Raw genomic sequence first — 54638 nt, forward strand, 5'->3', positions numbered from 1 at the left:
TTAATATGATCTAACTATTACATATAGCGTTAATTAAATTAATTGACTAGCTATACTCTCAGCATTTTCATAATGAATGAAAAATTATAGTTAAATGCTTCAAGAAAAATTTAAGAACAGAAAAAAAAAAACGCCTTATGGGGCCTCGAAGAGAGATAATTGATATCAAACATACCTACCCTCAAATACTCGTGGGTTTTACATGTTGACAAACAGACTCAACACTATCCAGGAAGTTGCATCATGGCGATGCGCAACTATAAATAGTTTTATTGAATCCAGTGTAACAATTCAACTTATTAAGTAATAATTTTCCTAGCCAATGAGTCCAAAATCAATACTGTAGGCCTAAAATAAGGCGCCAAAAAAGGAAGAAAGAAAAGAAATTGCCTCTATATATGAAACTACGACTGACTATTTCCTTACGTAAAACCTTAAAGTCAGTGAAAAGTTTACAGGGGTGTTTCACTAAGAAAGAGTGAACTGATTGCACATATTGCATACAGCACACTAGTACCGGAAGAGGATTTGTCTTTATTTTAATTCTTAATTCATAGTTTAATAATATTTACGCTAGTCAATAACGCAATAAGTATATCATACAAGATAAATAATCATGGTTATTCAATAATGATGTAAACAAATTAAAAACAAAACAAAAAAACTTGCAAATTATTAATATTTAACATTTTTAAAAATGTAGAAATAACATTGTAATAATATAATCAGGCATTGCTAAAGGGGACTTTGTTTTGGATCAGCCGATATGACCCCGCTCTCAGCTTTCCGATGCTCTTTATCTTGCAATTAAACAAGATAACTATCAAGACCTTGCTTACGAATAACTCGATTTGTTAATCTAGATGGAATTTTTAATCTGCGTATTCGTCTTTTAATTTTTTTTAAAAAAACATTAGCCAATAAAATAAAAACTCATTGACGAACTATAAATTGATGTGTCCTTTTTTGCAACTTCGAAGCTACTTTACTCACTGATCGAATTTAATTTTTTTGGCTGCTCAGAATTTCTTCTGCACTCGGCCTATGATTGAAATGAACAGACCAAGAGCGCATGCTCAGAAATAAATAAAGTTTTAAGTCATGATGTGAAGATAAAAAAAATACCGAAATGTAGCCTTTTACTTGATTTCAGAGTTGCCATAATCTAGATATTTTGAGTATTCTCATGATGAATTCTTAATACGCATGTGTACATTGTTGACCAGGGCCGAGGACTACAGGCTGGGCTGCTCATGCGGACGCTTGGTCATAAATGGACCGCCGATGCTGGTCGGCTTCAAAGCTACTTCGTAATGAAGTCTTTGTGGATGTATGATTTAGCATAAATTCGTTTAAATCCACAAAAGCCAGCAGCGCAACTTTCATACTTATTTTTAATACGTTTTTATGTTACTACTTTGGATGGTTTGTCTTCTTTCTAGTAGATACTTATTTCGGTGTCTTTTTGATTAAAAAATAGTAAATTTTAAATTCTTAATGTAATTAAATATATAAATGTGAACAGTTTTTTTTCACATTCACCATTTGTTTTGTGTATACTTTAAATTTATTTCTCGTTATTTTTTACAATTGATAATGTCATCTTCATAAAAAAAATTTGAACCTGTTTGATGTAATAATTCCTTGACAAATAATTTAGAACAGTATTTTTTTTTTAGCTCTGGGTCAATACCTACATGTATATTTGTTAAAAAAAGATAAACAAATTAAGGTAAAACCTAGGTATTTTTTTCAGATTGTGTGTTTAGGATCCGCATAGATTTTCATAAAATGATTGATAAAGAAAGTGAAAGTGATTGTTAAATAATGATAGCAAAGAGTTTCGATAACCAGTGAACATCGTTCACGGCTCTATATAAGTACACATAAGAATGAATAATCGAATAATCAAATAATTGCGAGACTGTGCATATTTATTTGTACTGTAAAGAGATAACTATTCTACAAAAAAATGGACTTTAATTAAGTACACAGAAGAATGAATAATCAAATAATTGCGAGTCTGTGCATATTTATTTGTACTGTAAAGAGATAACTTATCTACAAAAAATGACTTTAATTAAGTACACAGAAGAATGAATAATCGAATAATCAAATAATTGCGAGACTGTGCATATTTATTCGTACTGTGATGAGATAACTTATCTACATGGACTTTAATTGTAAACTTTAAGTTTTAAACCTTCATCTATAGCATATGACATACATGTATATAAACAATATAATCTTAATACGCTCACAAAAGTTGTCACAATCCATTGGCATTGTTAGAACAAACAAGGAGGTAAGCTGTTTTAATATCTTCTCTGTAATATTATTTCAAAGTCAATTTTTTGGACGAGAAAAGTTTGGTTTAAACAATGAATGACGTAATATGATTGGACAACACTGTGAAAAGGTTCGCTAACTCCAATGTGGGTCGCAATTACATGTATCAAATATCAGGTAGGCTTACACATCTGGTCGATCAAAAAAATTGTAAAAGATTGATAAAATATGGATTGCTGATATGATTGATATATATTTATGAATTGTACAATTGATTGTTGATGTGATGTTTGATTTTTTGTACAGTCTGCTCACCAATTTGGTGGCAGGTCGGTTGTTATAATGCATGTTTAATTTTAATAAAAAAAAAAGCCCTGACAAGAAAAAACCGCCAGTTGGTGTTCAGCTGTTGTCTTTAATAAACATTGTTTTTCTTAATAAAATAAATAAAATCAATTATTGAAATCAGGAAGATTACATCAACAAAGTATTTGATTGAAATAATTAATATTAAATATAACACACCTTTTGACAAGAGAACAGTTTTTTATTATAGTAATGAAGTGAAAAAAGGAGAAAGTTCACTCGCTTATTTTTTTAGAAAAAGTTTGAATCTCGGCGAAATATGACTACCTTCGTTACAGAGCGGTGAAAACAGATTTAGAGCACAGAGGAAATTTCAAAGGAAATCTCATCGCAGAATCGGACTCAAGAGCATAATATTTTTCTCGGACATTATAGAGTAGAATTACGGAAAAAAACAAAGAAACAGAAGGAGTTTAAATTTGACTATGTGAATGGACGACTAAACCTAAGTCCGAAAGGTCTATGATATTGCAACTGTGATTTAAATCGACATTTGTTAGAAAATTCAGACATGAACTATATTTGAGTTTTAAATACTTTGACAATTTGCGAATGTAATTTTCAGTGAGTAACGCTTTTTTACGATGTCGACCCATAAACATGGTCTTGCGTGATTTATTAGCAATAATCATCACAATTCATGTTATTATGTGGGGAAAATGAATTAATACAATTTCGTAGTACAAAATTAAGACAATTTTTTCTGCTCGAATTATATTTTTTCCATTATATACGATACTAGGTGTTTAAACGTAAATCGGTTAGTTTGAGTACACAAAAAAGTTACCCAGATTATTCATGCGCTTCTTTGACTATTGAATAAGTCAGTCTGATGGTATGCAGGAATAACGGCGAATTGTTCAAATAGTGTTATATAAATGTAAAAGTTGCTGTATAGTGACTTATTCTCGCCCAATGTTTTTTTGTTTTGCCCTTCTACACTTTTTAATGATTTTGCCCCGTCGTCTTTGAAATCGCCCAAACAGAGTTGTGTTGTTTGAGAGATCATTTGAGATATTGGAAGTCACCCAGTGTCTTAGATGCAAGGGCAAAAGGGCCGAAAATAAAAAGGGTGCGAATATTTTTCTGTATATAGTATTTAAAATAAGTTTTTTGTTACTAATGTATTAAGGAAATACCTTGGTGTTTGTGATTTTTCTTCTGATCAGCATCAATCTATTAAATAGATAGAGGTTTGTTGTAGATCTTCATTAATTATAATGGCGGAATGTGGAGAAGGCGGAGGTATGTAATTTTTTTAATTACACAGTTTGATGATAATTGTAAAGTATTTATTGAGGTACATGTAACTGTCTCTGTAACGGAAAATTTCTTACCAGAAATACACATACTTTTCAAAAAAAAGTGCAATTGCAATCAATATGAAGACAACTCAGAATTTAATTGATGATAGAAATATCTGATTTCCAACAATTGGTACAAGATTACTAACCAGTATACTAAAATCGATTAGAAAGTGCATTTGAAATATGGATGGGTTATTGCAAGTAAAACTTAAGATTGGTCGCTGCTCTTTTATGTGTGTAATTTAAGTAATTTCATCTTTTAAAGCTATATTTCCCGATTTTCAGGCCTTGTATACAAAATCAGCGTTCGTCAGCGTCAACTCATGATTAGGTGTATAAAAGAAAACATGGATTGTGACAAACGCACTGGGTTATTGATTAGGCACGCATTTTTTGAAAATAATATCTCCATTAGTTGTATTGATTTATATAATGAAATGCTTGTTAACTATCTCCAATCATTTGTATATTTTTTATTCTTCTTAAATAATCACTATCCACATATTATTACTTATTACGTTTGTTACTGACTGTTTACAGAGATTTGTGGGGTCGGTAAAGTCCATAGAAGGCGAGGCGGATACTGACTGTTTACAGAGATTTGTGGGGTCGGTAAAGTCCATAGAAGGCGAGGCGGAGCCGAGCCTTCTATGGACTTTACCGACGCCACAAATGTCTGTAAACAGTCAGTAACAAACCTAATAAGTGTTTTGTTTCGTCGAGGACCTACAGTTTGATATGTGAACAAACAAAAGATAATATATAACAATTAACTTCATAGCTTATTGATTTAATTCTCTAATTTTTTACCTTCCTCGTCAGTCGTTTGTGCAAACATGGATGCTATTGTAGGATCATAATATTACGTCACGGGCAAAGGGGGGTCACTCTAAATATTTTGGGGCTTAAAAATCAAAGGTATGGTTGAACGTTTGTGTAAAAAAAAAGCTCAAATAACGTTACGTTTGCCATGTTGCCGTATAAATTTTGAGGTTGCCGTGTAAAGAAATTTATAAGGCAATCACGTGACGTGATTCAACCAATGACGTTGAAACTTTCTAGTCCGAGGCATAACAAAGCTAGATTCAGAGATAAGAGAGGTCTCTGTTTATTACAGACCGTATTTTTTCTTTTAAACATAGCATAGATGAAACTAAACAGCCATTCAATGTATAGAGCGTTTTATTAGTCCCTTACCGGTTTCACTGGAGGGGACTATAGCTTTCCTCTGCGTCCGTCAGTCTGTCCGTCCGTCTGTCTGTCCCACTTCAGTTTTCCACACTTTTTTTCATTATGCGTTTGAGGAATAATATGAAATTTGCTGAACAGCTTCAATATGTTAAACTACAGATCAAATACACACTTTTTTAGCGTCTGGTTGACATATTTGCGAGAACACGAATTTTTTATGTTCCAATTTTTTAATGTTCGGGTACGTTATCCGGTTCGGTGTGTATCAAATACACGAGGAAAGTATGTTGTCAGTAATAATATCGTGCATTATTTGTACCGTTTCTTTTATTGTTTCTTACAAAAAAGTAAAATAGTGTCAAGCATTGTGTTGTACATTTAATCGACAGGGTGTTTTTTTTGTATTATTACAATCGGGTTCGTTATCGGGTTGGTCGGTTGATTCGGGGTATAGAAGACAGTAAGAAATCATATTCTGCATAACAGTGCATTGTTTTCACAGATTTCTACCAGCAAATACTAAATGGACTTAGCGAAATTACAGGAGATAAAATAAAGAGTATTATTCTACCCATTTTTATTTCATATCTATATATCAAGTATGTAGTTTGAATTTCCTCTGTTCTAAAGCATAACATCTCGTTTTTAATAGTTTTGAAATAGATGTATGCTTTGCAGCTTTCATAGAATAAAACGAACCGGTAGGGGACGTGTATTGCTTATGCAATACTCTCAGAATGCTTGACGCTTATATAAGGTTCTCCAAAATGTATGAGAAGGGAATGACCGCGTGGTATGTAGATAAATGGTTCTGGACCCGGTTTAACGATATAATTATCCATATACTCGATTTGTAGCAAATAAAAAAGATATATCGAGCCGTTTCTCGCCTAAATTTTTATATGAATGTTCTCAATTACATACATTATTGCTCTTTTATAATCCAATTTTACCACATTAACTGGTTCAGCAGCGAAACCACTGCCACTTTTAACATCACGTTTAAACATTCGATATTTACAGTCACATGTAAATGATAAAATCCGAGACAATTAGAGTGCGATTTCATACAAAATGGCAGGCAAATCCATATAATAACAAAATGTCTTGGTACGAACCATTAAATGAATATCCTGTGGACTTAACTAAATATGCATGTTTAAAAAGGTTTTTAACGTATAAAAATATGCTTTCCCCGCAGATTGTTTATAACAGACTTAAAATCGATTCGAAGCAGATCCACTTCACGGCTCTTACATTCCATGTATATTGGACGAATTCTTACTGTGACCTGAGCGTAGCCTGGTCGCGATAAGAATATTCGTTCTTAAACCTCTCTGAAACTCATGTTTGTGAGTGCACCCTGCGGGTTAAAGGGGCATAGTCACGATTTTGGTCAAAAACTATTTATCTGATTTTAATGTTTACAATGCTTTATTAATACATTTTTGATAGGCAACCATAATTAAATAAGCGAGTTACAGAGCTTGAAATTCGTTGCTATGTAAACAGAGCGTGTGTTTACATTTTGAATGTTGAAGTAAAAATTCCAGTTTTAGACATAAAATGAATGTGTTAAACATTAGGAACTGTTTATTTAGGCTTTAAATGAATAAAAAGATAGACAAATCAGCTTGAAAAAGATTTTTAATGGTACATTGGACATATGTAATCAAAAACAGGGCACGAGCCTTGTTTACGCGACAAAGAATTGCAAGCCCTGTATCTTGCTAATAAATCTACGAGTGACTCTCAAATTTTATTTGATCATTAGATATGCACTCCGTAAGCACTGTAAATTCTAAAAACAGAAAAATAAAATTTGACAAAAATCGTGACCATGCCCCTTTAAGTGTTGAACACTTTAGTAGCAGTTACGTTCTCGACGGAGATAAAGGTGTTAGCATCCTCTCTCGCTAGATACAGCTTGACAGGTTGAACACATAGTGGGTTTCAGATAAGAGAAGTGTTTGCATCTTCTATAGGGTATCGGGCTCTTAGAGGTATTGGTATCCTCGGTTGAGCATTTGGTCTACAAGAAGTGTTGGTATCCTTTGTAGGGAACTGGGGTACACTAGGTGTTGAAACCTCTGTCAACTTGACAAGTTGTAAATTTTGAATTTACCGGGTGGCAGTAAGACATGCAGTAAATACAAAATTTACTGCAACTCGGTAAATTCAAAATTTACAACATGATACCTCTGCCGTTTAGACCCAGTAGTAGCGCAGATTACCTTGTTACTGTGAAGTTACCTTGTAAAGATTAACCACGTAGCATGGAGACCTTTTTTTTTTTTTTTTTTTTTTTTTTTTCTTTTTTATATAAATAAATTACATTACAAGCGAGGCAACATCTCCGCAGAGACCCTCAGGTATATCGTCACCTGGGGTGCCAGGGGCCCCCTGGATCCGATAAGTTATAATTAATATCAATATTATATATGTATATATTCAGTTTGAGTTATGTCATTAATACAAGCATATAAAGAAAAATATTAATAATACACAGAAATAGTAGTTTTTCTAAATCAACTCGCAGGATGACACATTTAAGTATTTATAATAGTAACAATAGAACAGAAAGAAAAATATATAATGTATGTTTGACATTTTAAGTATATTCGAAATACATATTATAGAAAATATAAAAATATACGTATATAACGAAAAGACTATCTCATTTAAACAAATATAATATGATGGATGATTTTCGTCCTTGAATTAAAAAAAAAAAAAAAGACGTTCATATAATGAAATACATGCACATATGGTTGCTGCCACAGGGGATATCATCACACATCTTACAGAGTCCTCGTTTTCCCCTATAGCAGCTCTACTGGAGAGACAGAAACCCTCCAGTAGCGTGGAATATGAAATTAATTTATAATTGGAAAGTAAATACATGCATAAGGAAAAAAAAAGAAAAAGAAGATACATGAAGACTAGACATCCAGAAGATGTATACATGTACTCATATTAAACATAAGCCCATATCAGTTTTGTGATACATTGTTAATCATAGTTCAAAAATAACATTACAGCTTCTCAAATAAAAGCCTAAGCATATCTATGTTAAAATTACTATATTTTGATTTTTTCAGGGCTAAGTAAAATATTTTTGTGGACGTTTTCACGTGCGAAATTATGTCTTCTGGTTTTTCAATATCATCATTTATTCTACACCACATCTTGTATTTATAAATTCTAAGTGCTACAAACGATATAACATTATTATAAACGATAACTTTGTTATTGATTTCTTTATATAGTCCAACAATTACATGTTTCCATGAAACCACAAAATGTAAGATAATGCTAACAATATTCCATATTTTTTTGACATTTGTACAATCATATAGTAAATGTTTAATTGTTTCATTAGAGTGCTTACAATACAAGCATGCACTAGAATCGTTTTTCCATTTACTGAGATATTCTCTACTTATAAGTATGTTGTTTAATAGTTTATAGTTAAAATCTGCGATTTGTTTGTCAAACATGTTAACGACTTTGTTTATATAAATGTTTTTTATCCATTCTGATCCTTCAATATTAAGGTCCTTAAGTATTTTTTTGATATAGTATGGCTTTTCAAATTTGTGATCTCTAAAAATCTTATAGTAAAATTTACATTTTTTATCATCTATCGATTCATATATGTTACCATGAAATAGAAACTGCGGTCTGTGAATAACAGTCGTATGTTTAGCCAGACCTAGGTCAAACTGTTTTTTAAATTTATGAAATACGTTTTTCATTATAAAATATTCACAGATTAAATTGTTCTTTTGGGCTAATATATTCGAAAAGAATTCCAGTGGTTTTAGCCCATTTTCGTCAACAATATCTTTGACATATTTAAAACCTTTATTAAACCAGTTTTGAAAATAAAGTGTTTTGTTTTTAAACATGAACAACTATGGAGACCTTGTGCTGGGGCACTTGGTTTGGGTCACTTGGTTAGAGACATTGGTTTTGGCCACCGGTCTAATGCACCTAATTGACCAAGGTCTTGTACATACGTTGTATTTATCTTTGTTCTGTTTTCCGAGGTCTGGTTCTATGCAGGCCCTATCCCACAGTAACGTCTGACACGTTACGGTATTAATTGAATACTAAGATTCTTTTCATGAAGTTATTTTTTAAGCAAATTAAAACAAATCACGTATGTATATACTGATGTATCTGCGCATGTACACCAGAAAAGTAATCAAGAGAAACAGCATAGGGAAAATACATACTTTTGTTGACAAAATTAAATGGTGAAAATACTTGTTCGACGTTGAAATCCTTCCTATATGTTAACAATAATTACAAACAGATAACCATTTTCATACCTGAACAGACAGCCAATAAAATTTTATTATAAGCGTTTATAAAACCCTTTTCAAAAACCATTTGTTTAAAAGTATGCAGTGTCTCGATCCTCTATGTTATTGTGTTTTCGATTGGGTTAGCCTACTGCTAACCTGTCGACTACGTTATTGCGTCGACTTCTTGTTTACATACTGAGTAAGCTTGTGACATCCCGTGATCATGTGATAGTGACTATTTCCAACTTGGGCATTTACAGTTCGTTCCGGTATTCAATACTTTACATATATTTGAATAGAATGAAAACTTTATTGCTATGATTTAAGTAAAGATGCTTTTCAATTACGCGTACATGTATATAATCACTCATTCATGTAACATTTTGTATAACAAATAATATTTGACATATATGTATTATATTTTTATATTTCTAAATGTATGTCTTTATCATTCATTTAATCATTTATATTTCTAATTTTAATCTAGTTACAAACCGTGACAAGATAGATCATATGTATGAAACAGTTCTCAACCACACGTACAAAGGGTATTTGAAGAAAGACAAAGGTGATGCTACCGTAAACAATCCCAATCCCAATGATGCAGTAAAAAATCCCAAGGATTATGGGAAATGGAGAAAAGCCAAAACAACCTATTGGTTTGCAAAATCGGTGCTGACGACCCCATATTAATTTCAAACACCTACGGGAGTGCAAAAGGTAATCACGCAGAGGAAAAAATGATACAGGAATTGATTAAAAAAAGCAAAGTGAAGGACTCCACCAAGTCCACCAACTCTTCTGGTCCTGAGTCCGACATCATCGACAAGCTAAATAAAATGGCAATCGAAGAACCGAAAAAAGAAAGCAAAACTGAGGAAACCAAGGCACTGACTATAACCATATTCATAAACAATTCCCCTTGCTCTCAATTTCCTCACAATTGCACCGGCGAATTGATCAAAATGTTGGACAACAACGATCAGGTTAACTTGATATTGTACGTCGCCAATTTGTACAATATTTGTCGGGAGTCTTGCAAAGTAGAATACCACAATGGCTTTATAGGACAGAAAAATCACACAGATAACTACACAGGCTTGAGAAATCTTATGCTACACAAACGCTGCACTATCAAAGCGTTCAATAAGGATGTCTGGAAAAAGCTATTTGAAATGACGACTAAATTAGACGATGATGACTACGGCAAGGTAAAGGAGGGGGATGAAAGAAGTAGAAAGGATGAAGATGAACGTATTCAGACCGATTTGGATCATATCAGAAATAACCAATTATAAATATAACATTTTAATTTACGCACAATTGCGTATTCAGATATGATGTAAATTAACTGTAAGCAAATTTATTGACCAACTTTGTATACAATAAGCACAAGGAAATTTACTTTACTGTATTCGCCTTTTATCATAGATATTTACATTGAATTTCATTTTTTAAAATAATTTCAATAACTGATATTATACCGGTAAAATTAGTGCTTGTACATGCTTATTGTTTCCAATCCCTGCTTTTCTTTTCATTACATACATAATGCATATCTAGGCCTAAACAAACTTGTATATGTTTATCATAACGCAAAAATTTACATGTATACGCTAATACAATAAAGTAAAACTATTTATGAGACTATTTGTAATAGCGTTCGTTTTTATTGGCTGGACGGTTTTTCTATTTTCCCTTTTAAAATATTTGTCATTTTCCACAATGACATAAAAGGGACATCTCTAAGGTTATAGTTTTTTGTCGGTTAACTTAAGGGTTTTGGTTTTCGAATTTTAAAATCTAGTTTTTAAATTTTGTATGCAATGGTCACTACCTAATAAGAACGACCCCTCCCCCCCTTCCCCCCCCCCCCAACAAAAAATAAATAAATATTTATTTTTTTTACAGCAATACAAATGTATAAGAATGTTTCCTCAATACTGTAGACTAAACAGCAAATCCTTTCTTAAATGTCGAGGGTATCAATTTTAATATAACTGCTTTAAGGACCAAGATCTGTCCGTGCAAGTCCATGAAGTTTTTTTTCTACCTGTGAAGTTCAAATTAGATTGATTTAGACATGAAAGTCAACGTAATTGTATATAAAAATCAGTCTCGAGCTCATTTGAGTTATTTTTCTTTCATCTTTCAGTCGACTGAATGACAGTGCTTTACCCTGTGAAAAGTAAATATATTCATATTTTATCTGTTGGACATAATGAAGCTACATAGTTTAAATAGAATAATTGACAAACCGCGATTAAATTCAATGTAGCCCCCCCCCCCCCGGGCCCCCCTTCATAGTTCACCGGCAGAGGACTTATTTAGTTAGCAATGCTTAGTGCCTCTGATGCTTCTTGATTGATTCAGCGCCTTCATTCAGTTATTGTTTTTCTTTCACATTCGACGCGTCTTACATCAATTCCTTCAATTGTCCCCGAATTTACGTTATAATATTTTTTAAACAAAAAGAATCTATAGTGAATTCTAATGCTTCATCAATACTTCAGTGTTTTAATAGCGACTGGATCTCAATACAAACAATGCAATTAATATGCCTTATAAACGATTTAATAAGCTAAGGTTGAACGAAATCAAATAGTTCTTCCCTTGCACTTAAACTGTAATCGTGTTTAGCTAAATATTTAATTGTCGGGCGTAAAATCCTCTTTCAAGAGATTTGTGCAAACAGAAAAAAGAGTTGCACACTATTCTACATCATGTAACCATGTCAATAGAAAGTTCAAATAACACTACTACAAAGACTCTATTTATCAGGACACCATTGACATGAACTCTGATAAGAACCGCCACTATAACAAGGTATATTACGTGCTCATGCATGGAGACCGATAAAGACTACTAGTGGCAATGTGGTTTATCATCATTGATCAAAATTTGAATTTTCATGTAGTAGAAGAATACTGTTTGAATGTATCCGACAACTCGTCATGGATCTTAAGAAAAAGAGTCATTGAAAAAGGTGAATAAGATTTCATTATTCACATTTCCATCAAATAATACAAATAAGTACTATACCAGAGGTTTTACAAAAAATTTCTTTACCAATATAAAAAAGTTCTCTTTATTATTTAATTACACTTTGCATGGCTGGGGGCTTGTTGTTATTGCTGCATCCAGGAAATCTTAACCGATTTAAAAAAGGACCAAACTAGGGTCCACTTTATTTCTCTTGGACAGTCATGGTTTTAAGATATGTAAAAAAAAGTTATAATATCAACATATTTGTTGCATTATACATGCATATCATTTTAAGCTTTTAATGTGCATTGTTGTTCTAATTTATTTATACGTAACAATATAAACAGAAGACAAGATGTTGGGTACCAGCATCTCTTTGGTTAGGAAAATATTCTAAGGCTATTTGGACTTAATTTAAAAGACACTAAATATATATCCAAAATATAGCCACTCGTTTCTTTGAGTTAATAAAAATTCACAGATGACATTTGCAAGCTGAAATAGTATATTTGACGCATGATAATTCTGTAAATTGTTTACATCTGATCATATGAATGTTTAACTGCATCTGATGTTTACAATTCCATGTAAAATTGTATTTTTCACTTGTAAACATTCATATTCATACTCAATATAAGTTTTTACATACTTCTGAATGACTTCTGTTGTTATTTGAAAAAGGAACTATAAAGTTGAAATAACTGGTTTAGAATCATTTTGGTTAATATGAATAAAGTTCTTTCAAACCAAAGCAGTGTTCAATATTTATATATATATATATATATATATATATATATATATATATATATATATATATATATATATATATATATATATGTTTGTACAAACCAACTTTTAATGCATGTATATTTACAGCCTCTGAGCATGTCCTCCTCTATTTTTTAATTAACCGATTGTGTTAAATGACTGTGATTTGTAGATTATAGAAATTAAAAGTGCTTAGATTTATGGATCCCGCTCTTACCAGTTTATTGATAGATGAAAAGTTTAAACAACCCGAAAAAAATATAACTAAATGCACGAAAAAGCTATTTTGTTTTTTGTTTATAGTCCATTTAAACACAGTTACTTTTATATATTCCGTATGATTAAATTATAAGTATTTATCCAAAGAAACATATTTTAGCGGCCTATTAATTTTTTCTGCAATTATTGTAATCTTCAAAGCCCGCAAGAATTATCAAAGAAAGCACTTTGTTCTTGAAATATCTGTGTTTTTGGGGAGTTGATTTTAATCAACTCTCTTATGCAGTTACTCTGGCAAACTGGAAGTGAAACAGTGTTTGGACCGAAGCACAAATCATTAATGGAAAACCATCACCGCTGACAAAAATTAGTACTTTAAATTCATCGATAAATTCGATGTAATGTTGTCAGAAGCATTGTTTTCAAGAAAACTTATCGATGTATACCTTGAAAATAGTGAGATTCAGAAATGATACGAACAATTTAGAAATATTTTGGAGTTATTGTATTCTTACGCTAGAGTTCAATAAGACTGGTTCGCTATCGCGGTAGCATTTGGACTTATGGGCATACTACTCAATCAATGCAGTACTTGCATAGAAACGCGACTGAACTTTAAAATAATTGTTTGTTAAAAATTGCTTGGATACAATTTACCAAGAATATGCATAATTATTCAAATAAATCTTAGAAACTATTTACCGAGCGTAATTACTTACTGTTGATATTAAATTACAAAAAATCAAAATAACATCAAATCCCGTCATTACTTCAGAAATTTGATTGGTATTATAATAACAACAAACGGCCATGCGTTTAAGAATGACTTTTTTCAAATCAAAAGTACAGCAAACTATTTTCAATTATTTGTGGACATAGTTTCCATTTAATTACGAGGAAACCTTTTAAGATTCCCTGTGACCTGGTCGTCGCAATAATGCATCTGCCCTTGCAGTCTTTTGTTTTTGTTAAAGATGATACTAAGGGCAAATGTGTTTTTGTGCAAAAAAAAGCTTTGAACCATTTTTATAACTGATTGCGGGGTAAAATGTTTGTTCACAGTTTGTCTCGATTGAAAACAAAGTCAACTGATTTCTTTTGAGTAAGAGGGTCGAAGGCAAACACTCGACCGGTGTAAAATTAGTAATAAAAATTGAAACACCTATTGTACAAGCTATATATCACAGGCATCATTTGTGACTAGAAGCGGAAAGAAAAGGAAAAGGGAAAGTGCAGAGACACCAAATAATATTAAGCCTATATGCAGTCTTCATTACGTATTGAACATGGATAATTTTTGTAAACTACAATATACAGTGTAAGAAAATGCGACAAAATGTTTGTTCCATAGCCGCCTCGGGCACGAAAAGAGCACCCAAAGCAGGCAAGTTACAACACTTACTTGTGTAATAACCCTACCTTGTTCCTTCGTTAGTATATCTTTTTTTTTTGGCCATTTGATATCACAGCAGGATAATATAAAGAAACAAAACCGTAGGAAAAGAAAATATTAATTGTCAACCTTTGATTGAACCTTCGGAAAATCGTGCAGGTAAATATAGTTTTAATAAGTATAGAATACTTATAAAAATAGTGAGTAATTGTGCATTTGCATATAAGTTAATTAATGATCGCAACTGTGTCACTAAGTAGCTCTACAGATAGTACAACCTAGTTCTTATGACAATTTCAGGCATTGCAACTAATCGAAAAAAAAAACAACTTATCGTAGGTGAACAGAATCTTTTTTGAATAAATAGATATATAAATATTTAAAATGCATTGACATCATTTAGTGCATGTTAATTAGCTAAAGACAGTTATATTTAAAAGATATATATATATATATATATATATATATATATATATATATATATATATATATATATATATATATATATATATATATATATATATATATATGACTTGTCTTTTACTAATGAAAATCTTGAGATCATATAGTTTTTGTAAACTAGAAATTATTTTAGGAACGGTAGGTACATCCATGTACATGTACATAACGTGAAAAAAACATGTATAGTTATAACCAGTGTAGGTACAACAAGGTATGTACTTACACCCTTATCAACATTAGTATGGACAATTAACGAAGAGTATGTTATTTACAATTTTAAACCGTGAAATATTAAGAAAATCGGCGAAGAAATTGATATTGAATAGAACTAAAGTATTCAGAATAATGTTTAAAATTGAAGCAGTTTTTAGAATATTATGCAATGTTTAAATAAAACAATTTGAAAGAAAATTTTTAAAGACCTCAAATTTGTTTATTAAAAATGCATTTAATTTATTTACATTTAGGATGATGCCTGGCGAAATAGAAATAGGTAAGTTAATTTAAAAAAAAAATCACATCAATAAGAAATTATTTTAAATAATTGCAATATTCACTGCAAAGATGTTGTTTATATACATGCATCTTCAAGCTGGAAATAATTGAAAAATTATAACTAGTTAATGTACATGTCGATTTATGACAATCTCTTTTGAAATGTTATAATATCGACCAACTACATGAAATTACCGTCGCACTTATTGCAGCCTTCGTCAAGTCTTCATCAGTTCAACTTTCCACCGTAAATACATACACAACATAAGATATAGCTTTCAAGGTGTCAATATGTGTCGAAATAAGAAGTCTATCAAAAAAAGTAATTGCATGGTTCATCCAGCGACACAAACGGTAAATCATCATTTATATTAAAAGAGTAAAGATGAAGAAACTAAAATTAAATACATATACATTTTAACTGTATGGTCATATTGTCCCTTCTGTAGGTACTGAAACCCTGTCTCATTAACCAGATAGTTTTTAGAAATCTGATAGAGGACTTCGTGGATATCAGAATCATACATTTATTTTTTCTCAAATATATATGGGAATAGAGAAGAAAATTTTTAGAAGATTTAATACCTTTTCTCTCTATGGCAATATTGGCCGCAATTTAGGGCCATATATTTCACCAAAAAATATGTAGGTAGGGAATTCGTGGAAATCAGAACTATGCAATTAATATTTAAAAGAATGTACGTGTGAGGAAGATTTTCTAGATTTGATTTTGTGGCTACGAGTCAATACATTTTCACTGTATGACCATATTGGCCCCTTCTCTAGGACATCAACCTTTGTTCCAGGGACCATGAATTTTACAATTCTGGTAGAGGGGTTTTATGGATTTAAATACAACTAGACTTTTACCCGTGCGTGCACGGGTTGACGTTGCATATGATATCGGGCATTTTCAAAATATATACATCGAAACACCGTATATTGTTGACATTTGCATAACGAAACTTCAATCCTACAATAATGCTATTAATTTCAGTACACTGTTGAGTTGGAATAATCTAACTGTGTCTCAGGAAATGCCTTCATCACAGTCAAAATGCCTCCATCGTCGGAACCCACGGGTTTTCTATCCGTTACACTGCAGTGCAACGGATAGAAAACCCGTGGGTTCCGACGATGAAATACCTCCCATATACCCGTAATGTAGCAGAAAATTGCTGAATCGCTCCAAAAAGATTTTGGAGAAAATTAAGTTACATTGAATATAACAGTCAAATTGTTCACTAAAACCATTTTGAAGCTGTAAATACCTTTCCTCGAAAAGTTTAAATCTATAATTGCAGAATCCAACATATTTCAACAACGCTTTTAACATATCTTGTTGACATTCAAAACTCTCGGGATTTTTTTTAGTAAATACACTGTCTAAAAGTTATCTCCCGTATTTCCTTTGATGAACATAAAAAAATTTCCAATGAAAATTAACACACATTTGTTTTATCGTTTCCAAGTTTATCCATGCAAATATGATATAGCCTCTAGTGATTTAGCGTGAATGTAATGCGCATGCGCAAGATTATAAAATGCAAAAAATTCAGATGATTTCCGGGATTTTTTGAGGAATTTTCGTTGATTATTAATTAAAGAAGCCTGATTGAGAAAAAATAAAAACAAATTGGTAATCTTCAAGTACCAATGATGTTTAAAATATATAAAACAAAAGACACTACTCTTCCGATTTATCGGTATTAAAGCTAAAAATGTCGAGTCTATTATTTTAATATAGTAGTATAGATGCATTTAAATTTTGGCATCCCGGTGGTGACTACTCGTGTTTTGAATACTTTAACCCTCTGTGTTAGGGAGCATTATGTTTCGGTGTAATTGATAGTGTCTATTTGACTTTTTACTGATAGTTTAGTGATGGCTGAACATATATCTGATACGTGTATACAGTAATGGCAACAATTTGCCAACAAACTTATTTATAAAACCGAGTCTGCAACAAGTCAAAGGTTGATTATTTGTATTTCAAATCTTTGGTTTGAAATTTTGCATTTTAAATGAAATAGCCGAAGTAGGCTTAAAGGGACTTGGACACGATTTTACTAAAAAATTTCAAATTTTATTTTTTCCATTTTCAATGATTATACTGATAAATATAGAAGTTTATGATGATATGTCAAAATTTGAAAGTCAAATATCATGTTATAAGCAAGATACAGAGTTCATAATTCTTTGTTTTGTAAACAAAGCTCGAATATTGTCATTTTTTACATATGTGTTGTATTGGTGTAAGTTTCAATCAAATATATCTTTCTTTTGTTAACAGTATTTATGAAGATATTGAATTAGTTTAAATTGTTTTTTACAATTCATTTTGTCTATGAAATGGTAATTCTCTACATTACATTTTTGTAAACAACTATAAGACTCGAGCTTTGTTTACATAACAACCAATTCTTACCTCTGTATCTCGCTTGTAACTTGACTTTAACATTCAATATTTTGGTCAATCATTTCAAATGCACCAGTTAACCTTTTTATACTTAAAAAATAAAAATAAAATTTTTGATCTCAAATCGTGTCCAAGTCCCTTTAAGCAAACTCTTTTAATACTCTAATTTTTTCCCCACTTTTCAGGATGAATTTTTACTTTGTCAGATTTCTTTTAACTTTCTTAAAATCTTTTTTTAAATACATACACAGAACACCATGATTCCAAGATACGGCATATGTATGAGACAGTTCTGGATCACCGACACGGATGGAACAAGGCCATGACAACAAATCTAATCTGCAGGATCAATTCTGAAGACACCCCTTTGATAATACAAAACGCACATGGCAACAAACATGCAGAGGAACTATTGCTAGATGAACTGAATCAAAGGGATAAATCGTTGTTGACCACAATAACCATATATACAAATAATTCTCCTTGCTCAAACAAGGGTCACGACTGCGCCAGGCAGTTGATCAAGTTTCTCAATGAAAACACTCACGTTATTATGGTATTTTATGTCACAAATTTGTACAAGATACGAAGGGTGTCTTGCAAAAGTGAAGAGCATTATTCACTTGTTTCCCAAGCCGACTTTAAAGCTAACAATACTGGGCTAAAAGACATGATGAAGCACGGCCGCTGCGTGGTCAGTGCATTCAGTTACGCTGTCTGGGTTGAGTTGTTAAACATCGCGCCTGTTTCAGAGGTATTCAAGTCGCAACTTCTAGCTAGATACAGAACTATTTTGGACACGAATGACAGAAGTCGAGAAGAAGAGGATAATCGTATTAGATCAGATTTGGCGTATATTAGATAAATACCATTTGTCTTGCAACAGATTAATCTCTATGTTATACTTTATATGCATAATTTATACTTTATATCATCCTTTGATTTCTTTGCGAGAGGACTTATTTGGAAATGTGGAGGACAAAAGACTATTTTTATTCTGGATTATGTTGATTGTTAAGGCCTATATCTGATAAATGAAAGGAGTCTAAAGATTTCTAAAATTTTAATTGAAACAGCTTGGATATATATTAGGTGAAGTTGATTAAAAAAATAACATAGTTACTACATGTAGTAATAGTCGTGAATAAATCCGTCATTTTCAATAAGCTATTGAAAGAGAGAGCTGCAAATCTCGGATTTATTTTCTTTTTAAGTGCCCCATAAGGCATTTAGATAAACCATTTTGTTTTGACCGAACAGTTTCAGTACTGGAAGCAACAGAAAATTATATATATCCTTCTAGAGCCAGAATATTTTAATTAAAGTTTTGACATTACCAAAGCTTGAGGAGATTATTTTTGGGTTGTTTTTCTTGTGAAAAATATGCAATCTGACCATTGTTAAAAATTAATTTTAATATAGAGTAGAATAGATTTTATTTATAATGCAATGATAATATAAACATACTAGACTTTTACCGGTGCGTGCACGGGTTGACGTTGCATATGATATCGGGCATTTACAAAATATATACATCAAAACACCGTATATTGTTGACATTTGCATAACGAAACTTCAAGCCTACAATAATGCTATTAATTTCAGTACACTGTTGAGTTGGAATAATCTAACTGTGTCTCGGGAAATGCCTTCATCACAGTCAAAATGCCTCCATCGTCGGAACCCACGGGTTTTCTATCCGTTACACTGCAGTGCAACGGATAGAAAACCCGTGGGTTCCGACGATGAAATACCTCCCATATACCCGTAATGTAGCAGAAAATTGCTGAATCGCTCCAAAACGATTTTGGAGAAAATTAAGTTACATTGAATATAACAGTCAAATTGTTCACTAAAACCATTTTGAAGCTGTAAATACCTTTCCTCGAAAAGTTTAAATCTATAATTGCAGAATCCAACATATTTCAACAACGCTTTTAACACATCTTGTTGACATTCAAAACTCTCGGGATTTTTTTTAGTAAATACACTGTCTAAAAGTTATCTCCCGTATTTCCTTTGATGAACATAAAAAAATTTCCAATGAAAATTAACACACATTTGTTTTATCGTTTCCAAGTTTATCCATGCAAATATGATATAGCCTCTAGTGATTTAGCGTGAATGTAATGCGCATGCGCAAGATTATAAAATGCAAAAAATTCAGATGATTTCCGGGATTTTTTGAGGAATTTTCGTTGATTATTAATTAAAGAAGCCTGATTGAGAAAAAATAAAAACAAATTGGTAATCTTCAAGTACCAATGATGTTTAAAATATATAAAACAAAAGACACTACTCTTCCGATTTATCGGTATTAAAGCTAAAAATGTCGAGTCTATTATTTTAATATAGTAGTATAGATTAGAATTGTTGCCTATTAATGGCTTAAAGAAAAATTATACATGCACATCTGTATACTTTTTTTTACAACGTAGTGGTAATTAAAACAAGTTAAAAAACATACATGTACAAAGTAAAGTAGCTAGAAATAAATAGGGGTGATAACAAACACTGTTACAAAATCAAGAGTCCAAAGGAAAAATACAAACAGAAGCAGAACAAACATGGACCTCTACATAAATAAAGGTAGGATCAGGTGCCATGGAGGAGTGAGCATCCTCTGCTGACTGGTCACAACTGCCGTAACAAGAGGCGGTGCTAAAAGACATTAATTGGTCTACCTACATGTAACTTAGAGCAACATTTCAATCATAGATGTACTAGTACAAAAATTGTTTATTTGAATAAATATAGTAATTGTAATAAGATACATCTAACAATATACTTTCTTTTAATTCATACACATGTACATATATCCTAAGGACATTGCTTGATCATAAGTTGGTCAGTTGATATTTGTGATCTTGGTTTTTATTAGTTGTTTGTGTCAGGTTGAATTTGGTTGGTATATATATTTTGCTTTATGTGTTTTACTACTAAGTTTGACAATCATTGTCTGGACATTATATTTTTATACTGACTCCGAATTGAATTCAGGAACAGAACTTGCTAGTTTCTGGTTATTTAACTCAAATGTGCAATAGAAAAGTGGTTTCTGCTTTTTATGCAATTGGACAAGAAGCCATGGGGATAATCAACCGATATATTTTTCTATAATCTTTCTTAAGTATAATCTCGTAGATTAGTTTTCATTTGGATTTGTCGCAGACGTCTTGGTCATGGGCTATTTTGTTTCTTAAATTTATTTAGAATCCACGATTTTGGTAATGGAACTTCTTGCTTCATATCTTACATATGCATTTTAAAGGATACACACATTTCCTACGCGATACAACAATGTTTACACTATGATCATTCACAAAAACGAACTGCACAATATGTGAATTAGATGAAAAACATCTCTGATAATATGCATCACTTATTTCATGAACTTAATAATGTAAAAAATTGTTTCTTGAGTTCACACAATGACAAGATGACATTATGGAAGCGTCATTGCATGTTGCAGATTAAATGAGAGAGGTGTTGAGATTTTGAGTCAAAACCGGCTTATTATTAGATCCGGCAAATTTTTAGGGTACCTTAAACGAAGGTTTTTTTTTTTAGATATGTTAAACCCTAAAAATAATATTGCATTCATTGTACATGTATTTTTATCTTGAATCAGCTGCATAACTTTCACATCTTATTGTAGATATGTTGTATAATCATGTTTTAAAGCTTTATAGACAAAGACTTACTTATATGTTACTAATAATCTATCAACTTTATCATGAAATTCTAATACAAGTTTCAGTCAAAGTGTTGATATGCAAAATGTTAATTGTTAATTTGCTAAATTCTTAAATCCCGAGGGTTTATGGAATATAATTTGACTTTTAGTTTTGGACTATTTTCCTACTTAATAATCTTACTAAATAAAGATAAATTTGATTCACTCCAAGCGCAGATCAAGTGGTGGTGGTGGTGGTGGGGGTCCCAGAACCCCCTGGAAATTTCAAATTTATAAATTTACATAGTAAAATCATCAAATATAGGCCTCGGACTATCCTTGCAAACACAAACCTTAATACCCCCTAAAAGTATGGATCCACGTATGTAGCCTAATGAGTTTAGTTATTGTGGGTCCAGACAGTTTGATTTATTAGAAGAAAAAACGGTATATTAAGTAATAAAAAATACCAACTTGATTTTAGATAAACTATTTCTAGCACAGTTTGAGATTTTTAAAGAATGAAATAAAACACATCACTGACAATGCTGTCAAATCAGAAATTATATGGCTAGAATCCAGTTCTAGAGTCAGGTTTTCTCCGCTTTCAGTGAAACTATTCTACAAAGAAAAACTGTGACGTCGTGTTATGCACATGCAACGCCGAAACAATTTTAATCTAAAAAAAAAAAACCTAAAATAATTGTGACTTTGAATCGTAGTAAATTTTAACTACAGCACTCTGTAATGGACTTATTTGTAGGTCGATATATGGTTATAAGTACCCATGTCAAGTGATGTTGACCGAAGTGATGGATATAGACTGGGCTTGCCAGGTCGAATTCACTTTTCCGTGTCTTCGGTCGATATCACTTGACATGCGTCCTAATAGTGACATAAATTTATGGTACAATGATGTCCATAATAGTTATATTATATAATCATCCGATTTCACAGTCATATTCTTAAAATAACTAGCAAAATTAGAGCATAAGCTAAACTCAGACAACCAGATTTGCTAAATTCTTTGTGTAATCATCCAAAACAGAAGATCAAGGTCAGTTGACGGTAAAGACTCATTGTCCAGGAACATAATATGTCACGTGCTTTTCTTACAACCAATGAAAATTACTAAAATAATTGTTCTATATAAGTTAATTATGCACTGATACTTCTCAATAATATGTAAAGTACAGGTGCCCAAGTAACTTGATCAATGCTAAAACAATAGCTCCCTCATACGGTACTGTATAGAATACGTTTATTCGATGTTATCATGGTACATTTTGGCAGGTTTTGAGTGATCACAAGTAAAGATTACATCATGTGTTAAACTTTTTTCGTTGAGAACAACGCAAAATATAATATTGCAAAATATTTCAAGAAATAGAGAGCAATTTAAAACGTTCACTGGGATATGAAGTTGGTTGGTCACGTGATCAAAAATATTTGATCACTTATTTAACATTTCTGTTATTACTTATATTTACGTTTGAAAAAGGCATATTGTTCAGAATTACAATAAATCACAATAATTCAAAAAAAAAAATGTTAGATCTATGATTGTCGTATCTCTTTTCCGGTTTGTCTTTGTTGATGTTATTATGTTACACCACTTAAATTCAAGTCATGATGACAGGATGAGCCTGTGTTACACGTCCAACTGAATGATAGCTGAAATGCCGAATAATGTTAGGGATGAGTAAATATCACAGCTACGTTTCATTGCACATACAAATTATCTGTTAAAAGGACTTGGACACGATTTGAGATCAAAAATTGTATTTTCTTTTTTTATGTATAAAATGGTTTACTGGGGTATTTTAAATGATTGACCAAAATTTTGAATGTCAAAGTTATAAGTGAGATACTAGGGTGAGAATTGGATGTTTTGTAAACAAAGTTCGTGTCTTGTAGTTGTGTAAAAAAAATATAATGTAGAGAATTACCATTTCTTAGACAAAATGACTTGTAAAAACAATTTCAACTAATTCAGTATCTTCATAAATACTATATTTTCAACAAAAGAAAGATTTATTTGATTGAAACTTGCACCAATACAACACATATTTAAAAAATGACAATATTCAAGCTTTGTTTACAAAACAAAAAATTATGAACTCTGTATCTTGCTTATAACTTGATATTTGACTTTCAAATTTTGACATAACATTATAAACATCTATGTTTATCAGTATAAACATCGCAAATGGAAAAATAAAATTTGAAAATTTAAAGTCAAATCGTGTCCAAATCCCTTTAACATCTACATGAAATATCAATTTAAAAATGTACCAGTCCGTGAAAATTATCCAAAAAAACCCCCCACAAATGATGAAGGATGGGATTTCAACGATAAAAGTCGTTTAAAATATTCATTTCATAATGTACCATTCCGTGTTCATCAACCAAAACCAATTACAAATTATGTTTTCTTTATAAAATATTTATTTCATAATGCACCGGCAGACCATTCCATGTAAATAAAACAGATGCAGAGAATTACAATGATTTTTTTCCTGATTTTTTACCTTTCCGTGAAAATCATCAAGATGGGTCAGGAGGTTGCAACAACATATCTTTGAATTTTAAGTAGAACACAATATATTCTGTATAAAATATTTATGAATATGCAATCTGTGAAAATCAATCCAAATTGGAGATTTCAATCAAAGAATTCTGATTGAACTTTAAATAAAACACAAGAGGGTTTTCTGTATAAAATATTCATTTTATAATGTACCATTACTTGTAACTCAACCGTAATTGGTGCAAGATTGCATAAAATGGGTTCTCAGAATTGTAAGTTCACCACTATATGGTTTTTTGTGTAAAATATTCATGCATAAGGTACAATCCATGTTAATCAATAAAAATTGATGCAAGAAATTGCAACGATATAATTTTCCTAACCTAAAGTAAAACAACAATGTGTTTTCGTTATGAAATATTTATTTTAAATTTGCCAGTCCGTGCAGATCAATCAAAATAAATCCCAAATGATGCATATGACTGTAATGAAAAAATTCTCGGAATTGTAAATAAAAAGCAATTGCTCTGTGTATTTTAAAACAGCATGCGATTACGATTTAAAAGATCTCCAAAAGTTAACGTGTCTTCTTTAGATTTTACGATTCCTTGCAATAATGAAAGCTTAACAGGAGCAATTTAAAAGCAATGTTGACTGTTGCATTTTAATACAGCATTGACTTTACAGTTTGAAAAAAGTTAAATTCAATAAATCAAGTTCGTACGTGCATGTACAGGATACTAATGGCAACTAATGAATACGTATTTGTTAAGGAAAGCAAATATATGATTTAATTTAATCTTGGAATTGTACCAATAATGTTACATTTTCATATCATTGAAATATTTCAATAACATACATTTTTATATCTAAGAATTCTAAAACTTCTTCCCTTTATAATCAAAGTACTGAAGTACTGACGGGAGTTGATTTTATCGATTATCATTTATTCAAAATCAACGATATGTGATTTTGCATGACAAGAAGTATCAGTAATCGAAATATTTCTGAGAAATTGTATGGATCCATGCAAGATTGAACTCTTGTTTTGTTCAACCAAACGCTCGACTGTCTCCGTTTTTCTCCGACAAGCAAGAGCGACTCTGTTTTGTCGGATATTAACGGAGACAGCCAAGCGTCTGGTTGACCAAGACTACATTGAACTCTAGCGTAGGAATACATACGACTTTAAAAAATATCTAAACTGTTTGTACAATTTAAAATCTTACTATTTCCATGGCATTAATAAATAAGTTTTCTTGAAAAACAATGCTTCAGAATACATAGCGTCGAATTTATCGATTATTTTCAAGAACTAAGTGTTGTCAGCGGTATTGATTTGTGCTTAGGTCCAAACACTGTTTCACTTTCGCTTTGCCCGAGTAAGTCCATAGGAGAGTTGATTAAAATCAACTCCCAAAAATGAATTTGTACATGACATAATGAAACATAACATAATCAAATAAGATCTTTCAACTCCGAGCTCAATGCTTGTCCTAGAAGTTAATATGTTCGCTCTAAATATGGGCAAAATGATCAATGTTCCACAGCAGGGGGTTACATGTACTTAGATAGAAAAAAATAACAATCCATAAAATTTGCCAACATCTAAATAACTAAATGTATAACACTGTGTAATTACGTATTATGATACTTTCTGGTAATAATAATAATAATAACCTTTATTTATCCAGCATTACACGATTAGCTGTAGCTAGTTTTCATCGTGGTCCTGCACTAAAACATATTTACAATCATACATATTATAACGATACAATTAGCATCTAAATATGAACAGACACATATATAAGAAATACAAGCACATTACTGTTCCACTGGTCAGTATATTTTAGTGTGGTTTAAAACTTCAGGAATGTACACCATTTGGATTTTTCACATCAAACATAGATAGACAGACAAAACAAATCAGATGCATGTATTATACAGGTAGGTAATTATACCCCCCGCAAACAAGTTGGGGGGGTATATAGGAATCACCTTGTCCGTCCGTCTGTCTGTCTGTCTGTCTGTCTGTGCAATCGTGTCCGGTCCATATCTTTCTTATGGAGAAACATTGGAAGTTTTTACTTCACACAAAGATTGCTTATGACCTAAGGGTGTGTCATGACCTTGACAAAATGTCATTCGGGCAAGGTCAAGGTCACTGGCAGAAAAAATACAAAATTCGTGTCCGGTCCATATCTTTTTGATGGAGAAACATTGGAAGTTCTTACTTCACACAAAGATTGCTTATGACTTGAGGGTGTGTCATGACCTTGACATAAGGTCATTCGGGCAAGGTCAAGGTCACTAGCAGAAAAAATGCAAAATTCGGGTCTGGTCCATATCTTTCTTATGGAGAAACATTGGAAGTTCTTACTTCACATAATGATTGCTTATGACCTAAGGGTGTGTCATGACCTTGACATAAGGTCATTAGGGCAAGGTCAAGGTCACAGGCAGAAAAAGTGCAAAATTCGTGTCCAGTCCATATCTTTCTTATTGAGAAGCATTGAATGTTCTTACTTCATACAAAGATTGCTTATTACCAAAGGGTTGGTCATGACCTTAACCAAAGGTCAATTGAGGAAGTTCAAGGTTTGTTTCAAAAATGCTAAATTTTGTCTGTGTCATGTCTTGTATTAATGGAAATGTTAGAAGCCTAAATTTGACACAAATCTTGCTCTTCTCAGGCCAGATAAAATTATTTTTAGATTTTCATTCTCGTCTCTCTGAAAATGGCCTGCCCCGATGAAATTTTTTTGGGGAAAAACTATGTGGGGAAAAAATTTGAAAAACATCGGGCTCAGTATACCAATAATTCAAAATGTTTAAATATTTAATTGCTGCTTGACATGTGGATTTCGTTTGATTCGAGTCATGGTTGTTAACGGAAGGATGCAAATGTCCTCATGCATTAACAGTTAACATAAAATAAAATGGAATGAGAGGATAGAAGTTGGTTTGTTTACTCCTATTAGCATTAAGTTTTAAAAAATAGAGCAGTTGTTATTTATAGAAAATGGACAGTAAAATAGATTCATCCAATATTTTCTATAATAGCAAAAATATGTGCGTAATGATTTTTTTCTTAGCGGGGGGTATCAATTGTGAGCTTGCTCACAGTACCTCTAGTTTTATTTCATTCGGTGTTACTTACAAGCTTGAGATTTACATTTAAATTTATTTCCCTTTACAACAGTCAACTCGCATTCAATGAAGCGCTTTATAGATTCAGATTAGTCATAGACATGCTTTTTACGAAAAAGATACATCGACACATCGTATTGTTGACATTTTCATAACATAGCTATCAGCCTGCAATAATTCTATTAATTTCACTACACTCTGCAAAGTTATAATAATCAAACTGTCTCGGGACAGGCCTTCACCACATTTAATATTCCTCCAAACACCAGTTATATAGCAGGAAATTGCAGAATCGCTCCGAAACGATTTAGAAGAATTCAACAATTTTTCACCGACGTATTTTTACTCGCTTCAAATTTACACACCATGTTGACATTCGGAACTCTCGGGATTTTTTATAGTAAATACACTGTGTTAGAGTTATTTCTTTGATGAACAGAATATATAGCAAACGACTATATATAGTTTGAGCCTAAAATGAAAATTTACACGTTTTTTGTATTATTGTTTCTAAGTTTATCCATGCAAATGAGATATTAGGGAAACGTAAACTAAAGATCCTCCCGTGATATACATTGAATGTAATGCGCATGCGCAGGATTGTAAAATCCAAAAAATCCAGATTATTTCCGGAATTTAAGCGAAGCTTGACTGAGAAAAAATAAAAACAAATTGGTAATCTTCAAGTACCAATGATGTTTGAAATACATAAAACAAAATACAGTATTCTTCCGATTTATTGGTATCAATGCCCAAAAATTCGAGACTATTATTTTAATATAGTAGTATAGATAAACGTCGTTTATTGAAGACAAATACTAATTTGTACAATATTTAGGTTTACTGAATAGATATCGTTTGTATAAAATGACGAGCCGCTGGGTAATTCTTATTAAAACGATTGCAAAAATCATATACTGACTTTTTTTCTATTGACCATTAATTTAGTTTGTGAATTGATAAAATGCTTTTAATTCTTGCCATGATTATCCAAAGCTTTCTTACTATATACATTTTTGCAATAAGCGAGAATACAGGTTTATCCAAACTTTGCTTTGATATTAGATGGAAAACATTCCACGGTTTCATGTAATGATTCTTATTGGTTTAAAAATTGCTATTGATCTCTTTACCGTTTGCACCTTTAAATACAGAACTCAAAACATGATGCGATAGTCATCTAAAATTCCACAAGTTGATGGATTTGGTGATATAGGAAAAAGGTATGTCATTTAAAAATATTTGTCAATTTATCTCACACACACACAAAAAAAAAACCAAAAAAAAAAAAAAACCGAGAAGACTAAAGAAGATTCTTCACAAGTATGAAAAGGAAATTGTTATTTTTTTTTTAATTTGTTCATTTTATAGTTTAAGGTAGTTATGAATTATCTTTTAATTTTCATATAATTTACATTGAATGTCTTGCGAAAATTACATTCTGATATAATTAAGTTCAATATGTAAAGGTCACGACAAAAATTAGTGACATATTTTTCATACTAACTGCAAAACTCTTAATCGTTGATGTTGAATGTTAATATGAAGACCCATCGTCATGGTAACCAAGGTTCAAGATATAACATTTCTCTTAGTAGTTTATCCTGTTTTCACAATACGCATCTACATAATCAGTAATTTTTAATTTAGACTAACGACCGAACAAAAAAAATACGATTTTTCAGTTTTGTATTTTACTTTCATAAAATGATTTTATGTTTTACAGATTTAAAACGAAGTAAAAATAATGAAAATTGGAAATAATGGCACATTTGGGATTTTAAAGACTTTACATATTTTTCTTACTCTAAGCGGTTTTCTTGTTAACATTGTTTTGTTAATAGTTTGTTAATAGTTTTGTTACACATCATATCACTATAAAAATGACAGTGAATCAAAGGTTGGATGTCAATTTTCATTGCTTCTATTTTATTAGAGGAACGATTCTCTTTCAATTATTTCTAAAATATTTGTAAAGGTAAACAAATTAGTAAGCCCAGTTTTACAAATTTGAGTTACACGTACGTTTACCTAGTATGAGTTGTATGGAAAATATTTTTTTTTTACTATTGAAACATTAAAGTGACAGGGGATATCTCAATCTGTAATTATCAGAATATAAAATGAGTTAATTTTAGAAAACTATCACTTCCAGCTGCATTTTTTAGTTTCAAAAGCGAAAATATCAGTCAAGAAATGTGTTAATCTGTACAAAAATTATACCTGAAGTGCAGATGTCAGAAAGTATCGGTGTTTAAAAAATAACATTGCATGGCCAGGAAAGTTCCCTAGGCCTTGTTAACTTGTTATGTATCATGCAATTTATAAAGACCACTCCACAACCATAAACAACAATACATGTACGTAAATTTAAATCATTTATTTTTATTTCAGACTCATCGAAAGTAAAATGAAGTACTCTACAATTGTGATTTTTATCTATTTTTCTATCAATACACGATATTTAAATTCATCGCCAATCAATTTTACAAACCTAATGATGCATCAGTTAACCATGTGTGGACCGGCGGGCTTTTGCAATATCAATCAAATTAACTTAAAATCTCTAGATTTTAGTATGTCAATGAGTCACAAATTGTGTACAGATTGCTTTTGTGACAGTTTATGTTTTGGGAGAGGAGATTGCTGTCCTGACAAATATTTTGGTATCAGTGGCTTGTCCTGTCATAATGTGACCTTTGTTAATGCCACGCGAGATGAAAGTCGAGATCAGAGATCATCCTTTCTCATGATTAAAGAATGCCCTCAGGAAACTGAACGAGTAATAGCACAGGAGTGTGAAAAGAAATATGACAGTCTTAACAAACTAAAGTATCCACCATTGACAAGCAGTATAACTAATTTAACATACGCTAATATATGTTGTGTACAGTGTAATAATGAAGCATCCTATCAGTACTGGAGTTTGGATATTCATTGTCAAGAATTTCTAGATATAAACTTTTTGTCGTCATTCAAAGAAATTGTTGACAATGGAATCAACAATAGATGTGTCATGCAGTCTGCACCAATTGAAAATAAAACTGCATTCAAGTGCTACCACCTGCGAGGACATCATTTTGATTTGTGTAACAAGACCGGATTCTGGAAAACAATAGATGCTGATGTTTTACATGCATGTGAATCACTTTACGTTAATAATGATACCTTATTCAAAAACTCATTCTGTAGAATGTGCAATCCTACTTTCTACAAAGGAAACGTAATATCACAATGTAATGTTACAGGACAGTGGAATTTATTTTATAAAAATATCAAAGAGGCCTGCTCCCGTCTTGGATCGAATGAGGGCAACTAACCATTTAAAAACATATTTTGCAGAATTTGCAATACCAATAAGTACTTTGAAGATACTTTTATGGATGCATATGCAGAAATTACATGTAGCACGAACGTTCTTTATGATTCATATAAAACCCACGTTTACTATTTATATATAAAAATGAACAAATTTCTCGAAGATTACTATGATTTTGTAAAAAAAACTATTCCTAAATTCGAGCACAAGATAAAAAGAAAATCGTTTACTTAATTAAATCTGAATATGACAGACTTAATATATAAATCGTTTTCTCTGAAAAAGCATGTGGGAGTATGCAAAAATTATGGGATTCCAGAAAGTTTTTCAAGTCTTTTCCTCCCCTGTTCCTGTGAACCTTCGTGTTTTCAGCATGGAGATTGTTGTGAAGATTTCGCATTAAAATACCCAAAGGAATGAATACATTCGAAACAACTGGCGGGCGATGAATTTAAGAATACTATCCCTGATGTAGAATACCTTGTAACTAATGGATGTTACATGCAATTACAATACCCAATGTATATGGAGAAATTTTGTCAAGAGGGAGGAAATAACATACTTTCTTCTCATCCCATATATGATGTCAATACAGGTATATCGTACCTCAACATGTTTTGCTATCTGTGTAATATATCGCCGGAACGACGTAGCTTTGAATCAGGCAAACCATGGGACATTGAAGTATATTGTAAAAAATTCATTGACTATAGAAACTTTTTAACGGTAGAGCAGCTACTTAAAACGATCAGTGAAACCCACTGCAATGTGACATATTTACCACATTCATTTAAGGCTGACACTAATAAGCATCGTGCTGCCTTGTGTAATACAAGAAACGCTTTATACACGAAAACATGTAATTTTACTAGGTAAAAGCTTGTGAAAGATCCTGGAGTTCAATATGCTTGTGTAAACGTTTCGGCAGGGGTATCAATGGGATTCTATCCAGATTCTGATAAGTCCAGTTGTTATAAAAACCATTTTTGTGCATTATGCAATCCAGGAATTACTAATGAAAGTGTCACTATTTCTACGTGTATGGACGCTGGAAATTTGTCTTTGCTAGAAAGACATGACGTGAGTGGTTGTCACTTTTCCCCTCAAATCAACATTTATTCGCCATACAAAAATTTATTTTGTAAACATTGCAATCATCAATTTGTTCAGCAACGACGAAGTCCAACTTGTCACTTAATTACCTTAAAATTCCCGAAAAAGTTTTTTCAAAGAGTCGGAAATGTTATCCGATATACAGAAATTTATTTACGTATCCTGAATATGGTTATAAATTACCCCAAAACGAATCACAAGACTGTAAATCAACACAAGCATACATCTCAGAAGTGGTAAGTTTGATATCATTTATTTGTTCAGCATTAGATTAATTTTACTGAATATGCATGCATAAAGTTTTTCTTGTTCTCATTTAGAATCAGTGCAGAAATTTGACCTGTTATCCGGGAAAGTATCTCCGTAATGGAACATGTCAAGCACTCCTCACAGTAACAGAAAACTTGGGATATTTTCTGACAACAGACTTCGAAGGAAATATTTCTTATCTGTTACCTGTACACGATCTGTTAGTCATTATATCAGAGGAAATCAAACAAGCAATACTGTCCAAGCTTCAGATAGATTCAGATTCGATAGAATATTTGTTTGTTCAAATAGACCAACCTTGCTTTAAGAGGAATCACATCTTATCTTCCCCCCAGTTTTCAGGGAGCATTGCAGTAGGCATTTTTATCAAACACGCTGTAAAGAGAGTTGATATTGAAATGCTATTAATCGCTATTAAAAACAAGATGGCGATATCGAGAAATGAAACTTTTAATCTTCACTTTTCGTTCAATATGCATCAAAATCGATTACCTTATAACCCATTTAAGATATATCTCACTGAATATTTTTCTCGATGTACTTTATCAGAATTTGTGAAATATCAGGTAGTACAAAAAAGGCAGACATTAGAAACTGTTCGAATATCCAAACTGTTAATTGCGTTGAAGTTGCACTTGAATTTGGCGAATATCATGTAGATAAACAATCGAGAACATTATTGGTAATTGGGAAAAATAAACTCTACTATTATGAGTTGTTTGAAATTTTACCCGATGGATCAGCAAGGAATTGCACTGAAGAATACAATGTTGGATCTTACATAGCCGCATTTTCTTCAGACGAACAAAACCAAAATGCCCTTCTTTCAAAAATTACGCTTATCTTAAACGTTACTTCCATTCTGTATTTATTGATTTCATTTCTGATTTATGTTTTTTAAAAAAGATTTGAGAACAACACCCGGAAAAATAAACATGACACTGATACTCTCGCTGATTCTTACTCATATAATTTCTCAGTTAAGTAAATTTGGTTCATCATATAATGTGGTATGTGTTGGAATTGGTATAGCTCTACATTTTTTTTGGTTAGTGTCGTTTTTAACCAAGACGGTGAGTTCGTTTCATATGTACAGAATTTTTAAATTTTCAAACATAAATACAAGCGTTGGTTTTAATGATATTATTAGAGTATATATAGCTTTTATCACTTTTTTTCCATGCGTGGTAGTAGTTTTAAACATTATAATATCGTGGCAGGTTTCTGGCAATGGTATTATTGGGTATGGAAATAGGATGTGCTTTATCGACAATCCTTACTCACGATTAGCCTCATTTATTATACCAGTTGGTATTATGTGTCTATCTAGTCTATTTTTCTTTGTTAGAACCATTATTTCCATAAAACGTGTCCCCAAAGTTCCAGGATACCAATCTGTTAGGAATGAATTCGGAATATTTTGTCGTTTATTCACAATAACCGGGATAACCTGGTCTCTTCAGATTATCGACGGTTTCCTCCCTTTTACAACGTTCTCCTATATCTCATCAATAATCAACAGTTTGCAGGGAACAACGATATTTATAGCGTTTTTCTTAAACAAACGAATCATGAATTGTAAATGCGCAGTCCAAAAAGATTCGTACAACACTAAGCAAGAAGCTAAAAGAGAGTCAACAGAGGAATCTAATACAATTGATACAAAATTATGATATATTAATTTTTTTGCTTTCTTTGTGTAAGCTTATAAATGGTTCTCAGTGTATACAAGATCGTCATTCCTGTGCAGGCGTTTCAAAATGATATAACAACACGCCGAATAACTTTTCGAAATAATTTTCTATATGATCTCTTGATAAAAGCTAGCAATCAATAAACACATAAAATGCTAATCGCTTGCTACATATAATTCTCGCCTTTTAATTATGCCTTTCCCTCTCAGAAGGGAGGGTATATTGCTTTCCTGCTGTCCGTCTGTCTGTTACTAAGTTTCTGTTCATTTTCCTCACAGAAGTTGCACAAACTGAAATTCCATTTATTTGCAGTTTTCGTTCATTTTCTTTGCAGAGTTTGCACTTATTCAAATGAAATTTGTTATACAGATACATTTATATCATGATAATGTCTAGGTCAAATTCGATTTTGGGTACGATCGAGAAATTTTTGAGTTATGCACCTTAAGCATGGACGTAGAAACATTCTTTTTATTTACACTTTCAATATATTTTCTTCGCAGAGTTGTCAAATGGACGGGGGCATAAGTATTTTACAAACATCTGTTTGTTGGTTTTTTTTTATTTTTATTTTTTTTGCTTTAATTGCCTCAAATAGCATAGAACTAAAATTAGCTGTATGCTACAAAGAAAAATGTAATGTAGTGTTAGTATTGATTGATATGCATAAAGCTTTGGCGTGAACTAAAAAATCTGATACGAGTGTATCGTAAAACAGTTATCCACCGATAGTTAATTTATATATGCCTAATAAAAGAATGTAAAAATATATTTTAATGTAAATATTATGTTTTTCTCTTGTATTACTTAAGAAAATCTATTGTGATTCATACATTTATAACTGGACAGAAATTTACGTGATCTAGTTACCTAGCTGTAGCGTAAGAATATGCACATTATAAACTCCTATTAGATTCATTGTTCTTAAGAAAAATCGATTGTAGTTCATACATTACATGTATGACAGGACAGAAATCTACATGATCCAGTGACCTAGCTATGGCACTTAGCATCAGGGGGTCCTGCACACCCCCCCCCCACTTTTTTACGCAGCAAAGATTTTTTTAAATTAGCATACAAAAAATTGAAATAAAAGAGAAAATAAAATTACGAAAAAGTTACCAAAAAAATTTCTGTATAAATCAATTCTTATGAACATCGCAAAATCTTTGTCCTCAAATTCTATGATCGGGATTCTAAATTCTGGTGCAAAACTATGGTAAAAGATAATTTCGAAAATTAATCATGTTTTAGCAAGGATTAAGGTTCTTTAAAAACTTGATTCAGGCTTGATAAAAATTAATGTATTTATCGTATTTTGTACAATGTTTTCAACTATCATATCTGTAACTATGTCTGTATAGACTGTATCTGTGATTGGCTAATAAAAAGGATAAAATCAAAGACTGATTATTTCATCGTTGTTAATTATTTATATAGTTCACCCATAAGTTATATCATTAAAAAATTTTTGATTTTCTTGCTTAAATGTGAAGGAAATGAGATTAAATAAAAGTTTCTTATTAATATAAACTACTTACAAAATAGATTCGGAAAACGCATATATATATTATTTTACCATCAAAGGAGAATTAAGTTATCATTCATACTTATTTAATAGCCATGAATGTTTCTTTCTTGGTTATATCTATACTACTACATTAAAATAATAGACTCGAATTTATGCGCTTTAATACCGAGAAATCGGAAGAGTGGTGTCTTTTGTTTTATATATTTTAAAGATTTACTTGAAGATTACCAATTTCTTTTTATTTTTCTCAATCGAGGTTCGCCATTTAATAATCAACGAAAACTCCTATAAGAAATCCGGAAATCATCTGGATTATTTGCATTTTACAATCTTGCACATGCGCATTACACTCACGCTAAATCACGGGAGGCTCTTTAGTTTGTGTTTCCACAATATCACATTTGCATGGATAAACTCAGACACGATATTACAAATAAATGTAAATTTTCATTGAAAATTTCTTATATTCTGTTCATCAAAGGAATACGGGAGATAACTCCAACTCAGTGCATTTAATATGAAATATTACGAGAGTTCCGAATGTCAACAGGGTGTGTAAATTCGAAGCGAGTAAAAAACGTTGGTGAAAAAGTTAATATGATTTTTAGATGAAAATTTGACTGTTATTTTCAATGCAGCCTCATTAATTTCCTCCAAAATCGTTTCGGAGTGATTCTGCATTTATTTTTTTGCTACATTACGGGTATATGGGAGGCATTTTAAATGCGGCGAAGGCCGGTCCCGAAACACAGTTAGATTATTCTTATTAAGCAGAATGTAGTGAAACTAATAGCATTATTGTATTCTTAAATCTTTATTATGTAAATGTCAACAATACGGTGTGTCGATGTATCTATTTCGTATATAATATGCAATGTCAACCCGTGCACGCACGGGTCAAAGTCTAGTTTATTGTAAAAAAAAATTTCCGGCTTTCCACATTCTACAATTTACATTTTTGATACAACCGATTCTCATTAACACTCGGTATAGGTTGGTTGAAATAATTGTCATAGTCATAAGAAGATATTCCCTTTTTTCGTACAAAGATAAAACATATAACATTTTGGACTATATGAGATGCTTATTTCACGCTTGTACTTCTGTATCAATATGTTTCATATATGTGGCATTTTAATTAAGGTTGAATCTGTGTATATCATCATTCCTGTATTTGATTAAATTTTATTGGATTACTTTTATTGTTTGTTTAAATGAACTAACTAAAACTTCAACAGTTTTGATTTGATATGACTAAGAGTAAGTCAAACCCGTTCCTCTGTCACTGTCATCTATTGATTGATGTTTAAAAAGTGTGCAAAGCCAGGTAGTGAAATTCGATCGAAGAAACATAATCACCTGAGTTGCGTAAAAATTGGCGTCTACACAATTTAATATTGATTTTATTGCATAAAGCAGTAGTCTAGCTTGATGATTTATCGCATTTTGTCTATCGAGACAGGTAAATCAATTAAAATAATGATTGCATCGTACTAGTTTTTAGCTCACCTGAGCTGAAAGCTCAAGTGAGCTTTTCTGATCACCTTTTGTCCGTCGTTCGTCTGTCCGTCCGTCTGTAAACTTTTTACGTTTTGAACTTCTTCTCTAAAACCGATTATCCAATTTCAACCAAATTTGGCACAAAGCTTCCTTATGGGAGGGCAAATATAAATTGCAGAAATAAAAGTCCAATCTATATTCAAAGCGGAGAAAACCTTGAAACTGTAGAAAAAGGGGGGTGCATTTTTAAAAATCTTCTTCTCAAGAACTACTGATTCCAATTCAACGTAGTTTAGCATAAATTATCCTTATGGGAAGGAAAATATAAATTGCACAAAATAAGGTCTAATTCTGTTTCAAATCTGAGTTATTACGAAAATAATAATAAGGAAAGGCGTGTTTCAATCGGGTTCTGCATCCGCTAAAATGTGTAGACAAGACTTGTCCTGAACAAAACAATTGAGCTAACAAAAGATTGGCAGTTATTAATTAATAATTCAACATAATCAGGTGACTTGCGTAAAAATTGGTTGGAGGCTACACAATTTGATATTGATTTTATTGCATAAAGCAGTAGTCTAGCTTGATGATTTATCGCATTTTGTCTATCGAGACAGGTAAATCAAATATAAAGATGATTGCATCGTACAAGTCTTGATATTTGATATCTGTTTTTGAAGATATAATGTTGTTTTTTATTGATGATATTTGTAACAAGGAACACATGTTATTACATATCGATCCTTTTGTGAGCCTATGCCTCATACAAAGAATCTTTTTATGGATTCCCTTTGCTTGAAAACTAGATTTTGAGGCACATATTTTAAGCATTTCACCTGCCAGAATATTTCTAATGTAAACATATCCATGCTTTTGCATGGAACATTATCTTGTCGATTTATTGCAGCTTGTGTGTGGAGACAGGTGTCAATGATTACATCCTACACGCCCTAATACTTGATATCTGTTTTAAGGAAAATGCCATTTCTCTTTACTGTATCACTGAATATGTGCTGTCGTTGATTTCAGAATCTTGAAATTTAGTCAATAAGATTTTGACAAGAATAATTAAAATTTTCGTTACATATTACACGAGGACATTGTTTATTTACAAACTTGTTGAATCATTTACAAAAATTAAAATGCTGTTGATCAGATCCAAATTAGAAATTTGTTGCAAATCATAAAATTGTCTAAATCCAAACAGATTGAAATATGAAATATTTGCTTATGTTTATAACGATGTTAACTCGAATCGTGGATCTGTGAATTTGCTAACCCTTGTTATTTAGTTTATTCAGTTGTTTGTTATTGCAATTTTCATAATAGGTTTTATTTATTAGGACCACTTTTTTTGTTGGGTCACATCGTCATTAAGAGAAAATCGCTAGTGCCATGCATTCCACTAAAGCAATACATTCTTATGATCTCCCAGTCTTTTCATCGTGTAATTGTTTTCATTTCATGTATTATTCAAACATTTTTACTAGTAACACGGATAAAAATATGTGTAAACGATTTTTTACACAGATCAATTATTTCTAAATAATGTATTCATCAGCCAGTTGCCCTAATGTTTTACGTCTAGGCGATTGAATATTGATGTTACTGCATTTAACACATTAGCTAAGCTTAATGATTCGTCGTAGTTTCTCTGTGGAGACATTTAAATCAGGTTTCAATAATTGTGATAATAATTATGGCAATTAATACAGGCAACGATATTTGAAATCTGTTTATTTTAAATACCATTGATCTTGATTAACAGTTTTCATCACTGAACACCTTTTGTTTTGGTTTTTTGTTTGTTTGTTTGTTTGATTTTTTTTTTTTTACATCTGTTGCCTTAATAAAGGAAATACGTCACTGTTCACGTACATGTATAAACCTGCAGGATTAATGTGCGGGTACGGCATTTATACTTGTAATTTAGTAATTCATAACCAGTGGTAAAGTGGACAGCTGTATGTTTGATTTGTAAACAGCATGAATTAGATATGTATCTTTGAGTTAAAACAGAGGTTTTAGTGTACTCATATTGAGATATATCTTTACAAATAAGATATGTTTTATTGAAACAAACAAATATCAAACGCTCATTATCAATTAAATTCTTGATGCCAACGTAAAATTTAAGTCGTTAACTCTATGTTGAGCTGAGAAAATCAGGGCGGTTTGTGTACAAATCCTTCCTTGATTTATTGTTAGTTTTTTATCCAACAAAACAATGGGTTTTCGACGGCATTTATATCATATATGTATTTTATCTTTAATTGATTCGGTTTTGCCAAATTTAAACATCTTTATGTAAACATTAAATTTACCTGGGGTTGAGAGCAATAATCGTTTGTTAGTCTTACAGGGGACGAAATAATGTCCGACGATTAAAGGTGTGGTTTTAAAGCTTATGTAAGGCTACGGCGGATTTGAATTTTTTTAATTAGTTCATTCTATTTGAACGCAATGCTTCATTTTAGGAATGGCAATTTTTAACCGGTTACTCGGTCGGAACGACGGTACGTGTAACCGGTTACTCGGTCGGAACGACGGTACATGTAACCGGTTACTCGGTCGGAACGACGGTACATGTAACCGGTTACTCGGTCGGAACGACGGTACATGTAACCGGTTACTCGGTCGGAACGACGGTACATGTAACCGGTTACTCGGTCGGAACGACGGTACATGTAACCGGTTAAAAAATCAGTAATCGGTCAGTCGTCCACAAAATATAAGTTGTATATTTTCACGCATTTTCATTGCTAAAGCGCCGTTGATTTTTTTCTTCAGCTATTAATGAATAATATTTAAAATCATTATGAGTACTGTTACACTCAATATCTTGATCCTTTCAATGTGTTTATTTCCCTTTTGTTTTCTTTTAACATGACAACATTTTATTGCGTAGCAAATTGTTTTGTCTATAATAGATGCAGATATGCATAAGTAACTAAGATCATAATGGGTTTTTATTTCAAACGGTATATCTACAACTTTTTGAAAACTTTATTCGACCTTTGCTGATCCCCTTTAACTTGACAAATTAAACTGATTACCAAATTGAGGGCAGGGTAATTATTCCACAACTGTTTGCTCGTTGTTTTGAACTTTTTTCTGAAAATAACAAAAAATGAAAAATAGTTAATAAATAAACAATTTTCATATATTTTAACTGAATTACATACAGAAGACCCCTATTATTCTTTCTGTGGCATTAAAGACGGTCGCAGTAAGTTTAGCAAACAGAATAATATGCACATGCATTCTGATTTAAAAATTGGTAAATCCGTCGAAACGAATTGCGATTGACCGAGTAGCAACTTTGCAATCAGTTGCCTTGCAGACTTTATTTACCCCGGTTGCCTTGGTCCAGGAAACACATCACTGCACATGTTCATGTATGAAACTGCGAGGTTTATGTGCAGGTGCGGTATCTTTGAATTTAAATTCATTTTAAGTGGTGAATTAAACACCAGGCTGCAAGTTGCATGAATTAAATATTTAAGTTAATAACACAGCTTTTGTGGTGTACTTATATACAGATATACATTGTATCTTCACAAATAAGATACATGTGGATTTAATTGAAACCAATAAATAAGCAAATACAATTTATCAATTTTACAAATTTTATACAAAGATATTAAAATTAAGTTCTAATGCACAGTTAAATTTTTACTTTGACGCATTAGTAAATCGTAAAGCACTATTAAAACTTTACGAAAGGCAAGAAGGTGGTTGTCATTACAAAATTATAATTTTTCTACTCAAAAATGAAACACGATAAGTTCATATATGGGACTACTCGACTAATCTGTATATGTGATATGGTACTCAGGTGACCGTTAAGGCCTCTTGTTTTATTTCATTAAAGTCCAAGTATTATTCATCAAAATTGTTTTACTAATAATGTAAGTGCATTTAACACATTAATTTAGATTGTTGATTTGTCGCCGTTTGTTGGTGGAGACATTTGAATCAATACAACATTTTTCAATAGTTACAGCGTAAACGCATCAATACCCGAGATCTGCTTTTAATGAGTAATTACTATTGATTTTTATTGTTATTTTGCATTACTAAACACTCTTTCCAAAAGAATCCTTTCGTAAACACAATGCTCTATTTTCACATCACTATACATGTATAAACCTGCGAGCTTCATGTGTGGGTACGGCACATATTTGTAATTCAGTTAGTCATTTTCAGTGGTGAAGGGGACAGCTGTATTTTTGGAACTGTAAGTAGCATGAATTGAATAATTATGTATCTTTGAGTTAAAAGCATAGCCTTTGAAGTGTACTCGCAAAAAGTTGTATCTTATCAAATAAAATGAAGTTTTATTTAAAACAAATGAATATTAAAACCCTAAATATAGATTTTCAACAGTTCATAAATAAATGTAAAGTAATATCGATTTTATTAGAAAACAGTTTGAATCAGGTCAATATGCACATTCATCGATTTATAGTTGATAAGACTGATAAATAAAAACGTTGAATTTCATTTAAAATGTGATTGCTGCTCCCATTTCCATAGTAAGATTGTGTTAAATGACACTTTAATGCTTAATTCATTACTAGTAATGAAAACGATTTTAAAAATATTACCACGGTAACCAAACAGAAAGTTAAGAAATGATTTCTTCACTTGATTAAAAATCGAAATGTTTATCATTAAATCTGTTTTACACGGTATTTGCAATAACGAATGTATCTTATTCAAAGATAAAATTTACAAAAGTATGTTCATAACAAAAAAAAAAAAGACATAGAAACTGATTTTTGTGTTATGGTATATTCAATAAGTAAGATTTTATAGATTTTTTAGTAAGAATTAATGCGTTATATCTGTACTAAAAAGAATGCAATTGCAAGAACACCTTTGTTTTATATACCTGAAACATTGCATGCATTGGTCGTACGTCATTAGTTAACATATGCCTATTTAAAGTATTTTGTCCGAAGCTACCGTGCATTATTCGTACTTTTATTTGGTGTGTACAATCTTAAAATGAACACACATTGTGAAATATATCACTATATCACCAAGTGATATCAGCAATATAGTGATATTACTAATAGAAAAATGTACCAAGGCAATTTATAAAACTTTGAACTATACTACTGGTCCCAACTGCAATATCATGATGGAATAATAAATCACCAGATGGACAAAAGTTGTGCATACAAGTCTGTTTCAAAATATGTTTTATGACGACTAATGATACATCGGTTTAATGGCTATAGTACAGAGTTCTACACAGAATTCTTCCTGTGAACTATTATTTGAAACTAGAACTGTCCTAATGGGACTAATACCCCCGTGAGGCTAATTTCAAATGATTGTTAATTGAATTGAATAATAAAGATTTGGAACACTTAAAAAAATAAAAAAAAAAATCGTTAACAAAGAAAAATTAAAATCAAAAATTTCACTGTAGATACATATCTATCACAGTAATCGTTTACAAATGTATGTATCTGATGATATATTTTTTTTTAAATTTAATTGATTTAAAGAAAAACCAACAAAATAACAATAACCCCTCCCTTTGCAATAAATGGAAATACTGGTAGCCAAGCAATGCTCTTCTGTTGATAAAACTTTCAATATCTTTCTAAGAAGAGTCTTGACACATGCAATTAGTTGTTTCAAATTTTCCTCACCTTCTCCTATGGCACAATGAAACTCCATATCAGAAAATTGATCCCATACTAGGATTATGAGCTTGTTAAATTTATTAAACTCCCAAAACATTACCACAATAACCATGCTATGTAAAAATATGTAAAAAAAGAAAATTTAATATTACAAACAATTTTAAAATTGCCAAAACACTACAATCATATCAGTAATTTTGAATTTCATTTAAATTAATGCCCAATAGGGTCACTTCATCAATTTACTTGACTAATAAATTTAATCAACTTCTAAATATAGTTTAACTTCTTTATTAAAAATGATATCATATATTTCCTTATAATGATAAAACCTTTTGGTTTACATGAAACAGTTTTAAAATAGCCCCAAAACCATCACCTATTTTTTAGATTATCAATTTCCCCTAAACACATACTCCATCTGAACCATTGCTCAGATAATTGCTCTCTTGAGACAAATGAATTCAGCCACACTTGTCTTTGATGTTCTTATTAGCTCCTAAGAATTTATCATTGACAAACAAAAACTTTGCATTGTCAGTTGATAGAATACTTATAAAAAATAATTGTTTTTATTAATTAGGACATAAAGACAAAAAAACTCTATCTGGATGCATTTATATAAATATATTTAAGAGTGTTTTAATACTATTAATTAATCAATAACATTTGTAACGATTATCTCCCTTACTTTTCAACATTAATGTACAATATATAGAATAAGGAAAAATGAAAACTGTCATAAAATCATTAAATCTTGTCTGATCTTAAAACAAAATGCAGGTGCACATCTTCAGATGGTGTTCAACATATGTACAAATTTTCAAACTGTTCCATGCAGTAATAAAAAATTATATAGGGGGATAAAGTTGCGTCTACAGACAGACGGACAGACAGAAAGACGGACAGACAGACGGACAGGGTGAAACCATTATACCCCCCTAAACTTCGTTTGCGGGGGTATAAAAAAATATATCATTGCAAATGATTGCTGCACTTTTTGTAAAGAAGAAATAGAAACAATACAACATGGTTTTTTTAGGTGTACTAATGTTTTACCCTTGTGGAATATTCTTAGTATGTTATATATAGAAAAAAAAAGAAAGAAAAAAAGGTTGATTTCAATGTTATCAATATACTACTTGAGGAAAATTCTCTAAATGTAGACAATAGAGCTGTGAACTACATAATATTATCTACAAAACAATTCATATTTATATGTCTTTGCTATGAATATTATTAATGCATAATTTTAACTTATATCCATTTCAATATACAAACTCAGGTCTATTTACTTTTGGTTTTTGAATGAGTGCATTAATGAAAGTGGTATGAAAAGAGAGTGATCTATATCACCAAGTAACTTAAACAGTAATAACTAAGATTAAATGGCGTACAGCTCATTCCAAAGAAATTCTCCTGATTCGTTTTTTAAACAAACCCAACGTTTAAAACTGTAAATGGTTTACTATTGAAAGTTCCTTGAACTCTTCCGGCCAAAATTTGTTTTTGTACTTTTTTAATCACTAATTTTTGAACGTATATTTGCTGAATTCAAGTTCTTAGATTCAATGCCATGTTATTCCCCAACAAAGCCTAAATAAAAACTATTTTTATAACCCTGATTTAAATAATGAATTTCAGATTCATCATACCCATATACCCTATGAGCAAGGTTTTGGTTTTTTTACCTTCATTGGTGTTGGGCCCTTTCTTGGGTGTAGCATTTGTTTTGTTTGATTAAATTGTCTCCATTAGTTAGTACTACCTCTTTGGTTTAGACATTTTTGGATGTCACGAAAGGACTGCTTGACACGTAACAGTGATGGATGCTAATTATTATTTTTTTTACATCATCCTCTTTCTCAAATTGCAGAGAAAACTTCCACTTTTTGTTTTCCTTTTGCCAAGAAACTCCTAAACTCTATGAATTGATTTGACCATATTTTTTATTTAATCTGGTCTGAGACTCGTCGATTGGCACGACTGTGCTGACAAACTGGTTGAACACTAAACCGTTATCTTTTCGGCATGGTTTACAACACAAGTTTTCACAGACTTTTGTATTACTTTTTCTTGAACAAGAGCCTCAACGTGGGGCTGAGATGTCAAAAATTACTTGAACATGAACTTATCTGGTTATTGAAAGCGCCTTCTATTCCTCTTTCATTGAGGCTGTCACTTTCTCTGTGACCTGTTTCGTTATCGGGATATATGACTGCAACCGACTCTGAACTCGCAGTCGCTACTCTTTTTTCTTCTGTTTAGACTGAACAGAAGGAACAACTCGAGATTCGCTCTTCCAGACTTTGGCATACTTGCAGTTGTTTAAAGTGGAAAATAAAATTATATAAATGAACTGACTTTGGCTAGTAGAAATAGAACAGTCTGTCAGTATCCGGTCAACTTTAAAAGAAAATACCAAACACAATCCAGGATAGAATTCCCGGAATAAACTAAATAATACAATTATTATATATCTGACAAACTGCCAAATGAAGGGAACTCCCAGAGAAACAAAAATAAATTATAAAGATTCCAAGTACAATGACAAAATCCTCAGGGAGGCAAAAGAAATATGAAAAATCTCAGGAAAACACAAGTAAAATGTGTAGATTCTAATTGCAATGAGACAAGTCTCAGGGAGGCACAGAAATATGAAAACAAATAAAAAAATAAAAATCTCAGGATAACACTAGTAAATTGTGTAGATTCCCAGTGAAATGAAATAAGCCTCGGGGAGGCATACAAATCTACAAATAATTTAAAAAAAAAATAAAAAAAAAATGTTAAGGGAGTCTTAAGTAAATCATTAAATTTCAAGTGCAACAAAATAAGCCTCAGGGAACCACAAAAAAAAAATGAAAATAAAAAACAAAATAAAATCTCAGGAAAACTCAAGTAAATGGTGTAGATTCTCAGTGCTTTGAGATAAGCCTCAGGGAGGTAAAAGAAATATGACAAATCTCAAAAACATGATCTAAGTAGCCGAAGTGACTTCTAAGTAACATTTCTACGCATGTTATGAATTTTAGATTAATATTTTTGTGTTTGTACCGAATGACGTGATTTGAATCATTTCTATATAATCATTCCTGTATTTTATTAAATTTTATTGGATTACTTTTATTGTTTGTTTAAATGAACTAATTGAAATTTCAACAGTTTAGATTTGATATGACTAAGAGTAAGTCAAACCTGTTCCTCTGTCACTGTCATCTATTGATTGATGTTTGAAAAGTGTGCAAAGCCAGGTAGTGAAATTCGATCGAAAAAACATAATCACCTGAGTTGTGTCAAAATTGGCGTCTACACAATTAAATATTAATTTTATTGCATAAAGCAGTAGTCTAGCTTGATGATATATCGCATTTTGTCTATCGAGACAGGTAAATCAATTATAATAATGATTGCATCGTACTAGTTTTTAGCTCACCTGAGCTGAAAGCTCAAGTGAGCTTTTCTGATCACCTTTTGTCCGTCGTCCGTCTGTCCGTAAACTTTTTACATTTTAAACTTCTCTAAAACCGCTTATCCAATTTCAACCAAATTTGGCACAAAGCATCCTCATGGGAGGGCGAATATAAATTGCAGAAATAAAAGTCCAATCTATATTCAATGCGGAGAAAACCTTGAAACTGTAGAAAAAGGGGGGGGGTGCATTTTTAAAAATCTTTTTCTCAAGAACTACTGATTCCAATTCAACGTAGTTTAGCATAAATTATCCTTATGGGAAGGAAAATATAAATTGCAAAAAATAAGGTCTAATTCTGTTTCAAATCTGAGTTATTACGAAAATAATAATAAAGGAAAGGCGTGTTTCAATCGGGTTCGGCATCCGGTAAAATGGGTAGACAAGACTTGGCCTGAGCAAAACAATTGAGCTAACAAAAGATTGGCAGTTATTAATTAATAATTCAACATAATCAGGTGAGTTGCGTAAAAATTGGTTGGAGGCTACACAATTTGATATTGATTTTATTGCATAAAGCAGTAGTCTAGCTTGATGATTTATCGCATTTTGTCTATCGAGACAGGTAAATCAAATATAATGATGGTTGCATCGTACAAGTCTTGATATTTGATATCTGTTTTTGAAGATATAATGTTGCTTTTTATTGATAATATTTGTAACAAGGAACACATGTTATCACATATCGATCCTTTTGTGAGCCTATGCCTCATACAAAGAATCTTTTAATGGATTCCCTTTGCTTGAAAACTAGATTTTGAGGCACATATTTTAAGCATTTCACCTGCCAGAATATTTCTAATGTAAACATATCCATGCTTTTGCATGAAACATTATCTTGTCGATTTATTGCAGCTTGTGTGTGGAGACAGATAGATTTTCATAGGTGTCAATGATTGCATCCTACACGCCCTAATACTTGATATCTGTTTTAAGGAAAATGCCATTTCTCTTTACTGTATCACTGAACATGTGCTGTCGTTGATTTCAGAATCTTGAAATTTAGTCAATAAGATTTTGACAAGAATAATTAAAATTTTCGTTACATATTACACGAGGACATTGTTTATTTACAAACTTGTTGAATAATTTTACAAAAATTAAAATGCTGTTTATCAGATCCAAATTAGTAATTTTTTGCAAATCATAAAATTGTCTTTATCCAAACAGATTGAAATATCAAAATATTTGCTTATGTTTATAACGATGTTAAGTCGAATCGTGGATCTGTGAATTTGCTAACCCTTGTTATTTTGTTTATTCAGTTGTTTGTTACCGCAATTTTCATAATAGGTTTTATTTATTAGGACCACTTCTTTTGTTGGGTCACATCGTCATTAAGAGAAAATCGCTAGAAAACCATGCATTTCACTAAAGCAATACATTCTTATGATATCCCAGTCTTTGCATCGTGTAATTGTTAATCATTTCATGTATTATTCAAACATTTTTACTAGTTACCACGGATAAAAATATATGTAAACCATTTTTACACAGATCAAATACTTCTAATTAATTCATTCACCAGCCAGTTGACCACATTGTTTTACGTCTAGGCGATTGAATATTGATGTTACTGCATTTAACACATTAGTTAAGCTTGATGATTCGTCGTAGTTTCTCTGTGGAGACATTTAAATCAGGCTTCAATAATTGTTGCAATAATATGTCAATTAATACAGGCAACGATATTTAAAATCTGTTTATTGCGTGGACATTGAGGTCCACGCAGAAAATATATAAGCGAGGTAAAACCGGATGTTATGGGGAAAATTCAGCCTGCGCATGAGCTAGCCTGGTTCCTGTGCGTAATGGGTAGCTCAGAGAACACACTTTTATCTGAATCGGGATCGGGATTCCGTGCCATATGCACACATAAGTTCAAAGGCGCTGTAATTGTAAAGTTGTCGGTAAACAGTACAGAAGCAAAGTATTCCTTCTACAGAAATGATTGGCATGTGATATGAACAATCAGTATTATAAAATAAGTTAATGTTATGCCGAAACTACAACATGTATCAAATAGCATAATTTGCAATGTTTTGTTGTTTTCCGAATACACGTATGTAACTTTACTCTAGTTCTCTGGTAGGCGTGGCTAGAGAACTTCCCGATAATTTTTTTAAGCATTTAAGTATGATTGAATAATTATGTCACTTTATAAAATTTTGAATCTCAAGAAAAATGCATCAAGATATGAAATTTTGAATTTACTCAGAGCTGTCACTGTATAGTTAACAAAGTAGTGCGAATCGTAATGTGTACGCAAATAGTAGAATTCACCGGATGCCTGATACTATACATGCAAACTTCATTCATAGATAGATCATAATCATTTTAGAAGCATGAACCCTTTAAATTCTGAGATAAAAAGTCAGGGCTATACATATATGTATACGTAATACAACGTAAAATTTAGTAGTTAAAAGCAGAGGGCTCTGATAATCTTAAGACTTTCACGTTTTCGTTGGAAACACATGCAAATGGTCTTCGTATTGTAGTTCTTTTTTAAAGGACAGCAACTTGTTTTAAATACCATTGATCTTGCTTAGCCGTTTTCATCATTGAACACCTTTTTTTTTCTTTTTTTTTCTTGTTTTGTTAAATTTACCTAGGGTTGAGAGCAGCATATCTTTTGTTAGTCTCACGGGGTACAAAATAATTTCAGACGATTAAAGGTGTGGTTTTATAGCTTATGTAAGGCTACGGCAGATTTGAATTTTTATAAATCGTTCATTCTTTTATTTATTTATTTTAGGAATGACAATTTTTAACCGGTTACTCGGTCAGAACGATGGACCAGTGTAACCAGTTAAAAATTCAGTAATCGGTTAGTCGTATAAAATATATATTTGTATATTTTCACGTATGTTCATTACTTATACACCACTGCTTTTTTATTCAGCTTTTTCAACATTATTACTGCATAATATTTAAAATTATTATAGGTACTGTTACACTCATTATCCTGAACCTTTCAATGTGTTTATTTCCATTTTGTTTTCTTTTAACATGACAACATTTTATTGCCTAGCAAATTGTTTTGTCTTTAATAGATACACATATGTATAAGTAACTAAGACTATAATGGGTGTTTATTTCAAACAGTTTATCTACAACTTTTTGAAAACTTTCTTCGACCTTTGCTGATCCTTTTTAACTTGACAAATTGAACTGATTACCAAATTGAGGGCAGGGTAATTATTGCACAACTGTTTGCTCGTTGTTTTGAACTTTTTTCTGAAAATAAAAAAATAAAAAATAATTAATAAATAAACAATTTTCATATATTTTAACAAAATTACATACAGAAGACTCCTATTATTCTTTCTGTGGCATTAAAGACAGTCGCAGTAAATTTAGCAAACACAATAATATGCACATGCATTCTGATTTAAAAATTGGTAAATCCGTCGAAACGAATTGCGATTGACCGAGTAGCAACTTTGCAATCAATTGCCTTGCAGACTTTATTTACCCCGGTTGCCTTGGTCCAGGAAACACATCACTGCACATGTTCATGTATGAAACTGCGAGGTTTATGTGCAGGTGCAGTATCTTTGAATTTAAATATCTAAGTTAATAACACAGCTTTTGTGGTGTACTTATAAACAGATATACATTGTATCTTCACAAATAAGATACATGTGGATTTAAATGAAACCAATGAATAAGCAAATACAATTTATCAATTTTACAAATTTTATACAAAGAAATTAAAATTAAGTTCTAATGCACAGTAAAATTTATACTTTGACGCATTAGTAAATCGTGAAGCACTATTAAAACTTTACGAAAGGCAAGAATGTGGTTGTCATTATTGTCATTACAATATCATATTTTTTCTACTCAAAAATGAAACACGATAAGTTCATATATGGGACTCCTCGACAAACCTGTTTATGTGATATGGTACTCGGGTGACCGTTAATGCCTCTTGTTTTATTTCATTAAAGTCCAAGTATTATTCATCAAAATTGTTTTACTAATAATGTAAGTGCATTTAACACATTAATTTAGATTGTTGATTTGTCGCCGTTTGTTGGTGAAGACATTTAAATCAATACAACATTTTTCAATAGTTACAGCGTAAACGCATCGATACCCGAGATCTGCTTTTAAAGAATAATTACTATTGATTTTTATTGTTATTTTGCATCACTGAACACTCTTTCCAAAAGAATCCTTTCGTAAACACAATGCTCTTTTTTCACATCACTATACATGTATAAACCTGCGAGCATCATGTGTGGGTACGGCACATATTTGTAATTCAGTTATTCATTGTCAGTGGTGATGGTGAAGGTGACAGCTGTATTTTTGGAACTGTAAGTAGCATGAATTGAATAATTATGTATCTTTGAGTTAAAAGCATAGCCTTTGAAGTGTACTCGCACAAAGTTGTATCTTATCAAATAAAATGAAGTTTTATTTAAAACAAATGAATATTAAAACCCTAAATATAGATTTTCAACGGTTCATTAATAAATGTAAAGTAATATCGATTTTATAAGAAAACAGTTTGAACCAGGTGATTATGCACAGTCATCGATTTATAGTTGATTAGACTGATAAATAAAAACGTTGAATTTCATTTGAAATTTGATTGCTGCTCCCATTACCATAGCAAGATTGTGTTAAGGTTGGAAAATGACACTTTAAAGCTTATTTTATGGTTTATTTTAAGTAATGAAAACGAATTTAAAAATTTAACCACTGTAACCAGACGGAAAGTTAAGCAATGATTTCTTCACTTGATTAAAAATCGAATTGTTTATCATTAAATCTGTTTTACTCGTTAATTTAGCTTTGCAATAGCGAATGTATCTTATTCAAAGACAAAATGTACAAAAGTATGTTCATAGCTAAAAAAAAAGAAAGACCTAGAAACTAATTTTGTGATATGGCATATTCAATAAGTAAGAATTCATGCGTTATTTCTATACGAAAAAGAATGCAATTGCAAGTACACGTTTGTTTTGTAAACGTGTAACATTGCATGCATTGGTCGTACGTCATTAGTTAACATATGCCTATTTAAAGTATTTTGTCTGAAGCTACCATGCATTATTCGTACTTTTATTTGGTGTGCACAATCTTAAAATGAACACACATTGTGAAATATATCACTATATCACCAAGTGATATAAACAGTAATAAACATAATTAAAGTAGCATATAGCTTATTCCAAAGAAATCTAAATATAAAATACAGGTAAATCGTAAACAATCTGCGCAGAAAAAGTATATTAAACTGGGATGAGTTTTTTTGTATTCATTTAGTTTATTGCCTGTACTTTTAATATACAAAAAACTAGACAATCAGGAAATGTTTTTATTAAGAGAATTTAGAAATTGTGTTACTAATAAGAAGAATGAACTGTGTGAACTCATTGAATCATATTTAATTAAAGTACTGAGAGTACTTAAAGACGGGGTCTTGAACGTTTGAATTAGTAATTGTCCTGAATTTCCTCGAATATGCTTCCAAAATTTATGAGTTTAAATTATTTGTGACAATCTATGTTATTTCGGCTTTTTTGCAATTGTCTGATACTTTCTCTAAATTTTACACTATCCCGGCCTTCATAATTGTAGAAAATTGACACAACGGTATATTATGTAAAAATAGACCCAAAAGAAAAATTGTACAAATTTCTACTAACCGGGAAAATGAAACAACTATATCAAAGTAGATGATTTTAATCATTAGATTTTTATTAATTTTGTGATCCAAGGGAAAAGCCACAAGTCGGACGGTATCTGTAATAAAAGTTTTATGAAAACCTCGAAAACTCTAAAACTGCTAAATTAACAAAAGTGAACATTTGTAAACCAATAACAAACATAGGCACCTGACGTTAGACATATTTTTTTTACAATAAGATTCCAAGAACTTTGACAATAAAAAGATTTGTCACGGTCGCCATTTTGATTTTTAAAACCGACTTATCTTACTAGATTTTCTTCATTTGCGATTCATGCAAAATTAATAGGTAAAAATAAATCTATTCGCCACTTACTACTTTTTTGTGTAAACTCGTGCATCACCTACACGAATTACGATACAACCGTTCCTTTCATAAAAAATCATACTCCGAAAATCAGAGACATAAATAACAGAGATTGTCAACTCCGCCATTAGCGTAAAAATGTTACGGGACCAACCTTACTTTGAGAACTACAACAGCAATCTTGTATAAGTCATTAAATTTGAACCTGATAGTAAACATGAAGATGAACCTATAAATATTTTCAGCATGTTTTATTTATGAAATACCTACAAAAACTCTTTAGTTAGTTTTTAAATTACTTTTTTAAACTTATTGACTTTTCAAAAAATAATGGTAATGCGTTAATTTACTCATGTAATGGTAATGTAATGCATTACTTCAAGAAAATTAAGTAATGGTAATGGTAATTGAATGCCCTAATTCATGAAGTAATGGTTATGAAATGCATTATTTTACAATGTAATTCACCCAAAGCCTGATTCCAACTAAGCCGGAAAACATGAACATTAACATTTAAGGTAACTCCATACTCGTAATATTCTCTGAGGAAAGTTGAAAAACCGAATTGATTTCAACTTAATAGACTTAAATGTCATCAATTGTTAGAAAAAATATACATGTCGTCACACTGTTTGAGATGCCAGATAAACATAAACTAAAGCATATTTTAGCATCAGAAAACTGTATTTTGCTTTGTTAAAGGTAAAATCATGTAGGCAGAAATTTGTTTTTCTTGTTTAATTTTAATGTCAACTTTATCAGAAAACTAAAATTACAAAAATATTTTAAAATTAATCCTTGGAATAAGTAAAACTATAGCATTTAGACATACATCTGAGAGAAAAGTCAGAAAAGGAGTTATTTCCCCTTTGCATAGATAAGATGTATACAAATGTGGAAATTTAGGATAAAATTAAGTGCGAAAATATCTTGAACCTACCAATAATTCTAATTACACCCATGTGATTATATTCACATAAAATAAATAAAACTACCTTGCACAATTTTTTAAGAATTTAAAGTTTTACAAAAAAGTGTGACATCACAGAACACCGGATCTACTTTAACTTGGTTCTTCAATTCTGTAATTATATATTATATGATATATAAGTCTTCCAAAATGTATAATCTATTATACATTTTGCTTACAATGCATTGTTTAAAATTTAAATTCAGTTTAATCAACTAAAGAGCCAACAAGCGAGAAGGCAAATTTAGACTTGTTTTTATTTTCTTTGTATAAAATTTCTTTAGAGACGAACAGCAGTCATATTGCAAGCAGACTGGGAGCCAATGAAACACCTATTTAATTAGTAAAACATCTGTGTATAACCCGTCCCGATTTTAACTTCGGCTTGCGCATGAAGTTTGGTAGTATTAAGGTGAAAGATTGTCAAAATAAAATTCACAACTTTTCAAAAATGGCACATTGCGCTTGGGAACTTTAATTTCGATTCTACCATCAACCTCTTCTATTGATCAATGAGCTTGTACACCAACTAAATCGTCAACGGCGCTGTGCATTCAGTTACGTAACTCATTCCACATTTGAACCCGAGCAAGAATATTTTGATCAATAACACTTTTTTTTTCTAAATAGAATTTTGTTTTTACACAGAGGACTTAAAAAGATTTAATGCTTGTTTTTATAATACATATTTACTGAAATGCATGAAAACTTTCTGCACTATTTTCTTACGCGTTGACTCAATTCATGTGTTCTACGCGTGCCTTCCGGTTTGAGACTTCGGCTGACAGAAAATCAATAGACGGGGCCACGTGACCCCGTCTAAAAATGATGTTTTTCGTAATGAAACGGCGGATCTAAACCATACGGGTGTGTATTGTTTACATCGCATCGTATCACTTTCATTCAAATGACAGGCTTTAGAATTTAAAACATGCATTTGTTAAAAGTCACCGTGGCCTCGTGTTTAGTTTATACGAATGCAAAGCTAATGGTCGCGGGTTCGAAACCCCTCTTGGTCTTTTTTTATTTCCTTTTTCAATTGAGTCAGAAATTGATTTTCTTCAATAACTCTTAAATTATCAATATTTTGAGTAATTGGTTTAACCATTTTAAGAGGTAGAAAAGCCTCTAATTGTTCCGTGAACAATTAGTCTACTAGTTCTTCTTCTTCTTCTTCTTCTTCTTCTTCTTCTTCTTCTTCTTCTTCTTCTTCTGTTAACCTCGGAGTCACTTTTTTGTTATTAGGGTTGTCTAGATAATCTAAACTTGATGTAATTGCTCATTAAAAGTTATGATACCAATTGACATTGTGTCAAAAAACTCCCAGAACTTACAGAGTCATTGCCCTTTGAGAAGGAAATGCTTGTTATCGTTACTCCTCTGAAACCATAAACGATAGAGGTTTGGAACTTTTTCCACTGTCTTGAGTACTATTAAAGATTTCTTCAATCTATTCATACCGAAAGAGTTTGAGGCCCCCTTCTAGTAGTTATAGCCCCTGAAAGTATTTAAATTTCCATAAAATCACT

At 31.5% G+C, this 54638-nt stretch overlaps 2 protein-coding genes and 1 pseudogene across 2 annotated transcripts; all 3 read left to right on the plus strand.

The window, feature by feature from the left end:
- The first annotated feature begins 2254 nt into the window (after positions 1-2254).
- LOC128170871 (uncharacterized) lies at positions 2255-11113 on the plus strand. The gene is made up of 3 exons (XM_052836624.1): positions 2255-2305; positions 3860-3900; positions 9954-11113. The coding sequence occupies exon 3, from the start codon at positions 10099-10101 to the stop codon at positions 10762-10764; it is 666 nt and encodes a 221-aa protein (XP_052692584.1). The 5' UTR covers positions 2255-2305; positions 3860-3900; positions 9954-10098; the 3' UTR covers positions 10765-11113.
- A 4651-nt stretch (positions 11114-15764) lies between these two features.
- Positions 15765-19541, plus strand: LOC128173669 (uncharacterized). The gene is made up of 2 exons (XM_052839341.1): positions 15765-15786; positions 18459-19541. Exons 1-2 carry the CDS (start codon positions 15765-15767, stop codon positions 19070-19072), a joined length of 636 nt encoding a protein of 211 aa, XP_052695301.1. The 3' UTR covers positions 19073-19541.
- Positions 19542-29973: 10432 nt separating this feature from the next.
- Positions 29974-31758, plus strand: LOC128170684 (uncharacterized; annotated as a pseudogene).
- The last annotated feature ends 22880 nt before the right edge of the window (positions 31759-54638 follow it).

This window comes from Crassostrea angulata, chromosome 2, assembly GCF_025612915.1.
Source record: "Crassostrea angulata isolate pt1a10 chromosome 2, ASM2561291v2, whole genome shotgun sequence".
NCBI lineage: Eukaryota > Metazoa > Mollusca > Bivalvia > Ostreida > Ostreidae > Magallana > Magallana angulata.

Bases quoted from the DNA above. Each gene is read 5' to 3' on its own strand.
- LOC128170871 (XM_052836624.1), top strand. From the start codon at position 10,099: ATGGAGAAAAGCCAAAACAACCTATTGGTTTGCAAAATCGGTGCTGAC.
- LOC128173669 (XM_052839341.1), top strand. From the start codon at position 15,765: ATGCCTGGCGAAATAGAAATAG. The intron at 15,787-18,458 runs GTAAGTTAATTT...ATACATACACAG, and splicing joins GCCTGGCGAAATAGAAATAG to AACACCATGATTCCAAGATA.